Source organism: Miscanthus floridulus, chromosome 19 (assembly GCF_019320115.1).
Source record: "Miscanthus floridulus cultivar M001 chromosome 19, ASM1932011v1, whole genome shotgun sequence".
Lineage (NCBI taxonomy): Eukaryota > Viridiplantae > Streptophyta > Magnoliopsida > Poales > Poaceae > Miscanthus > Miscanthus floridulus.
The window spans coordinates 39,858,704-39,930,792 of NC_089598.1; the positions used below are offsets into that span (position 1 = coordinate 39,858,704).

Below are 72,089 nucleotides of genomic sequence, written 5' to 3' on the forward strand. Positions count from 1 at the left end.
CTTCACCAACCAAATTGACCCGCTCGATCAGCTTGATCATGCCGAGCGGCCGAAACCAACAATTGCCGTCTATGTTGATGACATAGTGGTCAAAACGGCTCAAGCTTTTGACCTGATCGCAAACTTGGCCGCAACGTTCGCGAACCTCCGAAGGTTCAACATCAGATTGAATCCCAAGAAATGTGTTTTTGGGGTTCCAAAGGGGAAGCTGCTAGGATACATTGTGTTCGAGCACGACATCGAGGCCTACCCTGAAAAGATCACGACCATTTCCATCATGGGCCCCATACGCAACGTCAAGGGCGTGCAAAGGCTCACCGGCTATCTGGTCGCCCTGAGCCAATTCATCTCCCGTCTCGGCGAACGGAGGATGCCACTCTACAAGTTCCTCAAAAAGACAGACACCTTCGTCTGGACTGAGGAAGCTCAGCAGGCTCTAGAGAGCCTCAAAGCATCTCTGACAATGGCCCCAATCCTTGTCACTCCTGAGCAGGGAGAACCCCTCCTCCTCTACGTCACGGCCAGCAACCATGTGGTAAGCGCCACCCTGGTCATCGAAAGGGAGGAGCCAGGACACCACCTTAAGGTCTAGCGGCCCATATACTTCATCGGGGAGGTACTCACCGACCCCAAGGTCTGGTACCCCCAGGTGTAGAAACTCCTATACGCCATGCTGATGGTGACCCAAAAGCTCCTGCACTACTTCACCGACCACAAAGACGCGGTTGTCACTTCATACCCGCTCGGGGACATCATCCGTAACCGTGACACTATGGGACGGATCTCCAAGTGGGCACTTGAACTCATGGGCCATGACATCAGGTATATCCCCCGTACCGCTATTAAATCTTAGGCTCTCGTGGATTTTGTCGCTGAATGGATGGAGGTGCAGCTACCGACCCCGAACGTCACCCATGAGTACTAGACGATGTACTTCGATGGGTCCATAATGGCGCCTGGCTCGGGGGCTGGAGTTGTTCTGATCTCCCCAGATGATAGTAGGCTCTGCTGCGCCATCTGCCTCCATTTCTCGTCCTCAAACAACGCTGCGGAATACGAGGACATCATCAACGGGCTGCGCATCACCATCGAGCTCGGCGCTACGTGACTCTATGTCCGCGTCGACTTAGAGTTGGTCGTAGGCCAAGTCATGAAGGAGTCCTCTTGCAAAAGTCCCCTCATGATAGAATATTGCCAGGAGGTGCGCAAGCTCGAGGATAAATTCTAGGGGATCGAGCTGCATCACGTCCCCCAAAAGGACAACGATGCCGCCGATTTTCACAAAATTGGCCACCAGGCGGGATTCGTCCCCACGCAGGGTCTTCATCAACGATCTCCATGAGCCATCCGCCTATGTCCTAGAAGGTCCAATCCAGACACACCCCGATGCTAGGCCGGCACTTGGGGGCTCCAACCCCAGTGCCTCTATGAGGACGTCGCCCACCGACGTCACCGTGTTGGCACTCAATCAAACCGATTGGCGAGCGCCGCTACTTGCCTACCTCCTCGAGGAGATTCTCCCATCCAATAGGACTGAAGCACGACAAATCGCTTGACACACCAAGACCTTCATCGAGATCAGAAATGAACTCTACAAATGATGTCCATTGGGAATACTCTTGAAGTGCATCTCGATCGATCGAGGGAAGCAGCTCGTCCTCGAGGTCCATGCTGGAATCTACGGACATCATGCAACACCAAGGTTGCTGGTTAGAAAAGCCTTTTGACAAGGTTTTTACTGGCCCACCACACTATGAGATGCAGATGAGGTTGTCCGCAGGTGTGAAGGATGCCAGTTCTATACTCGACAAACCCATTTGCCAGCATAAGAGCTCCAAACCATCCCCATCACCTGGCCATTCGCGGTCTGGGGCCTCAAGATGTTAGGACCCCTCAAAAAAAGCCCAAACAGCTTCACTCACCTACTCATGGCAGTCGACAAGTTCACCAAGTGGATAGAGGCCAAGCCCATCACCAACATCCGCTCAGAAGAGGTGGTCCAATTCTTCCTCGACATCACCTACCGGTTTGGCGTTCCTAACTGCATCATCACTGACCACGGGACTAACTTCCCCGGGAAGAAGTTCTTGGACTACCGTGATGGATACAACATCAGGATAGACTGGGCCTCGGTCGGACACCCACGTACTAATGGCCAGGTCGAGCATGCCAATGGCATGGTCCTCCAAGGACTTAAGCCACGCATCTTCGACCGACTCAACAAGTACATCGGGTGATGGGTTGTAGAGGTCCCAGCGATCCTCTAGAGCCTGAGAATGACCCCGAACTGATCCACAGGGTTCACACCCTTCTTCCTAGCCTACAGAGCTAAAGCAGTGCTGCCTTTCGACCTCGACCATGGTGCCCCAAGAGTGAAGGCTTTCGACCGTGACCGAGCCACGGAGGCTCAACAAAGACATAGTCGACCTGCTCGAGGAGGCCCACGAGACAATCGTCATCCACTCCACTCACTACCAGCAAACTCTCCACAGGTACCATGAAAGGAAGATTAGGGGGAGGATCCTCGAAGTCGGTGATCTCGTGCTTCGGAGGACCCAATCGACGAAGGAAAAACACAAGCTCTCTCCACCATGGGAAGGACCACATACGGTGATCGAAGTGATCTGACCAGGCGCCTACCGATAGAAGGATGACAATGGCAATGTTCTCACCAACACTTGGAACATTGAACAACTACGTTGTTTTCCCCTAAATTCGGTCTTACTGCTTTTATTCAACACTTGCTCCTGTAAAGCACCCTTGCCCGAATACTTTCAGCATGGGTCACTTGGGGGCTCCATGAGGGTACAATACTAAATACTACCTCTCTTTTACTATCACATGGTAAAAACTTTGTCCCCGAATAGAAGCGCATTCCATTCCTTTGATTACCCTACGTAACTTTGTTCTTACTCCCAACCGAATGCACCCCACCATGACCTACGGTTACGAGCAGCCGAGCCCTGCGGGCCATGCCCAGGTTCTTAAAAGCTATAGCCTATGGAACAAACGAATAGGTGCAAAAAAGAAAGGATAAAAACAAAGCTATGCTAGGATAAAAAACAAGGAACGAATAGTGATTCTATCGCAAAAATAGAACAGATGTATTCATTGATACAAAAACTGTTCACACGGGGCTCCCCCAAACTTAACGATTACATTTGCTGACTACTTCTACTCCAAATACTACTATGGCTGCTTGGCGGCATCAGCTGACGCCAAAGGTGAGGCCATGGCACATACCACCGGACATAACCACCGCCGCAAGGGCCCCTTCTGGTTCTGCTCCCTCGACTTCAGTGAGCGCAACGGGTACCTCAAGGACACCACCGGGTTCTGCTCCCTCAACTTCGGCGAATGCAACAGGTACCTCAAGGGCGTCACACCCATAGATGCTCAGCAGAAGAGCATGGAGCTCCTGACCTTCTCATGCAGTCGAGGCAGCTCCTGGGCAGGGACACTGCCCACCAAGGTATGGCCACCGTGGCTGGAAGACATCTCATCAAACTTTATGAATTGGCCAACCTGAGCAGCTGTAGGCGCAAAACCCTCCACCAGCATGGTCCTAGGCAACTTCCCCTCCAACAAGGCTCGCCCAGTGAAGATCCACCGAAAAGAGTCCACGCACGGCTCCATCCCGAAAAAGGCCTCGTAGATGAATCCAGCGCGCTACCTCCTTCGGTAGAAGCCGCCCCTTCTCAGGCAAAGATGGCCAGCACCACCTCGGGCAGCCTCTAGCTCAACATTGCGCTTTGAATTCATGAAGGGATCTATGAGTTCTCCCCCTGGCTTACCCTCTCTCTGACTTAGGAACTGCCGCGGCATACATGCACTCTTGGTGAGAAGGAAGAAGGAGGAGGGGCAATGGTTGGAGAACAGGCAAAGGACTACGACGAGAAGCCCTCTCCCTTCCCCTATTTGAGGAAACACGGTAGCTGAAGAAGGGCAAAGGATCAGAGTGAAAACTCTCTCCCTTCCCCCATTCAATGCGGATGGGAAACGATGGGATGCGCCCTGACCGATGGGATGCACACAGACCAACGGAACAACACCTGGATAGATAGGACGTGGCCTAGGTATGGCCCACCACTACCGCACGCCAGGCGCAAGAACCAAAGCACCACCACGCGTAGGCGGCCCTTCGCCTTCCTAGGTGGGACTTGGAAAGACCCAACTATGGGATCTCCGCCCAAGAGAGACCATCGGGCTCCCTAAAGTCAATCGAATGGCTCAAGAAAACGCCGAGAGATAGGTTAGGAGCAAAGGGACACCCCATATGGGCCATGCCAACTCTGTCACGAACGGCGAGCACGGATCCTAGTCGGACATTTCTGATTGAAGCTCTTCAAACCCCGTCACTCGAGTCATCAAGGTAACATTACCAAACCCCACTATTTCTTTATATAATCATTCATACTTCCATACATGCATTCATTCCATACGCCCATGCCCCCGGACGATTCTACCCAAATCGCCCGGGGGCTCGAGAATTAAAGGCATCGCACATGCAGCTAAATGCATCACAACGCTCCGTGTTGCGTCATGAAGCGGCAGTTGCCTCATTCGACATGAGCAACAACCGACCAGGGTTCAAAGGCTGACCCACGAAGGGCTTGAGGCCGCCTCATGTCAAACAGAGCCAGGGGAGAAAACGTAGATGAGCCCTGTGCGGCCCTCGCCTAGTCTGTCCTAAAGCGGACAGGGTCATCTCAACCTTCTCGTTTGATCCTAAACCTTTGCCAAACCCATAGAATCTCCATTGAGGGGAGGCCAGTGGGCCACTCGAGTCGGTCTCCGGAACGACCTAGGCATCTATCGGGTTGCAGGTAAAGGAGCAGTCAAATGTCACAAGAGGGCTATGCTGACCCCGTCATGAATGATGGACCTAGATTCCACTCGATCATACCCATTAGCGAGCTCACCGAACGTGTCACTCGAGCCTGAATGATCGAGGAAAGCAACAAGGCTCAGCCCCTCCGATTGTGAGAAACCAAGGACGGGGTAACGCACAAAACTCAAACCGACCCTTGCTAAAGGCCAACGGGGCTCAGGGGCTCAAGATCCCAAAACTAACTGCCTCGGCTACGTGGGCTACACCGACGCCAGGATCCGCAAGCTTTGCCTCGCCCAATCCAAAAACTAACTTCCTTGGCTATGCGGGCAGCACCGATGCTAGGATCCACGAGCTCTGTCTCGCCCGATCCCTAAACTAACTGACTTGGCTACACATGCTGCACCAACGCCAGGATCCACGAGCTCCGCCTCGTCCGATCCCAAAACTAACAACCTCAGCTACGCGAGCTGCGTCGATGCCAGGATCCACGAGCTCCACCTCGGCTGCGTAGGATGCACTGATGCTAGGATCTGCGAGCTCCGTCTTGCTCGATCCCAAAACTAACTGCCTCAGCTACGCGGACTGCATCGATTCCAGGATCCATGAGCTCTGTCTCGTCCAATCCCTAAACTAACTGCCTTGGCTATGTGGGCTACACCGACGCTAGGATCCATGAGCTCCGCCTCACCCGATCCTAAAACTAACTGCCTCGGCTGCGTGGGCTGCACCGACGCCAGGATCCACGAGCTCCGCCTCGCCCGATCCCAAAACTAACTGCCTCGGCTACGCGGGCTGCACCGACGCTAGGATCCATGAGCTCTGTCTTGCCCGATCCCAAAACTAATAGCCAACTCTGTCTCAGCTAAAATGCATGCACACACGCTCGCTAACAAAAAAACCCTAGGCGATCCTGCCCAAATCGCCCAGGGGCTCGGGGGCTACACCTGCGGGTGCGCTCATGCGCACCCGCTGACAAAACAAAACATCCCCCTCTAGCAACACAAAACCCCCCTAGATGATTCTACCCAAATCACCCGGGGGCTCGGGGGCTACACCCATGGGTGCGCTCGCGCGCACCCGCCGTCAAGACAAAAAATCCCTAGACTATTCTATCCAAAACACCCGGGGGCTCGGGGGCTCCTATTGGGTTCATAAACCCAAGGTCCCTCGTGGACTGGCTTTCCAGCAAAGGCTTGGCCCAATAGACAAACGCTACGAACAATGTGCAGCTCTTAGGCCGGCCCAAGTACCTAAATGACAGGCTAGAAGGGCGATCCAATCTTCGATTGGAAGGCCTGGCTGAGGAGGAACGGTGCCCGCTTCCTACTCTAGCCCACCTCTCCAACCGGAGAACTCGCTTTGGTCTCCAGCCCACCTCCGGATGGCCTCTCTGACCAGAAGGCCTGGCCAAAACATGACTTCCGACTCTGACCCACTTCTCCGACCGAGAATGCGCTAAACCCCTGCTTACAACTCCTCTCCGGCTGGCGCAATCAGAGCTGACTGGGACCAACTGACCGGGGATGCCCGCTCGGTAAGGACCATAAAACAGACGGAGAAAGTAAGGCAGCGCACTCAAGTCAACCGTAATACTAGGGACCATACCCTGTACACCTGCAGGATAGTACCCTACAATCTCCCTGACATGATAGAATCCAAGCAGTGTTGTAGGTGCCAACATTTTCCCCTACAACATTGTGGGCGCCATCAACTCCCATACCAGACAAATACGGTAAGGCTCCCCCACGTGCCTCTGAGGCGTCGATAGTGTTGTGGGCGTCGACATTTACCATACCAGGCGAACATGGTAAAACCCCTTGCATGCCTCTGGGTATCAACAGTGTGGCAGGCACCGACATCTGCCATACCTAAAGAAGACGACGCAACCTCCCACGTGCATCTGACATTAAACAATATTGTGGGCACCTACCATCATCTTATACCCGCCGGCGTGGACAGCAAGACTTAGCAGCATACGTACTCTCTCCCTCTCACTTGTAAGGCCATCCCCTTCATATATAAAAGGGGATGCGCTCTCTCCCAAAAGATAGTTCATTCAAATCGACCAAGCTTACTAGTACACAACAACAGAACCACTAGGTTCAAACCACAAGCACATGCTCGAACACTTAGCACATAGCGGAGCTCCCATCACTCTTAGCCCCTCTGACCAGAGTCCAACCGGACCTCTTGTACCCCCATCTTTCTCCTTCTAGTTTGTAACCCCATTGCAAACTTTGAGCACCTGGGCTCAGGAATAAAGTTACCGACCGACTCAAACTAGACGTAGGGCACATTGCCTGAACCAGTATAAACCCTGTGTCATTGAGTGCTAGGCCACCTTCGATCACAACATACGGCAAAACTACAAATATTTACATGTTGATCACTTTCTGCACCGACAACTATCTTAGAGTAGAGGGTAGTCATTAGATTCCAATTAAGCTCCTCAATAGCAATATGAAGTCCAATTTAAGCTTGGTGAAGACCAATCATCAATAATGAAATCTATTCTTCACCCATATAAAATGAGAACCACTTATATGATCAAGTGCACTAACTCTTGTTGTGGTTGGCTTGTTTCTTCATTTCTTCATTGCTTGCTTAAGAGCACCATTTAGAATACCACTTGAATTTGCATGACTAGCTCTCTTTTGTGTGTTGCTTGCTTTCTAGATCAACCCTTTTGATTTTCTCCAACTAAGCATCTCAAATGTCCCTTAGATCACCACTTCTATTTTAGCCTTCCAAGCACCACACTTGGTTTACCTACAAAAGGCGGCAAGTCCCTACACTAGGGAGAAGTAACCTTTCTCTAAAGAACCATTCTTGATACTCACTTGAAATAACTTGCTTGATTGATCCAAGTGATTGACTTAATTTAATGAGTAACCTTGAATCCTTATTTAAGTCCTTTTCTTTCTACTTGTTTAAGTCATTTTTTTTCTACCAAATGATCTCTAATAATCACTAGAACTTAAACCTCATCTTCATTTTGAGTTTGATCTTGATCTTCAAATTGAGTACCAAATGTATGCCAAGTACACTCCACAATCAAATAGCCTTGTACTCTTTGCTTGTTATGCTTCTAGCTCATCTTAACACCAAACTTAGGTACCTCAAATACTTATAAACATGTTTTCCACTTGAGGACCTTTCAATTAAAGTGACTTCAAAGCAATCCAATAATTGTCACTTTTCTGGCAGATTCTGTACCCTTCAAAGATATGAATTGATCTCTCAATATACAGCTCCAATAACTATGAAATTTGGTGGAGATGCGATTCTATAAGTCTTCTTCCAAGAAAAAATTGTTTGAACTTTATTTGACTTCTCAATTGCTATCAGATTTCACATCTTTCCAAACTGCTATATGTTGAAAACTGCTGCACTATAGCAGACAAGATTTACCCCAAAGCCGAAGTATCTCTTATCCAATTCTCATGAAATTCATACAGCAATTAATAACATAAGTCTATACCATGCATACCAAATTTCAAGCCAATCCAAATAGATTTGATCACTCAAACTCAGACTTGATCTTAGCTAGCTCAGATTTTCAATAAATGACAGATTTCAACACATTGAGTTATTCTTCTTCAAATTGAATCAAACTCAAAACCGATTTGTTTGAATACTTTCACAAGACATAAATCCATTCAATCCACTTACTAAAAGTCATCTTATGAATTTGTCCAACTGAAAGGTCCTAATGGCTAGAGGGGGGTGAATAGCCTAATAAAAATTTCTACAACACTTAACAAAATGGTTAGACAATTATGAGGCGAAGCAAGTGTTGCGCTAGCCTACTCAAAATGCAAGCCACCTACCACAATTCTAGTTTAGATAGTATCTATTCACACAATAGCTATGACACTACCCTATGTTAATGTGCTCTCAAATACTAACTAAAGAGCCACACCAACCAAGCAAGCAAGCTCTCACAACTAGCTACACTAAAGAGCTTGATAACTAGTTTGCGGTAATGTAAAGAGAGTGATAAAGAAGGTTATACCGCCGTGTAGATGAAGGAACAAATCAATCACAAGGATGAATAACAATGAAAACCAATCACCTTGGAATCAATGATGAACACAATGATTTTTTACCGAGGTTCACTTGCTTGCCGGCAAGCTAGTCCTCGTTGTGGCGATTCACTCACTTGGAGGTTCACGCGCTAATTGGCTTCACACGCCAAACCCTCAATAGGGTGCCGCACAACCAACACAAGATGAGGATCACACAAGCCACGAGCAATCCACTAGAGTACCTTTTGGCTCTCCGCCGGGAAAAGGTCAAGAATCCCTCACAATCACCACGATCGGAGCCGGAGACAATCACCTCAACGATCCTCGCTGCTCCAAGCCGTCTAGGTGGCGGCAACCATCAAGAGTAACAAGCAAATTCCGCAGCGAAACACGAACACCAAGTGCCTCTAGATGCAATCACTCAAGCAATGCACTTGGATTCTCTCCCAATCTCACAAAGATGATGAATCAATAATGGAGATGAGTGGGAGGGCTTTGGCTAAGCTCACAAGGTTGCTATGCCAATGCAAATGGCCAAGAGTTGGAGCTTAAGCCGGCTATGGGGCTGAAATAGAAGCCCCCACGAAATAGAGCCATTGTACCCCTTCACTAGGCGCAACACGGGCTGACCGAATGCTCCGGTCATATTGACCGGACGCTGGACCTCAGCGTCCGGGCGCTCGACGACAGCCACGTGTCCTGACCTCAATGGTCACTTGAGTTGACCGGATGCTACGCTATAACTGACCGGACACTCAGCCTCCAGCGTCCGGTTGTTTCCAGTAAGGTTCCAGAAACGATTTTCTTTGACCGGACGCGTCCGGTCATGCTTGACCAGACTCTTCCAGCGTCCGGTCACTCTGTGACTTTTCACTGTGCTGTCCGACAATAGGACCGGACCCTGAACCTTAGCGTCCGATCAGTCCACGACCCAGCGTCTGGTCGATTGACCGGCGCCAGCGTCTTCGCTGTTACAACTGACCGGACGCGCCGGTTCCTCAGAGACCAGCGTCCGGTCACCTTGTGACCAGCGAGACTAACTCCTTTTCACCTCTAACTTCTTCACCCTTGCTTAAATGTGCCAACCACCAAGTGTATCACCTTGTGCACATGTGTTAGCATATTTTCACAAATATTTTCAAGGGTGTTAGCATTCCACTAGATCCTAAATGCATATGCAATGAGTTAGAGCATCTAGTGGCACTTTGATAACCGCATTTCGATACGAGTTTCACCCCTCTTAATAGTATGGCTATCAAATCTAAATGTGATCACACTCTCTAAGTGTCTTGATCACCAAAACAAAATAGTTCCTACAATTTATACCTTTGCCTTGAGCTTTTTGTTTTTCTCTTTCTTCTTTCCAAGTCCAAGCACTTGATCATCACCATGGCGTCGCCATCTTTATGTCATGATCTTCGTTTGCTTCACCACTTGGAATGTGCTACCTATCTCATGATCACTTGATAAACTTGGTTAGCACTTTAGGGTTTCATCAATTCACCAAAACCAAACTAGAGCTTTCACCAACTCAAATCAATCCAAACTTGATTTCTAATCAATTAATCCATTCAATCATCTCATAGCAAGCAACATATGCATATATATCCAATTCAATCAACTCATATGCACCCAAATGAATTAGATCAACAAAGATATACCTTAATTAGCTCATGATCATCCATAGCAAGCTTCTTCTCAAATAATTGCAAGCCACCAATTAAATCCAATTAAATCACCACAACTTGATAGATAACACTTGTATATTGTAGCACTTGGACTTTCACTAACTTGTCATGGCATTGGGATAATTATCATCACTTTTCAATACTTGGCTCAATCATGTGATCAACAAGATAAATACCACTTGAACCAAGTCTCCAATGCCGATGGTACCTACAAACAATCATCCCCTTTTTGATGGTACCCAAACTAGTTTGGGTCCTCTCAAGTGCAACAAACTTAGGCATAGCCTTAGTATGAATAGCGAGATGTTTTGCAATAGCAACCAAAGAGGTACCATTACCATCCTTTCTAAGCATGTTATTATCATCAATTGAAATGGGCTTAGAAGTGTTACCTAGGGGACATGAATTAGCCACATGTTTTCTTTCTCGGCATGAGTAGCACTTTCTCTTTAATTTATACTTCTCTTCCTTGCTCAAGTGGTGCTTCTCATTGCCTTGCTTCTTCTTGTTTGCTTGAGCCTTCTTCTCAAGCTTGTTTGGACAACCCGAAGCTAGGTGGTCCAATTCATCACAACTATGGCACTTGATGTGAGCAACTTTCTTCTCATCTTGATTCTTGCTCACTAACTTGGCATCTTGATCTAGCTTTGGATGCCTTGCATTTGCTCTTCCACCTCTTCTTGTCTTCTTGTTCTTCATTCCCTAATCACCATCTTCATGGTTGATCTTGTCTTGCACTTGGTATGTCTTTTCTTGCTCAACTTGTGGCTTCGGTTGAGGCTTTACTTGTTGCTTCACCAATTGCTTGGTTGGGCACATAGAGGTAAGGTGACCCCATGTGCGGCACTTGAAGCACTTGACATGCTTTAACCTCCCTTCTTCCTTCATCAACTTGAGCTTCTCTTTGTTTGGGCAACTATTTACAAGATGTCCCACTTCATGGCACTAATAGCACATGAAATGAGAAAGCTTCTCTTTTTCTTGCTTCTTCATCTTTCTTTCTCTTTTTCTTTCGCCCTTTGTCATGTTCTTGTTGAAGACAAGGCCACACTTGTCATCATAACTTCTTTGAGTCTTCAACATGTGCTCAAAGGTGACTTTTGAGTTGTAGCACCTCTCCAACTTGTTGCTCAATTTCTTCGCTTTACTTTTGAGCTCATTGTTCTCCTTCAAAATGTTAGTCTCACAAGACATAGAAGTAGAACAAACATCTATATGTGAAGAACATGGCATATCTAATAAATCATTACAAGAGGTGGATATATTCTTCTTTTCTACATCACAAGGGTTAGCAACACTATGTGATTGATCATTTGACCCATGTGATGAGCTCTCACTAGTTTTAAGTTTTTCATTGGAAAGCTCTTTAGTGAGAAAAGCATGGTCTTGTACCAAGTTATCATGAGTAACACAAAGTTCCTCATGAGCCAATTTTAACTCCTCATGTGAGCAAGTAGTAACATAAAGTAGATGCTTTTGTTGTTCACATGTTTTCTTTAGAAATGAGTTTTCATTTTTCAATTTCTTTGTTTTAGCCATCTCATTTTCTAAAGCTTTGATCATGCTACCATATCTATCTAGAAGCTCCTCATATGAATCTAGATCAATCACATTTGCATTAGATACCTTGGTGTCACCATGTGACATGAAGCAATGTGATGTAGTTGGAGAGCTTGTAGTAGCAATGTCATCCAAGCATGATCCATCATCACCACCATCAAGTGTGCATGGAGTAGCATCATCATTTGCATCACTTGAGGCATCATCATCAACCTTGTCAAGTGAACTTGTGGTAGATCTTTCATCATCATCACTTGACCACGATGTGGAGCAATCTTCCACAATCACCAAATTGTGGTCATGCTCAACACACTCATGCACCTCCTCCTTCTTGATTTTGCCATCTTCACATGTGGATGAATCACCATAGAGGTGGTCGATTGCCTCCCACAACTCATGGGCGGTTCCTTTGCAATCCACCCTATAAAATACCTCCAAACTCAAAGCATCCATTATAAAGTAATAAGCATGTGCATCAAGTTCAAAGCAAACCCTTTGAGCTTTGGTGAAATTTCTATGATCCAGCACATGAGAAATGCCATTCATAACCATCCACCAAAACTCGGGTCCCTTTGCACGAAAATGATCAAGCATGTAGTTTTTCCACCATGCAAAGTGTGTGCCATAAAAATGTGTGTCACAATCATCAAGCCCACTAATCGCCATCCTCTCGGGTCGGTGAAGACCACAAATGAGAGACCAAGCTCTAATACCACGTGTAGGGTCGAGATGGCAGACTAGAGGGGGGTGAATAGTCCTTTCTAAAAATAATCGCACCGGCTAACCGAAATAAATGTAGAATTAAAACTATCGGTCTAGCCAAGACCATACCCCTCTATCTAAGTTTACAAGCATCTTATAAAGATCCTAATTCGACAACAAAGGTGCCAAGCTAGCTAGTGCTCACCTAACCAATTCTAGCTTGCAAGGTCACACAAACCTATGCAACTAGTACTTCAAGCAAACCGGGGCACGTACACAATCTAGTGACACAAAGCGCACAAAGCCTAAGCTCACTAGCAATGCTCAATAACAAGGCTACACAAGCTGAATTAGAGAGCTCAATTTACTTACCTACACAAACTAAGTAAGGCAACTAATTTACTACAAAAGCAAACTAGTTACACAAGGGAGCTACTTCTATGCTACACAAGCAAGAGGGTAACTAGCAAGCTACACAAGCTAACTAATTACAAGAGCAACTACACAAGCACAATATATATGAAAATAAATACAAGCTTGTGTATAGGGAATGCAAACCAACGGGAAGAACAATGTTGACACGGTAATTTTTCTCCCGAGGTTTACCTGGTTGCCACCAAGCTAGTCCCTATTATGTCGACCGCTCACTTGGTGGTTTGGCGGCTAATTGGCATCACCCGCCAAGCCCACACATTGGGCACCGTAAGAACCTACCCACAAGTGAGGGTAGCTCAATGACACGCTCAACTAGTGTTGCTCTTCACGGCTCTCGCGGGGCGAGCACAATACCCCTCACAATCACTTCTTCGGAGCACCGCACAATCTTCTTGCGTGCTTCAACAGAGACCACCACCAAGCCATCTAGGAGGTGGTAACCTCCAATAGTAACAAGCACCACCGGCTTGCAACATGATCACTATCAAGCATATGTGAGTTAGAGGGCTTCCAAGCACACCTACACAAGCCACCAAGGCTTAAGGGTGCTCAACCAGCAGCAGATGGCTAAGCTCCACCTCTATTTATAGCTCCCAAGCCAAATAGAGCCGTTGGAGCCTTGGAACACATTTCTGCGTGGTCACCGAACAACAATGTGTGGGGACCAGATATAGGGTGGTGGTGCCCAATGGTCGAATTGCAATAGCTATTTTAAACTAGCCGTTGGGACCCTGACACCGGACATAGGGGGCGGTGCACCGCCCTAGGGGTGGCGGTGCACTCCTACGAGTTTCCCCCTCTGGAAAAAAGGGGCGGTGCCACACCGCCACGGTCACTGGACAGTCTGGTGACCAAAACTTTCTCCAAATCAATTTTCACCACTTCAAGCTTGTAGAGCATTTCATTAGCTTTCCGAAAAGTCCTAGATCATCAAAATCGGAGTTCGGAGCTAAGAGTTATGCCCAAAATATGAAAGGGTGTCACTGCTATTTTTTCCACTGCCCCTGGGTGGCGGTGCCCTATCCGGGCGGTGCCACCCTCTACAATGGCTGCAAGTTGGCTATGGGTTGGGTTGCAACTTTCGAACCCTGGACAACCAAAACCTTGCATTTTTCTTCTCCTTTTCAACTCCAAATTGATCCAAATCAACTCCAACACCTTCTCCTTTACAAATGTGCTAACACCATCAAGTGTTCACCATCTTGTGCATGTGTGTTAGCTTTTCACAAACATTTTTCCAAAGGATTTTCACTCCTTTCACCACGCCACTCGATCCTAGCAATAATGCAAAGTTCGATCACTCGAGTGGCACTAGATGATCGATATGCAAACAAGTTTGCCCCTCTTGATAGTACGGCCATCTATCCTAAACCTGATCATAAACCTCTCTATACACCTATGACTGGTGAAATGAAATGCCCTACATGTTATACCTTTGCCTTGCGCATTGAATTCCATCTCCTCCATCATTGATGCAACACATGCATCAAACATATCACAAATGATATTATCCACTTCATATCATCACATGACCTTGTTGGTTCATCGATCTTGACCTCACTTGCTTTTCACCATTGCCTTCGTCCATTGGTCCCAAGTCTTGTTCAAACTTCACCGCCACGTGGTCCGTCGCTCCAAAGCCTCCAACTTGCCCTTCACGCTTGCAACCAGTCCATCAAGCTAAGTCATGTCTTGATCTTCTCCACACCTTAGTCACATGACTTCATGACATGTCTCATATGCAATGAGCTCCTTCATCATATGTGTGAGCCTTGCAACAATTCCAAGCCATCTTCACTGTCATGGTATGAGTTGCTCACACAAGTGTACCTATGGACTAATCACCTGTGTATCTCATATTTAAACACATTAGTCCACCTAAGGTTGTCACTCAATTACTAAAACCAAACAAGGACCTTTCAATGGGTTAAAATGAAGATGAAGCAACGGGTGGGGAGAATGAAGATAAAGCAACAACGGGTGGGGAGAACTAATGGATTCGTATTGGGGGTTTTTATTTGATCGAACCGCTGCCAAGGCGCTGATAGGGCCCAAGGGGAGTTGGGAAAGGGCCGAGTGCTTCTAGGTTTGTTGCCAAACGGATGGTCTAGATTGATCTACAGCGAGAATGGATGACACGAGATAAATTAAACAATGTACGTATTAAGCCGACCATTGACACGCTAATCCAACACTACAGTTTTTTTGTTTTCATTCATATATATATATATATTGAAAAACAAAAAATATTCGTCGAGAGATCAAATCCGTGCACTGGCATTTTGGAAGTAGTATTGGAAAGAACTTGTTTTGCATTTCATATAAAAAAAGGTGGCATTCAAGAGATCAAATCTGCACAAATAGAATTGTTTTCATTGATTCATTCTATATATCTAATAGAAAGATACAATTTGGACGAGTATATGATTGTACTTGTTTAGAAACATAATCTAACCTAAACTATTAAAACTACTTATACTAACTATAAACTACTTAATCTGCCTCGCTCGCTTGGGAGGAGGTGAGTCAAAGTTAGAGTCAGAGTCATCGGAGTTGTCGGTGGTGGTGGCATCAGCATCGTCCTCCTCCTCTGGGTCCTCCTTCTCGGAGCTCCATGGAGGACTATAATCAGAAGACCTCCCGTCATTGTAGGAGACATCCTCCTCGAAGGATTGGTGGGCTGGCAAGTCGTCCTCACTGAATGACGGGCTGCTTGGAAACTTGATGGGGCTATCCGATATTTTCTTTGTAGATTGGAAGAGAAGGGAATGATGGATGAAGAAGATGGGTGGTTTTAAAGGGCACCGGGTTTGAAGTATATGTAGAGCAGTGGGTATGGCTCTTAGGCTTCAGGCGGCCGAAGTAATGGTGATTTGACGGACTTGGAAGTTGAGGTATTCAACACTCATGCTGAATTTACTGTCGCCGGTTGACCAAACGCTAGTTTAGGGCTGCCGACCAAAAGACGTATCCCAATCGGCCTGGCTTTTCATGTGATGGAGAAAATGCAACCCCAATACAACTCCCGCATCTATCATTAACCCGTCAGTGGTAGAAGTCTCAACTGCCAATTTTATTCTTAGGAGGACTCGCTATCGGTCCAACCGACGGTGGAAGTATCACACTGTTGCTTCTATCGCTACGGCAGTGAAAGTGGCGACAGTGGTATATCAATCTATAGTAGTGATTTGTGATTGTGGCACCACTTATCACCACATCTAAAACACAATCCATTCTTCTTTGGAAAGTCCCTGAGAACAACAAGCTCGTCCTCTGAATCAGGCTATGAACCTTTCAGTTTGCTTCCATTAGATTCAATGGGTTTGGTTCTGTCACTTGCCATGTTAAAGGTAGGCTTGCTGAATTCTATGGTCCGAGGTCATGAACGGACTCTCAAAAACTCCTCTGCTTGAAGCAATGCCAGCGTAGAGGCTGTATCAACATCTTGTGGACGATGCAAAGCAATCATTGCTCGAATGTCCTCCTTTAGACCAGCCGCAAAGTCTGAGACAAAATATATATCATCGTAGGAGTTGTTGTACAGCAGGAGTCCATGGACCAATTTCTCAAATTGCGCCTGATAATCAGCCACCGAAGAAGTATGTCGCAACCCATCCAACTGCCTCAATAGAAGTTGGTATTGGTCCTTGTCAAAGCGGGCAAAATCCAAGGCACGGAGCTACTCCTAATCTGTAACTCGACCCTTCTGCTCAACTATATGAAACCAGGCTACCACGGTGCCTTAGAAATTGATAGCAGTTAATCTCGTCTTCAACGATGGATGAACAACATACACCTCAAGAACATCTTGCACTGATCCTGCCACAAATAAGGAAGATCACCATCAAACTTTGGGAACTCCAATTTTGGACACAGTGGGGATCGAGAACCAGAATGGTTCTCAGTTTACCTGCACCAAGCCCTCTCGGGTCTGGATGTCAGTCATTGTGAGCAAGTTGGGCCACTTGCCGGTGGGGTCACGGCGAGGAAGGGCTGGGCCTTTCGCACTGGCGCCCACCGTGTCACGGTCGGCGGGCCGTGCTCACTTGGCGTGCGATGCGGCGATGCGCCGCGGTCGCCTCCTCGTGATCGCGAGAGCGGTGGCTAGCTACATTTTAAGAGGATAGTTGCTTAACGGAGTTAACGTCATTGTCAGCTTGTGGCTCTTCAGTGCAGCAGAGATCGGCTCGGCTCGGCTCGGCTGGGGCCGAGAACAGGGGAGCACCGGGAGCCAGGTCATCTCGAGGGGATCGGCGCCGATCAGGAGAAAAAAACAGAGCAACGACCTGCCACGTAGGGATGAAACCAGCCAACTTGCCCGGTCACTGCCACATAGCCACATAGGGACGATGCCACATAGTCACACTTCAGGTATGTACGTCCCATCGCCTTCTCCGCACGCTTCCTTCCTAGCGCGCCGCTTTCCAATGAAAAACTGGCCCCGCGCATATACCCCCTACGCCATCGGTAGCCGCCGGGTTTCCCCGAGCAAACTGTCCGACCGCCCCGCGGTGCAGTCCCAGCACAAGGAAAAGCGAGGCAAAATGGCAAAACCCCCGCGAGACCCCGCGTAGCTAGCGACCGACCTAGCGTGCCGCCGCTCTCGCGATCGCACGCCATGTGAGCACGGCCCGCCGACCGCGACACGGTGGGCGCCAGTGCGAAAGGCCCAGTCCTTCCTCGCCGTGACCCCACCGGCAAGTGGCCCAACTTGCTCACAATGAGTGACATCCAGACCCGAGAGGGCTTGGTGCAGGTAACTGACGTGTCCTCTAAGTTCTGTTTAGAAAAGCAGACAACAAAGCCCTCAAGTTTTGACGATTTGTCCTGGACTCCGGCACACGAGGATTTATATCAGCAGCCTTAATGAATCTTTTAGTCGCCACTACCAAAACGGTGGAATTTTTCTAGTATTTTTAAGTAGTAATAAAATAATACAACTAGTAATAGAACGTGGAAATTCTCACTATGAGGCATTTGGAAAGGAAAATTTATACTAAATTTTAAATACCAAAACAATAGGAGAAGCCCATCTTACTAGAAAAAAAATCTAAAACTCTGTATCTGCGTAGCCTCCCATGACCACTCGTACCTCTGCATGTCTATCAATGGAGCAGGCTAGCTGCTCGGTTAGAGCATTCAGTGTTATAGATACGGCAGTTGGGAAATTGCTTGAAGAACTCATTTGACCGGTGATTGGCACATATAACTATGTTTCCCATTGCCAGGGCTTTGGCGGCCGAATTTTTTATTTTTAGTCCTTTTTAAAAAAAAATCAAATATGTCTCTGAAGGTATGATTTTAAAATCTGGACCTTTAGCTCGGCGCTATCGTTGCTGGCGCCGAGCTTACACTTCTCGGCGCCATCGTTGCTGACGCCGAGGTCTTGGGCTCGACGCAAACGTGGCGGTTACTTGGCAGGCAGCTCGGCGCCGTAGATCCTGGCGCCGAGCTTGGCGCCGTAGATCCTGACGCCGAGCTTGGAGCCAGGATCTATGGTGCCGAGGTGATGTTTTAACCTGGCCTCCAACCTTCCTGCCCGAGCCTTCTTCCTCTTCTTTCTTCTTTCTCCTTCCTCTCAGGTTTTTTCTCTCCCCACTTCGCCCTACCTCACAAATCGGCATATTGGACCTTGAAAACTTTGATTTGATCTGTTGATCTTCGAGAGCAAGGTATCCTCGCTCCCCTTCTAGTTTTTTTCGCATCGATTCCGTATATATTAGTCGGATTTTTCAACCTAAGAATCGTCATTACTTAGGGTTTCATGTAATTTTTAATATTTGTATTATACAACCGTAGGATGTCAAGGCGTGGAAAAGCTAGCAAACCAAGGTAACCGCAGCGCATGTTGTTATGCTATGGGTTCATTGTTATGCATCAAATGAGAAACCCTAGGTTTATGGTTTAATGTTAATTGCTTTCGGTTCTTAGAACGAAATTGGTTGTATTGTAGTTATGGCCGGATGACCGGAAATGCCTTCGACCCATTGTCTCTGCCTAGTGGTGTTCCAGTGCCCATTTGCTTTTGCAGTGATCCTTGCAAGGTAGCCAAGTCCGATGAAGAGGACACATATAGGTAGAGGTATTGGATGTGTTCCAATTTTATGTTTGAGCCTACACTTTGTTAGCGCCGCGTTAACAATATGGTGAGGAATTGATGTTTGTGTCATATGACATCTTGCATGATTTTTTTGTTTTGTAACAATTGCATTTTTTGCAGACCCCTCCACCGCTCTGTGATTTTGAGCAGTGGATCGACACTGAGGTCAAACTTGAAGACAAGAAATGGATGCAAAAACTGTTGCGGTGGGAGGCATAGGACAAGGAGATGATGGAGAAGAGACGCGGAGAGGAGGCTGCAAAAAAGGAGCACAAGGAAGAGGAGGAAAGGAGGCGTGTTGCTGCATACTGGGAGGAGAGGGAGAAGAAGCTTAGCGTGCACACCGAGCGAAAGCAGCGATGGAGGAGAATCTCGATTCCCTGATGAAGGGAAAGTGGCCTCGTTGCACTCAGTAGTCTCCATGACTTGCTAGTTCTATGGTTTATTCATGAACAATGTTGTCTACTGTTGGCACGCACTTCTAGTATTATTGTGTTGTTTAATGTGGCATAGTATTGAACTTTTCATTATGTAGTTGTTTTCATTATTTGTGGTCATAATATTAAGTATAATATTGCGGACGTGGTGAAATGTGATCACGTGCTGCAAACACAACCTAATGAAGTAGGACATTATATAATTCAACACACAAAACACATGAAATGGCATGTGAGAACATGTACTGAACTAGGGTACATAGTTTCTTTGACTAAACCTAACATGCCTTAGGTAATTAAACCAAACAACAAACACATAGATGTGCCATGTGAATAAGATAGGGTCGTCCTAGTAGTATGGCCACATAGCAAATTGTGTTGCACCTGTCCATAGTAGCCTCCCATTGTTGGTGGCGGTGGTGGCTGGGGTGACGGCGGAGGCCCCTTGTTCTTGTGGTTAGAGCAGGTGCAATATGAATCATTGTAGAGTGCCTCTTGTGAATCGGCACCATTGTTGTTGTCGTCCTGTTCGTCGTCCTTGTAACCGCTGCTAACTTCCCTTTCTAGATCGAAGATATGGTCCTACAGGTAGTAGATGTACTCCGCATATGGATAAATAGGTCGAGGATCAACCCACCTAGTGAACCCACAATTTTCTTCAGCCAAGGAAGACTGCAATAAGTATGTCATGTAAGTTGTATAGAAGAGGAACATATTGAAGAAACAAATAGTAATAGCAATTACCCATGCTCGCGGGCATTTGAAGAAACGACGACCTCCATCTATTCCCTCGCCATGCATGCATTTTGGCCACTCTTGTTTCCATTCATCGTATCATCTTAGTGGTGCCTCTTTGGTGAAATCACTTTTGCTCTCAATAGGGAACATCTCATAAAGAGCTTCCTCAAAGAAATCAGGACCAAGAGAACCATCCCATACAATAGTAGTTCCCTTCCCCTTTCCTCTCCCTCTGGACAATCCTCCAGACATTGGTACTGCAATGAAAGAAAATACTAGTTGAGAAGTAAGTAGCAATGCATCCAACATTGCGTATATATAGGTAGAGCAGGTTTAGTTGCCATTTCATTGTGTTATAACTGGTCACAAGAAGCCTAATTAGTTTCACTGAAAAGCCTAGATTCGTTTCCTGAAAAGTCTATTCGTCGTTGACATGATAAATCACTGAAAAGCCTAGATGCTACAGGTGTACTATGTAAGTGAAGTGATAAATTGTTGTTGTCATCGTACTCCTCGTCCTTGTAACTAAAAAGTCTATTTTCATTGTCTGAAAAGCCTAGATTCGTTCGCTGTTACTAAAAAGCCTAGATGCTATAGGTGTACTATATAAGTGAAGTGATAAATCATTGCTGTCATCATACTCCTCGTCCTTGTAACTGAAAAGTCTATTTTCATTATCTGAAAAGCCTAGATTCGTTCACTGTTACTGAAAAGCCTAGATTCATCTGCAAAGCGTTTGTATGATATGATTGTACTATATATGTTCTAATGAATTTACATTTAATCTGTGTACTATATTTGTGCCTTTTTAGCAGTGTAGTATAATTAATGATTCACGAAAAAAATTCGCAAGAGTATCCCTTGTTTCAGGAGCATCCATAGTTACAAACAGAGACATCATTATATAATCCAAACATTTAATCGTCCAAAGAGCACAATACAACCACATTGAACATCACAATCAACATAACATGTCCTGCATAGTCTAAATAGTTCACAATGTCCATACAGTCCCAAATAGTTATAGGAAAGTAACTACAAAATCCATAATAGTACATACTAGCATCTACCACAAACTCTCATTACCTCCTAGTCTTACCCTTACCCTTGTGACCAAGAGCGTTGGTACCTGGAGTGTAAGGGTCAGGTGGATGGCATCACCTAGTGCCTGAAGGCTGTGTAGGCTGAGTCGAGGGAGTGTCCTGGAGCTAAGAGGGGCCAAGCTCCTCGTGCCTCTGGTCCACGTCATCATCGTTGTCGTCCTCGTCCCCTGTAGGTGCTTGGCAAGAGGAACCTAAGCCTCCTCTGTCTACGGAAGGAACATACACGTCTTGCATCGTGGGTGTCCTGCAACCACAACGAGTAGCCATATGGTGTAGCCGACGTGACAACCTCTGTTGTACAAAATTATGTTAACTAAAAGAATCTAATGTATTAATAATATGTTTGAAAGAATATTTTGAATCTTATGTCTAGGAAGCTATGCGTGTCGTCGTCCCTGACTCTCGGACGAAAGCGCTCAATGTCTTCAACGGAGCATTTGTGGGTATTGCCCTGCAATAAAGTTCTTAATAATAATACTTCTCAACAGATAGTAACAGGTTTTGTTTTCTTTTGTACAAGAATCTAACGTATTATAAGGATGCTACGTATCGAAAGTGGCACTAACTAAAATAGATACCTCTAACGCATAATGTATTGGTATGCAACTTAACGTAGAAAAATAAGGCAATTGACTTACCACTCTGTCCAAGATTGGTCCTACCTCCACCTGCCTTCCTGCACGAGTAGATTAGTCATACGCCATGTCTTCATGGTCGGAGGACTCGATGTCGGCGTAGCCATCTTCTGTCCATTGTAGCCTCAGCCTGCAATGTGTCGCACATTGGTACCAAGCTTGGTAGCACCTGAACTCATGGTTTGTGTGCGGCTCATTGTTCTCATCCACGTTATTGTGCAACAACTCCCATTGCTCAATGTAGTACTGGTGGTGCTTCTCCTAGTCAAAAATCTTTCTGTTCTTCTGAAAACCCAACCTGCATGTATGTCATCATTACTTGAATCCATGTACATGTCACCATATTAATGGAAATGGACCATCACGAGACAATTGAAATAGTGAAACACTTACTTGTGTAAGTCAACGCTAGTCGAGAACAAAGCCATTGGCCAAAGCTGTCTCACTCCAAATTGGCGTGTAACTCTATCTGGCAGGTGGAACTCGACAGCATAGAAACACATTAGAGGGCACCTCATCCTATAGAAGTCATCGTCGCACCCACACATGTTGCTCAACTGAAAAGGAAGTGCCCCCTCTCCATCGTACGGCTCCCACGACACCTGCAACATGTCCAAACAAGATGTTAGATGCTATACTAAACCATTTCAAACCAGCATGTGAAATAAAATTTACTTACACAAGACACCATGAGCGTGTCTAGCTCGTTCGTGAACTCAATGTACGCCCACTGTAACCTCATGTGCGGAACCCTGACCTGGTCCCAAAGGTACGCCCATGTCGGCTGCCGACATGGAGGCTGACCTGGGAACCACTCACGACGAGCCAGAACCTCGGGATGGCCAACTGGTGGACGAGCCCACATCCACAACTGGAGCAGATACACACATCCACCAAGTGACGCTGTGGACGAAGTTCGACGACACGCCTCGCAAAGCTACCGGTAAAGAAAACCCAAGACTGCAGAGCCCTAGCTATACTGACCCGCCTAGTCCTAGTCATTGAGGTAGTGGACCCACATCCACGACGCAGTGTCACTCGTGGTGTCGGGGAAGAGAACGCAGGTAAACAGGTGTAGGATCCACGCCCTGCAGTAGTACCCAATTGTCTCCTCATCTGCCTCCTCGGTGCACTGTGCAAACTCTTGCTAGAGCCAGGAGATTAGAACTCCAGAAGTGCGAGCCCCTTGCTCGCCAACCTCACACCCAAGGAAGGCCTCTACTTGTGCTCTCCAACCTTCTGACCTACACTACCTAGTCACTGCGTTGCCATGAATCCTTAGGCCTAGCATCTTCTGATAGTCCTGGAGCGTGACTGTCATCTCTCTGAAAGTTAAGTGGAAGTTGTGAGTCTTCGGCTGCCACCTACATTTTAGACAAAGCAAGATTACATGTCAAAAAGGCAAGCGCATGAACAAATGGCCATGAATGGAGGCAATGATTGAAGATAATACCTATCAACCAACGCAGTTATGGCCGCTGAGTTAAACTAGGGCAATCCACGATGAACTTGAAAAGAGATGACATCTAGGCCAGCTCTTTGTAGGAAAGGAGTGTATCTGTTATCGTACTGCATGTCCAAGAACCCATTGTGGGTTCAAGGACGTAGGAGCGGAAGGTCCTACATGGAATAAAACATAGTCTTCCATTACTTCACGAACACATGTACGCTCACAAAAATTTGAACAAAACGTATAGATTATTACCTGCCCCTCTGCTATGAGACATCCTCGGTGGGTTGCCTCGTATGTCGGGTCAAGCAGGTGGAATTGCGCTATCCTACAAAAAAGTCAATGAAATAGAAACTCAATATACAATGAAACATGAACTTAGAAATGTACAAGTAATTGACACAATTACATGCATAAATTGAGACATGCATAATTAATTAAATGAATATGACAAATATAAAATAATGAAAACAACCAATAGTCGCACCTCACTAATCTGCCAATGGCAAGTGCGTGAATTGTGGCCCAGTCTACCACACTTGCTGCACTCGTACTACTTGGGGTCAGTAAGAAATGGGGTTCCTCTCCCATGCCTCATTCTTCAGGGTATCTGATCCATAACCATCCTGTGCCTCGTCCTCTTCCTTGATCCACGCTTGTTCCAACGGTAAGCTAGATCCGCAATGTACTTTGGCCCGTCATATGGAGGCCACTCTCCAAGGTCCCAGAAAGGCACGAAGCGGGGGCTCCATGTGTGTACAAGCGTGTTGACACTAAACTCGTGAGGTATCCTGCTCTCAATATTATAGTTGCGATGTCTAGCTGCTGCCACCAAATGAGAACATAGAAAGTGGTACTGCCTTGGTTTACCACAAGTGCATGTGAAATTTTGGAGGATAACCACATGCATCCTTGACTCTTAGTCCTCGTCGTCGGTCGTTGTGCCGCCCCTATGCTCAGCCTGATAAGTCCCTATGGCCTGGTCAAAGCATGTAACCTCATGTGTGCCAGCCCTTTCATTTGCCTTCTCTAGGTGTGCCTTTGGTTTTAGAGCCCATATCTCTCCATCACTCCGCAACTTCAATGCATGGGCGTGTCTATCGTTAAACCAGGCAACAAGCTTGTAGAAGGTGAATTGAACGATTGCATTCATGGACATACCACGTATCCCTAACAGCTACTTATTGAATGACTCGGCCATGTTGCTGCACTAAAACTCGTACTTCCATCCACCGACGTCGTGAGCTCTTGTCCATTTCTCCAAATCCCTCATCAAACCTGTGAGCCATTGTCTACCTTCTACATTTGATGTGGTTCTGACCTGCTCCAACTTTTTCTAAAAGTACTTGTCCTTAAGCTGTCGAGCAGTCTCCTAGAATAGATCAAAGTTATCCTTCACACCATCCTTCCGGAGTAGATTCTCGGCAAGGTGCCGAGTACACCAATGATGGTGCAAAGGTGCATACCCCTCTATCTACTCTCGCACAACATTAAGTATGCCCTAGTGCCTATCAGATATGACGCCAACCTCCCTGCTAGGCCCAACCACATGTATCTAGACTAGCCTCAAGAACCATCCCCAACTGTCATTGTTCTCCTTCTCCACCAAAGCAAATGCCAAAGGAACCAACTTGTTGTTCGCATCACAGGATATGGCTATAAGAAGTGTGCCCTGGTATTTGCCAATCAAGAATGTACCATCAATGGAGAAGACGGGATGACAGTGCCTAAAGGCCTTGACACACTAAGGGAACCACCAGAAAGTACGAAAGAATATCTACCTCCCATCCTTCCATGCATTTGGTTTTGGGATGTACTCATAATGCATGCATGGATTCACCGCTTTGATTGCATTGAAAAGTACTGGCAGCTGCTCATACCCATCCTCCTAGTCCCCATATATCATCTTCCACACTCGCTGCTTAGCCCTCCAAGTTTTACCATAAGTTATCTCATAACCTCCATACAACGTCTCAACGGTCCTGATAATTGTCCTAACCTTCATGTTGGGTTCTCCCTGCAATATTCCCATCAACTGCTTGGCAATGAGGGTAGATGTCAATTGTCGATGCCTCAATGTCAGCACATGGTCAGCACAATTGTGTGGCCCAATAACTTTTGTGATCTTCTACTTTCTGGTAACCTTTTGCTTCCTTGCACAAACCCTCCATGGGCAGTGCTTGTCACACACAACTGTGTAATGGTGCTCCGCATATGAATGCAAGACCTTGTAAGGTCTCTTTCATATCACTACAAACGCCTACAACCACCTCTTCAATGCAGGGAGGTCCTTTAATACCCTCCCATTCTCAATTACAATGTTAGGGCTGACCTCAGGAGATTCTAGGAGCTCATCATCATGTCCTTCTGCACACGCCTGATCCGAATAAACAAGATCATTGAACTCATGAACTCTTGGATCACAGCGGCCGGGAAAGATACGTCTCAGCATCTCAACATCACTCTCTGTCAGCTCTCCAACAGGGCGATCATCATCAGAATCAAGAGCCCTTGCCATCTCATATGGCTCCAAATCATTCATAATTTCAACACTATTGGAGCCACGGAATCCATCTCTACAGTGCACTTGCGCAGCAACAGGGGGCACATCCACATTGTCAGGAATGTCTCCTGCAACATAAGTAGAGAAATGAGAAAAGAATAAAAGAAATGGATGTAAGGAAGGGGGTAAGCTCCCAATAACCATGCGGATAAGAACTTACTCAGATGATTATGTGTCAAAGGGATCTGATGAGGAGGATCTACCAGAACATCATGAGTCTCACAAGCATCTTCAACTACCTGACTGGGGGCAGATTGAGCATTGGGAACTGTAGGTGCAACCTCCACATCCATATCAGGTTCTAGGATGGGAGGGTTGAAGTGTGCCTGCTGACCCATTGGTGGGGAAACCCATGAGGGATGGGATCAACTAACACCCGACGCACAACCACGTCCAAACATTGCAGCTGGCTCTTCATAGCCGATCTCACATAGTTCTCCCACTGATCCACACACCCAATTGGATCATTCGCCTGAGGATGTTGGGAGGAGAACCTAGGTGCAGTACACCTTCAACTGCAATGCCATCATCATCATCTCCAAGGCAATGCAGCTCCTCCCGAGCCCTTGTAACCATCTCACTAAATGAAGGCCTATCATTGAATAGCATAGGCACGCTTTGTATGTCAACAAACTCAACATAACCATAGCGATCGCATTCAATGGTGCCTCCATGATATATGGTCACTAGGTTGTCCATCTAGTTCAAACACATAATGAAACACATGTCCTTTAGTCCAAATTAGACGATAGATAGTATCTAACAAGTACTTTCTAACTACAAACTAAGTAAATAAGATAAAAACTACGAATATATATACAGTGTACTCATAAAATAGCTGTCTATGTACCTATGTATCTATGTTTCTATCTATCTACGTATCTATCTCACTAGATCACTAACTAAATCAACTACCTGAGTCGTCACATTAACTAGTAAATAACAAATAATCGAACTACTACATTACAATCAAAACTAACTAAGTACCTACATTGCATATTCACAATTTTTACCTGGCGTGGCCAGGCGCTGCAGGGCCCGGGGACAGCGCAGGCGCGGGCGCGAGCGTGGGGCCACGGTGTATGGATGATCGGCGTGGGCGCGGGCGCACTTGGGAGGGGTGGCACGGGCGCGTGCGGGGATGGTTGGCGCGGGCGCGGGGGCGAGGGTAGGGAGGCCGGCGCGGGCAGAGACGTCTGGGGCAATGCGCGGTAGCGGCGGGCGCGGCGGTAAGGCAGCGGTGATGGCGGCTCGGTAGAGAGAAAGAGAGAGGAAGACAGAAAGGAAGGGAGGGCCCATACGTAACAGAGGGCTTGGCGCCAGGATTGTTGGCGCCGAGCTCAGTGCCAAAATCCATGGCGCCGAGCTGGCTACCATGTCAGTGTCCACGCTGCCAACGTGGCCCCAACCTCGGTGTCAGCAACGATGGCACCGAGAAGTGTAAGCTCGGCGCCAGCAACGATAGCGCCAAGCTAAGGGTCTAGATTTTGAAATCATACCTCTAGGGGTATATTTGTGAAAAAATTTCAAAAAAAGGCTAAAAAATAAAAAATTCAGCTTCAACGGTGGTCGTACAACCACATCTATGGTGCTGGGATTGATGAACACTTTATACATGTTGGAGAATCACTGTTTCAAACTTTCATTCCAGCACAAACGGTTGGTGTCGGTACAGAAAGTGACCAACTAGTAAATATTTGTAGTTTTGCTACATGTTGTGATCGGAGGTGGCCTAGCACTCAATGACACGGGATTTATACTGGTTCAGGCAACGTGCCCTACGTCCAATTTGGGTCGGTCGGTGACTTTATTCCCGAGCCCAGGTGCTCGAAGTCTGTAGTGGGGTAACAAACGAGAGGGAGAAAGATGGGGTGTACAAGAGGTCCGGTCGGCTCTGACCGGAAGGGCCGAGAGTGACAGGAACTTGGCTACGAGCTAGGTATTCGAGTGCGTGCTTGAGGGTTTGTGAACTATCGATCTAGTGAGTCTAAACTTGAAGAAGTCGACCTCTCCGGTTGGAGGGAGCGCATCCCCTTTTGTAGATAAAGGGGATGGCTCTACAGGTGAGAGGGTGAGAGTACGGATGTTTCTAAGCCTTGTTGCCCACGCTGATGAAGGTTGGATAATGGTAGGCACCCCCCAACACTGTTGATGTCACTGTAGAATGTCAGATGCGCACGGGAGGTCGAGCTATCTTCTTCAGGAAGGATGGACGCCAGTACCTGCAAATACTATTCAATGTCTAGTGGCATGTGAGGAGCCACGCTATGTTCACCCGGTATGGCAAATCCTGGAGCCCATACTGCAATCGATGTCCAGAGACACGCGAGGGCTTACCGTATGGGAGTTTTAGCGGCCCCTACAATACTGTAGGGGGAGACATCGGCGCCTATAATATTGTTTGTGTCAAGGTGGCTGTAGAGCACTATTTCTAGCAGGGTATGGTCCCTAGTACGGTGGTTTTGACTTGTCAGCCTTGCCTTGCCTTTCTCCGCACGTCCTCTGATTCCTTCCGAACGGGGTGCCCCCGGTCGGATGGCGCCAGTCGGCTCCGAGTGCGCCGGTTGGAGAAGAGCGGTGAGCAAGGTTCCCATGAGCCCCGGTCGCGGGGTCGGAGTTGTGGGGTCGGAGTCGTGGGGTCAGAGTAGGAAGCAGCGTTTTGGGCCAGGCCTTCCGATTGGAGAGACCGCTCGAAGACGGCTGGTGCCCGAAGCGAGTGCTCCGGTCGAAGAGGTGGGCCAAAGAAGTTGACTAGCGGGTGCTTGTTCTTTTGGATAGACCTTTCGGTCGGTGACCGGACTGCCCTCCTGGCCCGTTGTGTTTTAGACTCTTGGGCCGGCCCATGAACTATATGTTGTTTTCGGGGGCTGAGCTCGGGTGTGGAAGCCGGTCCTCAAGGGACCTTGGGTTTATGAACCCGACAGGAGCCCTCGAGCCCCCGGGCAATTTGAGCCGAATCGTCCGTGGGATTTTTTGTCTTGCTGGCGGGTGTGCGCGAGCGCACCCACGGGTGTAGCCCCCTGAGCCCCCAGGTGGTTCAAGCGGAACCGGCTGGGGGGTTTTGTCCCAACGGGCATGTGTGTTTTTAGTTTTGAAATGGAATTTTGTTTAACCACGGCGTCGTTGTGTAGCCGAGGCATTTTTAGGAGCGGGGATTGGATCGAGACATAACTTACTGATCTTGGCGTCGGTGCGTGCCGGGGATCGGGAGAGGAAGTTTAGTTTGAGACAAACCCTGGCATCGGTGCGCGCCATGAACGGAGATAGCTTAGTTCCGGAGATGGATGAGACGGAGCCCGTGCGGCCTGGGTGGCCGAGGTAGTTACTTCAGTTAGTTTTTACACAAGCTCAGAGTTGTGGTCCCTGGCCAGGGTTTCTTGGAGTGCAGTCGGTAGTGAAGCCGTTTTGCGAGTTCGGAGTCGCGGTCCTAGGCCATAGCCGGATGTCGTAGATCCTGTTGTCGCAAGTTTGGGGTCGCGGTCCCAGGGTTTTTGTCAGAAGTGAAGCTGTTACGCGAGTTCAGAGTCACGGTCCCTGGATTTTTTTGTAGCGCAGTCGTAAGTGAAGTTGTTTATCCAAGTTCAGAGTCGCGGTCCCAAGCCATAGCCGAATGTCATAGATCCTGTCGATGCGAGTTCGGAGTCGCGGTCCCAAGGTTTTTGGCATTTGAGCCCCCGAGCCATGTCGGGCCTTTGTGGGGGTCGATGTGAGTTGTTTTGCGCTACCCCATCCGGGTCCTCACAACCGGAGGGGTTGAGTTTCGTCGCTTGTCCCGATCGCTCGGGCTCAAAGACTAGCTCGGTGAGCTCGCTAACGGGTGTGATCAAGCAGAATCCGGGTCCGTCGTTCGTGACGGGGTCAGCATGGCCCTCTTGTGGCATTCCACTACTCCTTTACCTGCAACCCGGCAGATGCCTAGGTCATTCCGGAGACCGACCCAGGTGGCCTAATGGCCTTCCCTCGATGGAGATTCTAGGGCTTGGCGAGAGGTTCAGGATCGAACGAGAAGGTTGAGATGACCCGGTTTGCTAGACCGGGCGAAGGCCACACGGTGCTCATCTACGGTTTTCTCCCCTGGCTCTGTTGTTTGCTCATGTCGAATGAGGCAACCGCCGCTTCGTGGCGCAACACGGAGCGTTCTGGTGCATTTCGCTGCACGTGCGATGCTTAGTTCCCAGGCCCCCAGGCGGTTCATGCCCTAACCGTCCGGGGGGTTTAGGCATATGAGATGAATACGCGTATGGATGTATGAATGATTTGTAATAAAATAGAGGGGGTTTGATAGTACTTACCTTGACGATTGGAGTGATGGGGTTCGGAGGGCCTTGATCCCCTTTTCCCCTACTGAACATCTACGGGTGCGACGCCCTTGAGGTATCCATTTGTGCTTCCTGAAGCCGAGGGAGCGGAACCGAGCGGGTCCTTGGCGGTCTCAGTGGTATTTGCAGTAGTACAAAATGTAAAAGTTAAGTTTGTGGGTGAGTCCCTATGTGAACAATTTTTTGTATTTAATGAATACATCAGTACTGTCCTTGTGACAGAACCACGATATGCTTTCCCTATTTATATCCTAGCATGACTTTTGTTCTTACCCTTTCCCTTTTGTACCTACCCATTTGTCCCGTAGGGTGCGACCTTGGGAGTCTGGGGCGTGGCCCGCGGGGCTCGACTGCTCGCGTCCGTAGAGAAAAGGCGGTGTGCGTTCGGTTCATAGTAAGAACAGAGTTACGTAGGGAAATCAAGGGCATGGAATGTGTTTCCGTTTGGGGACAAAGTTGTTTGTTATGTGATGACAAAAGAAGAGAGAGGTAATATACAATATTGTACCCTTATGGAGCTCCCGAGCGACCTAGGCCGAAAGTGTTTTGGGCAGGGGTGCTCTTTCGGGAGCATGTTCTAACTAAAAAATGGTTTAGACCGTATTAAGGGGGAAAACGGTGTAGCTGTTCAATGTTCCAAGTGTTGGTGAGAGTGTTGCCGTTGTTGTCCTCCAGTCGGTAGGTGCCTGGTCAGATTACTTCAATCATCGTATAGGGCCCTTCCCATGGTGGAGAGAGCTTGTGCTTTTCCTTCGTTGATTGGGTCCTCCGGAGCACAAGATCGCCGACTTCGAGTATCCTTCCCCTAATCTTCCTTTCATGGTACCTACAGAGGGTTTGTTGGTAGCGAGCGGAGCGGATGATGGTCATTTCGTGGGCCTCTTCGAGTAGGTCAACCGCGTCTTGTTGAGCCTCCGCGGCTCGGTCGTGGTCGAAAGCCTTCACTCTTGGTGCGCTGTGGTCGAGGTCGGAGGGCAATACTGCCTCAGCCCCGTAGGCCAGGAAGAAGGGTGTGAATCCCGTGGATTGGTTTGGGGTCATTCTTAGGCTCCAGAGGATCGCTGGAACCTCTGCTACCCAATGCCCAGTGTACTTATTGAGTCAGTTGAAGATGCACGACTTAAGTCCTTGGAGGACCATGCCATTGGCACGTTCGACATGACTGTTAGTTCATGGATGTCCGACCGAAGCCCAGTCGATCTTGATACTGTACCCGTTGCTGAAGTCTAGAAACTTTTTTCCAGTGAAGTTGGTCCCGTGGTCAGTGATGATATAGTTAGGAACACCGAACCGGTAGATGATGTCGAGGAAAAATTTGACTGCCTCCTCCGACTAGACGTTGGTGATGGGTTTGGCCTCTATCCACTTGGTGAATTTGTCAATTGCTACGAGCAAGTGAGTGAAACCGCCTGGGGCCTTTTTGAGGGGTCCAACCATGTCGAGGCCCCAGACCGTGAATGGCCAGGTGATGGGGATGGTTTGGAGCTCCTGTGCCGGCAAATGGGTTTGTCGAGCATAGAACTAGCATCCTTCACACCTGCGGATGACCTCCTCCGCATCTCGTAGCACGGTTGGCTAGTAAAAACCTTGGCGGAAGGCTTTTCTGACCAGCGACCTTAGGGCCGCGTGATGCCTGCAAATGCCGGCATGGACCTCGAGGAGGAGCTGCCTCCCTTGGTCGGTGGGGATACACTTCATGAGTACTCCTGATGGGCTCCGTTTGTAGAGCTCGTCACCAAGCGCGATGAAGGTCTTCGCATGTCGAGTGATCCGTCGGGCTTTAGCCCTTTCGGGTGGGAGAACCTCCTCAAGGAGGTAGGCGAGTAGCGGTACTCGCCAGTCGGTTTGATTGAGTGCCAGTATGGCGACGTTCGTGGGTGACGTAGGGTACTGGGGTCGAAGTCCCCGGGTGCTAGCTGGGCATTGGGAGCAGAGCCCCCGAGTGCCGGCGGGGTGTCAGGGTGTGTTTGGGTCAGACCTCCTAGGATGTGGACGGACAGCTCATGGACATCGTTGATGAAGACCCCACTTGGGGATGGATCCCGTCTGGCGGCCAGTTTTGCAAGGAAATCGGCGGCATCGTTGTCCCTTCGAGGGACGTGATGCAGTTCGATCCCCTAGAATTTGTCCTCAAGCTTGCGCACCTCTTGGCAGTATGCTGTCATGAGGGGGTTTTGTAGGAGGATTCCTTCATGACCTGATCAACAAGTAGTTCCGAGTCACCGCGGACGTAGAGTCACGTAGCTCCGAGCTCGACGGTGATGTGGAGCCCGTTGATAAGGGCCTCGTACTCCGTGGCATTGTTTGAAGATGGAAAGTGGAGGCGGATGGCGTAGCAGAGCCTACTCCCGTCCGGGGAGATCAGAACCACCCTGGCCCCCGAGCCGGGAGCCATCACGGACCTGTCAAAGTACATTGTCCAGTACTCATGGGTGACGTCCGGGGTCGGCAGCTGGACCTCCGTCCATTCGGTGACAAAATCCACAAGAGCCTGAGACTTAATAGCGGTGCGGGGGCTATATCTGATGTCATGGCCCATGAGTTGAAGTGCCCACTTGGAGATTCATCCCACGGTGTCACGGTTGTAGATGATGTCTCTGAGCGGGTATGAGGTGACGATTGTGACTTCGTGGTTGGTGAAGTAGTGTAGGAGCTTTCTGGTTGCCATTAGTACGGCGTATAGGAGTTTCTGCACCTACGGGTACCAGACCTTGGGGTCGGTAAGTACATCTCTAACGAAGTATACGAGTCGCTGTACCTTGAGCTGGTGTCCCGGTTCCTCCCTCTCGATGACCAGGGCGGCGCTCACCACGTGGTTACTTGCCGCCACGTAAAGGAGGAGGGGTTCTCCCTACTCGGGAGCGACAAGGATGGGGGCCAATGTCAGGGATGTTTTGAGGCTTTCGAGAGCCTACTGGGCTTCCTCAGTCCAGATGAAGGCATCCATCTTTTTAAGGAGCTTGTAGAGTGGCATCCCCCTTTCGCCGAGCCGGGAGATGAAGCGGCTTAGGGTAGCCAAGCAGCCAGTGAGCCTCCGTACGCCCTTGACGTTGCGTATGGGACCCATATTGGAGATGGCTGCAATCTTTTCGGGGTTGGCCTCGATGCCATGCTCGGATACGATGTATCTGAGCAGCTTCCCCTTCGGAACCCTGAAAACACATTTTTCGGGATTCAGCTTGATGTTGAACATTCGGAGGTTCATGAATGTTGCGGCTAAGTTTGCGATCAGATCGCACGCTCGAGCCGTTTTGACCACTATGTCATCAACATAGATGGCGATTGTTGGTTTCGGCCGTTCGGCCAAATCAGGCTGATCGGACGGGTCGATTTGGTCGGCGAAGCATTACTGCATGCACCTTTGGTAGGTGGCGCCAGCATTCTTTAAGCCGAAAGGCATGGTTACATAATAGTATGAACCATACGGGGTGATGAATGAGGTTGCGAGTTGATCGGACTCTTTCATCGCGATCTGGTGATAACCTGAGTAGGCGTCCAGAAAGGAGAGGATCTCGCAACCCGAAGTGGAGTCGATTATCTGGTCTATGCGTGGCAAAGGAAAGTGATCCTTTGGACATGCCTTGTTGAGTCCAGTATAATCAACGCATATTCTCCATTTCCCGGTCTTTTTCCTAACAAGGACAGGATTGGCGAGCTAGTCGGAGTGAAAAACCTCCCTGATGAATCCGGCTACTAGGAGCTTGATGATCTCTTCGCCTATGGCCCTGCGCCTCTCATCGTCAAAATGACGTAGGCGTTGCTTGGCAGGCTTTGAGCCTGAGATAAGGCGTAGTGCGTGCTCAGCGACCTCCCATGGTATCCCCGGCATGTTAGAAGGCTACCATGCAAAGACATCACGATTATCGCATAGGAAGCCGACGAGCTCGCATTCCTATTGGGCCGAAAGCTGGGTCCCGATTCGCACCGTTTTGGCTGGGTTATTGGGGTCAACACCCACTGCCTTGGTTTCCTTAAGCGGGCGGAAGGCCGTCGAGGAGGTTGGTTTGTTGCAGTCTGGGACTGCTAGGGTTGACGATTCCCCGAGCTGTGGGAGCTTGGACGAGTTGACGACCGTGGTGGCGATCTCGTAGTGCTCGCGGTCGCACTCGAAGGCGTGCGAGAAGGCACTACTCACGGTGATGACGCCGTTTAGTCCCGGCATCTTTAGCTTGAGATAAGTGTAGTTGGGGATTGCCATGAATCTCGCGTAGCATGGCCGCCCCAAGATGGCATGGTTGGACCCTGGAAAGTCCACCACTTCGAAGGTGAGGACCTCTGAGCGAAAGTTGGTCTGGCTACCGAACGTGATGGGTAGATTGATCTGTCCGAGCGGGTATGCCTATGCTCTCGGTATTACCCCATGGAAGGGAGAGCATGTCAGGTGGAGCTCTAATCGGGGGATGCGCATGGCATCGAGGGTGTCGATGTACGGGATGTTGAGGCCGCTACCCCCGTCCATCAGCACCTTGGTGAGGCGCTTCTTGTGGACGATGGGGTCGACCACGAGCGCGTAGCGTCCCGGTCTTGTGACGTAAGAGAGATGGTCCCTCTGATCAAAAGTGACCGAGGATTCCGACCAGCTGAGGAAGGAGGGGATGGCCGTTTCGGCAGCGCTGCCTCCCTGTAGCGTACCTTATGCTGGCGTTTAGTCCAGATGGCGTCAGACCCACTGAAGATCATGATGCACTCTTCAGGTTTGGGGAAGCCATCTCCGTCCTTGCCTGTCGCGCCTCCCCTCTTGGCTGTCGGCTCCTTGCCGTCTCCGTCCATTGGCCCGCCGGCCTATCGGAGGAAACATTTGAGAAGCTCACACTCCTAATAGAGGTGTTTGACGAGGTAGGCATGGTTGGGGCACGGGCCATCCATGAGCTTGTTGAAGTGGTCAGGCAGTCCCTGCTGGGGCTGCCTGGCCGCGTGATCGGCCGCGGCGACCAGCGCGGGGCTGTCCGATCGGCGTCGATCTTTTTTGTTTTTATTGCCCCTCTGCGTAGAGGGGCCTTTGTCTGGGTCCATGCGCTTGGCTTCGAGCTTGTCCCGGCCTCCGCTGAAGACCGCTCCGACCGCCTCCTCGCCCGAGGCATGGTTGGTGGCGACGTCAAGCAGGTCGCGGGTGGTACGGGGTTTCAAGCAGCCAAGCTTGTGGATTAGGGACTCGTAGTTCGTCCCGGAGAGGAACGCACTGATGACGTCTGCGTCGACGACATCGGGGAGGGAGTTGCATCATTGGGAGAACCTATGGATGTAATCCCGCAGGGACTCGTTGGGCTCCTAGTGACAGCTCTTGAGGTCCTAGGAGTTTCCCGGGCGGACGTACGTCCCCTGGAAATTCCCAACGAAGACCCTCTTGAGGTCCATCTAGTTGCAGATGCTATCGTGCGGAAGGAATTCAAGCCATGCCCAAACATGTTCCCCCACGCAAATGGGAAGGTATTGGATGATGAAATAGTCATCATCCAATCCTCCGGCCCGATAGGTGAGCTGGAAGTCCTTGAGCCAAATGCCTGGGTTGGTCTCCCTAGTGTATTTGGTGATGTTGGTGGGCGGCCGGAAACACTGCGGGAACGGTGCTCTCCGAATACACCGGCTAAAGGCCCGTGGCCCCGGGCCCTCAGGGCTGGGGCTCCGGTCGTCTGGCTGGCGGCCACGCCTGGGGCACGTTTCACCACTTCCCTCGATGGTTTGGCCGGGGTCCATGTCGCCTGCTACCGCACGGTGGACGTCACCATCGCGTCGAGCCTAACGCCGGTTGTTGATGACGCTGCGGGCGTCCTGATGCGGATCGGGCCGCTCGTGTACCGGCGGTTGGCGTGGAGCAAGCGCCAGGTTGGACCGTGGCGTGACCGCCGCACCCCGAGCCGGGCCTGACGGCTATGGTGGCGAGTGGACGGAGCGATCCACCTAGTGCGTCCTCGTCCTCTTAGTGGGGAGAGAGGGCGTGGGTCGGAGTCACGACGCGGAGCTTTCCGCCTGTTGGACGGCGGCGGCTTCTACTAGAACCCGAAGGTTTCGGTAGACTGCCCGCTCCTGGGGGTCAACGGGCTCGGGAACGCCACACAGAAGCATTGCCACGGTGACGATGTTCTGGCCAGCCCGAGCGAATTGAGGGAGATCGTCCCCCTCGTTCATGATGTCATGTTGGACCTGACAGGCGTGACCCCGAGCGTCGGCCACTGGGCCATGTGCATGGGGCACAACGGGCTGTACTGACGGCGCTGGTGCTGGCAGCGGCTGGTTCTGCCGTCGTTGTCGTAATTCCTCAGTGTGTGCTTACGCAGATGCAAGGGCCCCCGCACGTGGGTCCAGAGGGGTGTGAGTTTACGCAGACTCTGCAACCATCGGCGGTTGTCCCGGAGCGTCCGCCATAACACACTCCCGAGATGGACAGTGGCGGAGCGCCACGTCACCGATGCTGGAACTGTCGCTCTTGCCATCACCATCCAGGAGTTCGTGGGAAATGGCAGGAACGCAGCCTGCCATTCCCATGAACTCAGACGTGAGGGGGGATGGCGCCAGCATCCTTCGGAGGCCCCGAGCATATGCATCCACGGAGGACGCGAGGCCGTAGGGGAACTGATCGTACGGCGTTTGTGGCATGGGCGGTACATTCCCTCCGGGTGATTGGTGAGAGATAGTAAATAAAGAGTGAGTAGTAGTATGCATATTACTTACAGTGGGGTTTGAGCAGAGAGTTTGCTCGGAATGAAGCGCAGATGCCGCGCCGTCGAAGTCGCGCGTCCCGGAGTCGATGGAGGACGTCCCTCCGACGGGTGCCGGGTCACGGGCCTCCTCGCGGAGGTTTAGTACGCCGAGCTGGTCGGTGATGAAGTCCAGGCTTCTAAAGAGGAAGGCCTGGGATGGCTCGAAGATGGGTGGAACCCACACTCCGGCGGGCGAGACCGCGGGAAACTCCAACGAGCCAAAGCGAATCGTATCGCCTGAGCCAGCCACTGTGGGGGTGGCGGAAAAACGGGCCATCCGATGACCAAAAAGTGTTGAACGTACAACGTCTTCCCCACGGACGGCGCCAACTGTCGGTACAGAAAGTGACCAACTAGTAAATATTTGTAGTTTTGCTGTACGTTGTGATCGGAGGTGGCCTAGCACTCAATGACACGGTATTTATACTGGTTCAGGCAACGTGCCCTACGTCCAGTTTGGGTCGGTCGGTGACTTTATTCCTAAGCCCAGGTGCTCGAAGTCTGTAGTGGGGTTACAAACGAGAGGGAGAAAGATGGGGTGTACAAGAGGTCCGGTCGGCTCCGACCGGAAGGGCCGAGAGTGACAGGAACTTTGCTACGAGCTAGGTATTCGAGCGTGTGCTTGAGGGTTTGTGAACTATCGATCTAGTGAGTCTGAACTTGAAGAAGTCGACCTCTCCGGTTGGAGGGAGCGCATCCCCTTTTATAGATAAAGGGGATGGCTCTACATGTGAGAAGGTGAGAGTACAGATGTTTCTAAGCCTTGTTGCCCATGCTGATGAAGGTTGGATAATGGTAGGCGCCCCCTAACACTGTTGATGTCGTTGTAGAATGTCAGATGCACATGGGAGGTCGAGCTATCTTCTTCAGGAAGGATGGACGCCGGTACCTGCAAATACTATTCGATGCCTAGTGGCATGTGAGGAGCCATGCTATGTTCACCCGGTACGGGCAAATCCTGGAGCCCATACTGCAATCGATGTCCAGAGACACGCGGGGGGCTTACCGTATGGGAATTTTAGCGGCCCCTACAATACTGTAGGGGGAGACGTCGGCACCTACAATATTATTTGTGTCAGGGTGGCTGTAGAGCACTATTTTGGGTAGAGTATGGTCCCAAGTACAGTGGTTTTGACTTGTGAGCCTTGCCTTGCCTTTCTCCGCACGTCCTCTGGTTCCTTCCGACCGGGGGCACGGCTCCAGTCGGCTCCGAGTGCGTCGGTCAGAGAAGAGCAGTGAGCAGGGTTCCCACGAGCCCCGGTCGCAGGGCCAGAGTTGCGGGGTCAGAGTCGCGGGGTCGGAGTAGGAAGCAGCAATTTGGGCCAGGCCTTCCGATTGGAGAGACCGCTCGGAGACGGCTGGTGCCCGAAGCGAGTGCTCCGGTCGGAGAGGTGGGCCGAAGAAGTTGACGAGCGGGTGCTTGTTCTTTTGGGTAGACCTTCCGGTCGGCGACCGGAATGCCCTCCCGGCCCGTTGTGTTTTAGACTCTTGGGCCGGACCATGAACTATATGTTGTTTTCGTGGGCCGAGCCCGGGCGTGGAAGTCGGTCCCCGAGGGACCCCGGGTTTATGAACCCAACAGTTAGTGTGTCCTAAGTACATCAGAAATGTTAAGGGGTGCTTGATCCAAAGGCTAAAGTTTAGTCCGTGTCACATGGGACGTTCGGATGCTAACTAGAAGGACTAAACATGAGCTAATTATAAAATTAATTGCACAGGAATAGACTAATTAGCGAGACGAATCTGTTAAGCCTAATTAATTCATGATTAGCACATATTTACTGTAGCGCCATATTGTCAAATCATAGACTAATTAGGCTTAGCAGATTCGTCTCGTAAATTAATCTCAGTCTGTGCACTTAGTTTTGTAATTAGTCTATATTTAATACTTCGAATTAGTGTCAAACATCCTATGTGACAGAGACTAATTTTTCATGTGTCTCCTAATATGTACATAACTTTGTGTAACCTATGTTTCAGTGTGTAAGATATATGACTGCAACTAATAACGCTTAGAAAGGATCAGAACATTATCAATAGGTATGTTACCATAATACCTACCAATTTAATCGGGCATAAGTAAGCACTGCACCACCAAACACAATCTGACGATGAGATTCTACTCTGACGCTAGGCTGAAGGCCGACTCTACTTACAGAACACTTGATGCACGGGTCTGCTCGCGAAGGGTTCACAGGGTTAGGGTAGGGCTGACGACAATGTGTCACGACGGGTTATGCCGGCGTGCTCCACAAACTCCGAAGGAGTAAGGCATGGCAGATGCATACGGTTCTGACATCTTCGGCTTTCCTGTATTTATACAGGAAGCCTTCAACCCTAGCGTCAGAGTAGAATGTCATCGTCAGATTGTGTTTGTGGTGCAGTGCTTACTTATGCCCGATTGAATTGGTGGCATTATTTTATGGTAACATAACCTGTTGATAATGTTCTCATTCTTTCTAAGCGTGATATATAGTCATGCAACTGTCATATATATCTTACACATGGAATCTTATTATGACAGTTGCATGTGTATCCTAAGTACATAACTTTGTGTAACCTGTGTTTCAGTTCACTAAGATCACAAAACTTACGTATTTACTCCCTCAGTTCCAAATTCTAAGTCGCTTAGACTTTTCTGGTACACCTATTATGCTATGTATCTAGATATAATAATATGTCTAGATACGTAGCAAAATATATGAACTAAAAAAGTCAAAACGACTTATAATTTGAAACGGAGGGAGTATCTAATAAACGTTGACAAAAAAAACTGAAGAAGAAATTGCTTTTACTGTCTTGACTCTTGACAATGGCAATACCAATTTTGCATTCAAACTCTTAACTTAGCATCGAGGGATGTGTTAGGCATGTTACACATGTACAAATGTATAACAGAATAAGACGGAATTGGTATAGTGAATAAGAAACTTACTCATGTAACAAGGGATCTGCATGATCACGACCAGGATGAACATTGACAAACAAACTTAAACGTTTGGCAGATTCGCAGACCTCATCAGAATCTTCTCCGCTGCCATATAAATCTACTTCAAGACCAACCAACTTGTTCTGATATTTGCACAGCAGATCAAGAACCTCCCTTTATCCCTTACACCATACCATCTTCCCGTTGTAGCACCATACCATCTTCCCGTTGTAGTATGCCCCTTTTGTGAAGGCTTTCTCCCCGTTCTGCAGCTGCCTCAACTTTAGCTTGCCTACCTCAAGAAATTTCGGATTAACACCATGGACATTGCATATAACAGACCTGGGCAGATCTTGGGTGGCACCTGATAATCTGAATTAAGATCAGAATAATTTAGTACATGGCTCAATCAATCAGGGTAGGATATAGTAACTGGGTGTTCAGTTTTCCAAATTCAACAATTTATATAGGAGAAGGAAAACGAGCAAATGCATTTATATGAGAAAACTACAAGGTACATAAGTGACATATCTCTTTGAATCTCTTTTTTTTTACTTAGTATTGTAGCAATATAAGATAACATTGCATGCAAATACTGAACATTGTTATAGGTTCATTAAATAAGCAAGAGGCGACCGTGACTGGCTACCACCATAAAACTCTTCTAGAGTGTTTGTTGTACATAAGTATCAAATTGCACTTCTACAGTAAGGTTAGCTACTTAACAAGAAAGTATGCCTATTCCTAGCACATCCCACCATGATTTTAATTAAAAGAAATTATGTGTCGAAATCCATACTCTTGCTCGCCCTTTGTATTTAGAACTAAAACAAATCATCCTTAACCGAATCTAATACTGATTGCATATGTTCTCGGAGCTAGGTTGAGGTCCAACCAACGCGGTGGAGACGGTCGAGGTGAAGGCGGACATGGTAGAGGTCCCCGCAGAGGATCGAGCATGTAGCTACTTGCGTGACCTGAGACGAGACTGTTAGGATGATCTTCACCAGTTGGCCCAACGGCCAATTGGGCCCTTGATCCGCGCCCTGATCGGGGGCGCTCAACCGGTTCTAAGTGGCTGATGGGCCCCCATCGCGCAGCTCTATTAAAAGGGACTGTGGGGGCTGGGGCACACGTGACGAGGTTCCCCGTAGCCGCCAGCGCACCACCGTGATGTCCTAACCCCAATCCGAACTAGAAGGGGGAGCTGTAAGCGACAGGAAGTCCACCGCCGCCTCTGCGTCACTCGACGGGACTCCCCTGCTTCTCCTTCTCCGACGCCCTACATCACCGACATGGCCATGGACGGATCATCCTCCTCCAAGCCCGATGATCAGAGATCTCCTACACCTCTCTCCCTCACTGTCTCTCTCTCCCGAAGCATGCTCTGGTCTAATTGATTCAACCAGTAACGAATACACCCTCTGATCTACACCTAGATCATCCTAAGAAACTAACAAAGGTATCGGAGCCAGGTTAGTATGTAGATTTAGTCGGGGTAGAAGCAATTAGAAGGAGACGATTTTCGATTTTGAGTTAAAACCGAAAATAAGAAATTTTCAGAAATTTTTTGATAAGCGGTGGCCACCGGTTTCACCGACGGCCGCCGGCGGCGCTCTGCCGCAGGATAGAAACCACGATGGCTCGCCGGATCTAGACCGACGGCTGCCGGTAGCATGAACGAACTGGACCCACTCCGGGAAGAGAGAAGAAGAAGGGGTTGGGGGACTTTAACTTACTGGATTAGCTTCAGGAAGCACCGCACCGCTCGCCGGCGTGCGCTCTCACTCGCCGCCGTGCAGCGCCATGGGCGTTGACCCCACGGGCCCCTTCACGGCTGCGGTGGCTTTCACCCCGTGTGCCATTTCCCTTAGCGTCGCGCGCAGCGAACGCCTGTGCTGGCAACGAAGACAAAGGCGGCGTTCAGCCGCAACATCTCCCTCCTCCATGTGCCACCATGCAGCGACTCGACGGAGCCACGTGCGGCCGAGGCCGCACGCATGCTCCGGCGAGGAGCAGCCCGGTGGTGCGGCATCAGCTCCGGCGCGCGCTCCCGCCGGCGGCGCCGGCAACCCGCGCATGCTCTCCCAGCGGCTACTGCCCGAGAAAATCGGAGGGAGAGGAAAGAAATGACCTAGGGTTTTGGGGGGCTGCGGTTTTGTTCCTCGTGGGACAAACCATGACTGTCGGATTAGATCAAACGGCTCAGATCGAGCCGGTGCTAAGTAGGCCGACGGGGCAGCATGGCCTAGGCCTAGGTTGCCGAGCCTGAGGCCCACGCGGCGATAAGCAGGCCGAAAGGCTAAAAAGGCCGGGCCGCTTTGCTGCTCAGGCCGATTGACCAGAGAAGAATGAGCCCTTTTTTTCTTTTTCTTTTTCGGGAGAATTTAGTTTTTTTCCTGGAAATTGGTTAATGGCTCAAATAAAATTAGTTAAGAGGAGTTTTCCTGTGGGTAAAAATTCACAAATTATGTTTAAGTTTCCGTTGCAAAGTTTAATGTTTATTATCTTCTAATTAAATTTGAACCAATAGAAGAATTTAATTTGAAGAGCAGTTATATTTAGTAAACTATGATTGAGTTTATCCTCTAATTAAATTGGAACCAACGAGAAAATTTAAATTAGGGGAGTAGTCCGGTTTTTGTTTAAGTAAGATTATAGTATTGTCATTTTCTGACCAACGTTGATGATGACAATATTATAATGAATTTAAGTTTGAAGTTTAAATAAGATTATGGTATTGTCATTTTCTGACCAACGTTGATGATGACAATATTATAATAAATTTAAGGTTGAAGTTTAAATCTCTGATAAATTTTACACCAATGTGGTCAATTTTTCAGAGAGTAGATAAGGACCAAGAAATGTTCCTGAACTAATAGAATGTATTTTATTAATATGTTTCCGCTACGATGAAGTGTTCATTATCTTCTAATTAAATTCGAACCAACGGGAGAATTTAATTTTGAAGAGTAGTTGCATGTATTTTAAGTTGATTTATGAGTTTTGTGCATTAATTATATGTTATGCCCAACGGTGATGTCGAATTGATGTAGAAGCACCTTGTTTATTTAACCGACGAGATCACTCGGCTGCATGCCAATGGGCTACAATGCTGGGATATGTGAATGAAAAGGCTTAAGTCAAGCCAGTTCAGGACAGTTTTTGCTAGTTTACTAATTTTCTGATTAAATTGGAACCAACAGAAAGATTTAATTAGAAAATAAAGTATAAGTGAATGTTTTAGTCATCATGACTAAGTTTAGTATAGATCTATCCCGCATGGGAAAAAGTTTTGGCATATTACTTATGCTAGTCAATCCTGCATGACGGGAAAAGTTTTGTGATGATTCACATGTTTTGTATCCCGCATAGCGAGAGAAGTTTGGGTAGCTCTTATGCTGTCCTAGTATTGACCTTGGCACAATAGAAATGCATCGTCATGGTCAATACTAACCAAAAGATAAGAAAAGATGCAAGTGTGACTTGCAAAAGCACTCCTAATGAAAGACCTCGTTGAGTTCTCAAAGTGAAATAAGGAAAGTGTACTCCTATATGAATCAAGAAATAACTATGTTCGCATGACATAATCATGTGAATAAAGTGAGTCATATATGTCTCCTCGTTCACATGTTTTCTTAATGGTTCTCGAAATTATGGCAGTAAAGTCTATGCCATATTTTGAGGGGGAGAATATAAAGATTAATTAAGAAAGATACTCTTCATTAAGAGTGAGATAAAGATTAATTAAGATGTATGCGACCATCGGAGGAGTACAACGGTCACAACAATGATACCCCTAAGCAGAGAAATAGCTAAATTCCTGGACATTTTAAAGTTCCGATAGGAAGATAGCGTAGTCAACCTTAAAGATGTTAAGGTGGTGCTTAAAGCGCCATATGAGGTTATAACAGATTAAACCCAAAATAAGATATTTGAAGATACAACATCTTTAGAAAAGGTGGGATGATTTGGGGGAGCATGCTATGTAGAGGTATGTAGAGATCTAAGACTTGAAGAGAAGATGGAATGCGTGCCCACTCCAGTGACTCAGGAGCAACAAGTTTCTCAATACCTGTTGATGTTGTATGACTAATACAACACCTATTGTTGGCTCTTCGAAGAAGATGAATAATATAAACAAGGATCTTGTAATACAGGAGCGTGTAGAATCAATTGCCTCTTGGCAATGAAGAGCAACAACAGCCCCATATGAAAGTGTCAGTAGCTAAGGCCCCAGAAGGTCTCAAAGAATTAGTAAACCAGTTTTTCTGATGACTATGAAGTCTATGTAAGTAAAGAAATTCAAATAGAGGATGATTCCACCTCATTTGAAGAAGCCATGGGAAGCGTTTACTCGTTTAAATGGAAAGAAGCTATGGAAGTTGAAATGAATTCGATGAATATCAATGATTTTGGGACTTAGAAGTAATTTCTAATGGAGCCAAAACAGTAGGTTGTTAATGGGTCTACAAGACAAAATGTGACTCTAAAGAAAATGTAGAAAGATATAAAGCATGACTTGTAGCAAAAGGCTTTATACAAAGAGGATGAATAGATTACGATGAGAGTTTTCTCTCTAGTCTTATGCAATGATTCTTTTAGAATCATAATGGTGTTATTGGCACATTACGATTAAGAGTTACATCAGATGGATGTAAAGACGGCATTCCTCAACGGGGATTTGTATGAAAACATTTACATGGCACAACCCAAAGGTTTTGTCATGGAAGAAAAAGAACATATGGGATGTCGCCTGTAAAAATTCATTTATGGATTAAAAGTAAGTCTCTAGATAGCAATATTTGAAGTTGATGAAACGATAAGAAAGTTTGGGTTTTAAAGGAAATGAGAAGGACAATAGCGTTATGCGAAGTTCAAGAATGGAAAATTCATTTTCCACATTCTGTGAATAGATGACTCTAGTAGTGATGTTAATCTGTCATTGAAGAAGAAGTTTTGTCCTTAAGTTTCAATGTAAATAATCTTGGTGAAGCGTCATTGGTTCTAGGAATCGAAATTCACCGAGATAAAAGAAAATGAGATATTAGGACTATCGCAAAGATATACTTAGAAAAGATTATAGAGAAATAAAGTATGCATGCGAGTAAACATACGCCTGCTCCTACAGTCAAGGGTAATAGATTTGGGAACTTTAAGTGTTCCAGGAACCGATATGAGATCGATCAAATGAATATGGTTCCATATGCTTCAGCTGTTGGAAGCTTGATGAGTGTACAAGTACAAGTAAGAACTTACCCTGACGTAGTTTATGTATCCGAGATATTTTGGCAGAAGTCCAGTCCAGATATAGATCACTGGAATAGAATTGAAAATGTCTTGCAATTTTGTAAAGTATCATAGGCCTCATGCTGAGTAAGAAAGAACAAGTACTCTCAAATAGTTGAGGGTACAAAAGTTAAGTCTTGACGAGATGTATAGTGAAATCCATAGCAGTTGCTAACACTCGCAGTTGGAGTATTATTGTGGAAAAGCTTCAAAAAAACAGTTGTGGTGTCATCAGTGATGCATATCATAGTATAGCTTGACATGAGGCTTAAGGAACAGGCAAAAGAGGTTAAGGGAATTTGTACCCGGATTTAACAATGGTAGACAACAACAATAACCATTTAAAGTAAGTTAACTCCTAAGACAACAGGTCAAGTGCGCTGCCAAACACATTGACACTAAGTTATATGTTGTAAAGGAGAAAATCTAGAATTATTTTGAAAGTATTGAGCACATAAGTACCGAGTAAGTACTTACGGATCTGCTTACCAAAGGCTAACCACCTAGTGCGTTTAGATAACACACAGTCGACATGGGTTTATAGGAAAGCCTATGATTTCTGAATACTAAGGGCCTAGTTGAGTATCTGTTTCAAAACAGAGAGGTGTATTGTAGCTGTTAAGTCTAATGGCAACTAACCGTGATGATGAGACACGATCTATGCATTGATCTATGATGGAATGGGAACAAGATAAAATAAGTTAAGTTTAAGTCATAAGGTAAGATTAGGGGGGGAATGTTATGATGATCTCCACCCGTTGGCCCAATAGCCAATTGAGCCATTGATCTACGCCCTGATCGGGGGCGCTCAGCCGGTTCTAAGTAGCTAATGGGCCCCCATCGCGCAGCTTTATTAAAAGGGATGGTGGGGACTGGGGCACATGTGACGAGGTTCCCCGTAGTCACCAGCGCCCCACCGTGATGTCCTAACCCCAATCCGATCTAGAATGGGGAGCTGTAAGCGACGGGAAGTCCACCGCCGCCTCTACGCCACCCGACGTCTACACCGCCGCGGGACTCCCCTGCTTCTCCTTCTCCGACACCCTACATCACCGACATGGCCATGGACGGATCATCCTCCTCCAAGCCCGATGGTCAGAGATCTCCTACACCTCTCTCCCTCACTGTCTCTCTCCCGAAGCATGCTTTAAGTCTAATTGATTCAATCAGTAACGAATACACCCTCTGATAGATCATCCTAAGAAACTAATAGAGACATCGCCAATGGAGGTCACCACGGCATCGGCTCAGAGCAAATCCCCGAATGCCTTGTCAGCGGTGGCCTACCGCGCACCAACGCTGCTCAAGGTGTCCAGCGTCTGCTTCATCATTGTTTGGAACCCCTCGAACTGAGTCGCCACCTTCTCCATCGTCGCTGAGAGAGCTTCAATGGAGGTCACCATGTCTTGCTAAAACTTGGTTGGTTTCCGTTTTGAAGCCAGGATGATCCAAGTGGAAGCAAAAATTTGCTCAGAATCGACAGCTCCCGATACCATTTGTCACGATCCGGGTCAAGATCCTGACTGATAACTAATTAGAATTGGAGGATTTGGGAAGACAGAACAGAATGGAATAAGAGAAGGGTGCAGAACGGAGTTCAGAATTGGATTCATCAGTGACGTTTGTGTTATTCGATGCCAGCCACAGCGCAGTCACGGACGTTGACATACGCGCACCCGCACGGTCATTCAATACACGGCCACGGCCTCAGACGAACTAGCCGCACGCAGGCCCGCTAACCCGACACTACAGCCCCAAGGCTGACTACTTAGTCACTCGGCTCTCTACTAAAAAAATAAAAAATAAACTTAGTCACTCGGCTCTACACCACCTGTTGCCAGACGCGCAACAGTCATAGCCCTTCGTGCCTTCTTCTTCTTACCTGCGCACCTGACACTTTATTACTGTTCTGTATTGCTCTCGTTGGGTTTTAGCACTTGTGTAAGATATATATGTAGATGTTTGTTCACCTTGATGTCAAGCAACAGATGCTATGACAGTTGAAGCATGATGCATGAAACCTATGCAGAATTGCAGTTCCAATTCCGTGTCAATGCAACTTGGTTGAGCAAATAGCGAGGATATTATATTAGGACTAATTGATGATGTTGTCAGGTCGCTGGGCTAAGTTTTAGTTTCGTATATATAAGCAATCAGATCAGATGTAGAAACCTTTCCCTGCTCTAAGTCATATACTCGTATAATAAATTGCGCGTTCTAGATCATTGTGCCATCTATTCAGTCTTTTCTCAGACATGTTTCTAGAAATTGCCAGTGTCAGCTTATCGTGGATTCATACTTTATTTAGGCCTTGTTTGGATGTTATCAGATTCACATCAATCCACATGTGTTTGGACAAATATGGATTGAGGTGAATCCAACTACGTCTGAACAAGGCCTTAGGTAGCAGAATATATAAGCTTAACATGCTCCAGCCTCTACAGCTGAAATACATATGGATGGCGCACCCTTTTCTAAGTACTGGACTACTGGTCTAAGTTATTCAGGCAGTAAAGTGATTGGGAGCTATATATGTGCCTGCGTGAAGTCATGGCCGCTAGCTAACACTTATCGTGAGCTTCGTTTTCTGCAGGAACACCTACATACAAGAAAAAAAATGTTGCAGGCTTAGAAAGGATCAGAACATTATCAACAGGTTATGTTAACATAATGCCCACCAATTTAATCGGGCACTGCACCACAAACACAATCTGATGATGAGATTCTACTCTAACGCTAGGCTAAAGGCTGACTCTTCAGAACACTTGCTGCACGGGGCTGCTGGCGAAGCAGGGTTCAAAGGGTCGGGGTAGGGCTCATGACAATGTGTCGCAGCGGGTTATCTGTTGGAACCAGTGGTGACCACCGAGTTCTCGATCTTGGAGCTGGCTTGCAGCCGGCCCGGCTCGTTACGAGCCTGCGCTCCAACAGGTCCCAGGTCTACCGAAGCTGACAACATATAAGGCCTTTGGGCCTTCTCAACCCAAAAAACTAGTCTAATAGGCGAGGGTTCTCCCACCTTATATGTTGTGCTCCCCCACCATCGCTACACGATGTGGGACTAAACCCCGACAATCTCCCCCTTAGTCACACATCGGGGTGCCCCCGCCATACGTGTGACGCTCGAGATTTTTTTTATTGGGTTTAGCTTTTCTGACCAAGGGCTCTGATACCAATTGTTGGAACCGGTGGTGACCACTGAATTCACGATCTTGGAGCTGGCTTACAGCCGGCCCGACTCGTTACCACGAGCCTGCGCTCCCACAGGTCCCAGGTCCACCGGAGCTACAACATATAAGGCATTGGCCTTACTCAACCCAAAAGACTAGCCTGATAGGTGGGGGCTTCTTACTTCTTATATGTTGTGCTCCCCCACCATCGCTACACGATGTGGGACTAAACCCCAACAATCTCCCTCTTAGTCACACATCGGGGTGCCCCCGCCATATGTGTGACGCTCGAGATTTTTTTATTGGGTTTAGCTTTTTTGACCATAAGCTCTGATATCAATTGTTGGAACCAGTGGTGACCACCGAGTTCATCGATCTTGGAGCTGGCTTGCAGCCGGCCCGGCTCGTTACGAGCCTGCGCTCCAACAGGTCCCAGGTCTACCGAAGCTGACAACATATAAGGCCTTTGGGCCTTCTCAACCCAAAAGACTAGTCTAATAGGCGAGGGTTCTCCCACCTTATATGTTGTGCTCCCCCACCATCGCTACACGATGTGGGACTAAACCCCGACAATTCTCCTGCCTTATATGTTGTGCTCCCCCACCATCGCTACACGATGTGGGACTAAACCCCAATAATCTCCCCCTTAGTCACACATCGGGGTGCCCCAATCTCCCCCTTAGTCACACATCGGGGTGCCCCCTTAGTCACACATCGGGGTGTCCCCGCTATATATGACGCTCGAGATTTTTTGTTGGGTTTAGCTTTTCTGACCAAGGGCTCTGATACCAATTGTTGGAACCGGTGGTGACCACTGAATTCACGATCTTGGAGCTGGCTTACAGCCGGCCCGGCTCGTTACGAGCCTGCGCTCCAACAGGTCCCAGGTCTACCGAAGCTGACAACATATAAGGCCTTTGGGCCTTCTCAACCCAAAAGACTAGTCTAATAGACGAGGGTTCTCCCACCTTATATGTTGTGCTCCCCCACCATCGCTACACGATGTGGGACTAAACCCCGACAATTAGCTTTTCTGACCATGGGCTCTGATACCAATTGTTGGAACCGGTGGTGACCACCGAGTTCACGATCCCACAGGTCCGAGGTCCACCGGAGCTAACAACATATAAGGCCTTGGGCCTTACTCAAACTAAAAGACTAGCCTGATAGGTGAGGGTTCTCCCACCTTATATGTTGTGCTCTCCCACCATCGCTACACGATGTGGGACTAAACCCCAACAATCCCCCCCTTAGTCACACATCGAGGTGCCCCCGCCATATGTAACGCTCGAGATTTTTTATCGGGTTTAGCTTTTTTTTTTTGACCATGGGCTCTGATACCAATTGTTCTCGATCTTGGAGCTAGCTTGCAGCCGGCCCGGCTCGTTACGAGCCTGCGCTCCCACAGGTCCCAGGTCCACCGGAGCTGACAACATATAAGGCATTGGGCCTTACTCAAACTAAAAGACTAGCCTAATAGGTGAGGGTTCTCCCACCTTATATGTTGTAGCTCCGGTGAACCTGGGACCTGTGGGAGCGCAGGCTCGTTGTAACGAGCCAGGCCGGCTGTAAGCCAGCTCCAAGATCGTGAACTCGGTGGTCACTACCGGTTCCAACAATGGAGCTGGCTTGCAGCCGGCCCGGCTCGTTACGAGCCTGCGCTCCCACAGGTCCCAGGTCCACCGGAGCTGACAACATATAAGGCCTTGGGCCTTACTCAAACTAAAAGACTAGCCTGATAGGTGAGGGTTCTCCCACCTTATATGTTGTGCTCTCCCACCATCGCTACACGATGTGGGACCATAGTTCGGGCTACCGTTTGCTCAAAAAATATCGGTACCCAGCGAGAGAAACGAAATTCACGATTTTCGGTGATTTTCGGGATTTATCGCTACAAAAAGTTTTGAATTTGTTCAAACAGAAATTTGAATTTGACCGTAATTTGTCTAAAAATTTGAACTAGTTCAAACAGGAATTTAAACAAGAATCAGTCGAAATTTGAGAACTAATAGATTATGCATAATCTCACCTTTTTTATTACCAATTCATAGTCAACTAGAACACCTTTCACATTACAGAGGAGCAAATGAACAAGACGATAGAAGGCCAATCGAATACTCCAATCATACGAAGACTCGGAAGAAAAGTGTAGGCTCTGCACTGCAGCGCCATCCACGCGGGGGTGTCTCCAGCTGCGACGGCGCATCGGCTCGTCTCATGGCCGGAGTCAGAAAGGCAAGCGGAAGGGAACTGGAGCAGAGAGATCACAGGTGGCGGCAGAGGAGCCGTGCTGCCTTGCCCGTGCGTGGTGGTCCGGCGCGTACACCTCCGCCAGCTCCATCACTACTAGTTCCGGAGCAAGCGAGCAGCAGATCCAGAGAAGAGGTGGAGAGAGAAGGCTAGCGGCGCGGCGGCGGAGTGTCTGAGGAGGAGAGAAATAAAATTCCCGTCGGATAGGGTTTCAAGTTGGACTCTATGTGATCGGAGATGGATAGATGGGCTGTATGGACTCTGCTGGGCCAAAAAAAAAATTAAATCAGGCCGAAATTTATACACCGGTATGGGCTGTTACCGGGCCTGGGCGATAGAACCGATTTTCGCCGAAATTCGGCGAATTTCGGCCGAAATTCTAAACTATGTGTGGGACTAAACCCCAACATTATCTACCTTGCCGTTGCCGGCTCCGGCGTGCTGCACAAACTCCGAAGGAGTAAGGAAGCTTCCATGGCAGATGCATACCATTTTCACCTCTTCTCCTTCCCTGTATTTATACATGAAGCCTTCGACCCTGTTGCCATTGGGCAGCCCCTTGGTGAACACGCCCGGCATCTCCTGCATCAACCGCCTTTCCACGTCCCCCCATGCTGTTTGCCCTTGCAGCACAGCAGCCCTGCCTAAAATGCTTTGATCTCCCTTGGAACCAAGGGTTGCTGCTGTTCTGGGAGCCGGAGACGAAGGCGTCGGTGGACTTGTTACTATCAACCTCCTTATAGCTTCACCGGAGGAGGGAATAGATGATGACAAGCTGTGCTCCTTAGTGACGGCTGTTCCAAAAAAAAATCAGGAATGAGTATAGTATAGAGCTTAATGATAACAAACCAAAAAAAATCCAATGAGTATAATATAGACGTAAATAGCATTGATCTTTGGGCCCAAAGTCCTAATTTAAGGGCAAATATAAATCCAGTTCATTCATGTATTATTACACCTGTGGTGCATTGGCAAGATTCATGTTTTTGGAAGCATGGGAAATGGATACTAAGAATACCTAAACGCGGTACTTAACAAACAAAAGGGGATACCTTTGAAGGCTGAGTTTGGCTTCTTTCCAATTGCTGACAAACTATCTTGTGATGTAATTGTAGCCTGGTACTTTGGGGGATGCCCCTTCGCCAGATGCTTGCCACTGCTATCATTTTCGTTATTGCCCAGAACAGCTTCATCACAACTTACTAATTTGTCAGTGTGTGCATTCATCTCCTCTGGAATCTGCCCGGCCGCTTCTTTCGAAGTGCTGCAAGTGAGAGAGTTCCTCCTCTCAATCCTTTTCTTCTTAACCTCGAGTCTCTTCAGACTCTGTGCTTCCTTACGTTTCTTCCATTCTTCATTGCCAGCAGCCTCAGTGACAGCAGGGAGTGAACTAGTCCTCATGAGGGTGCCACTGCCTTCAATATTCAGGAAGTATTTACAGATATTGGGAATTTGTGAAAAGCTGTTGATGTTTATTTCAGGCAACACTGACTCACTGAGACATTCGATTTCTCAACATGTGATTGTTACCTTAAAACATGTATTCTTTCTGTTTATTTACATTGCCATTAAAATTTTAACAAATCTACATAGTAACTTAATTAAAAACCAATTAGCAAAACTACAATTTTTTGAAAGTACTTTAGACACACATCTGTGCATATTGCTTCTGCACATAAGTATTCATGGAAATATCAAATACTCTACTAAACTTCAAACTGTTAGTGCATCACACAGGTAACTACTAATCTTTTCTCAGAGATATTTGATGAGAAATACACACCTATAACAGAAAGAATGACTGAATCAACATAGTTCTCTGCAATAAAATATTATGCCGCCTACTTAACACAGTTTTGGAAAATAGTTCGCAATTACTACCATTTACCAAAGCGGTCACAATCGGCACTGCTAAGCACGGAATCTTAGCCAAATTAACTATCAAGGGTAGCAAAATACTAAATAAAGATAGTATAAACCTCACAAAGAGAAGCCGCACGCACCTTGCAATCTCTGCCCATCACCTTGTGAAGAGGCAGAGGAAGGGCTCCCGCTTGCCCGCGGGAGGGCGGGCGGCGCCGGCACCTCCACCGGCGTCGTCATCATGGCCGACTCAGACGACGACCGGGGGAGCTTGTCCCCCTTCCTAGCGATCCCGAACAGGCCGCCTAGAGACAGCCCAAGACTGAGGTCTACCTCCTCCTCCATTTCCTCCCGAAGTTGCCCCGGCTTCTGCTCCGGTGGCGGCGCGTCGTCTCCCTTGCCGATCCCGCACAGGAAGTCCCTCAAAAATCCCTCCATCGCGAGCGCAGGCTTGTATCACAAATAATGTTTTAAATAGCGGGCTAATAATGGAATATATCGGGCTATAGCAGGATATAGCGGCTAAATTGTACACGAACTCAAATAGCGGCATACTGTCTCAAGAGGCTACAGGGAGTCATTTAAAACTATGCTCAAGAAGCCTCGGCAGTCAGCAGCGTCCAAGAAGCACCTGCAAGACGGGCAAGAGCTGAGCGACGCCGCAGGAGCAACCATTCCCGGCCAACAAGAGGTGAGGGGCCGGAGCAGAGAACACGGGATGAGAGCGCGACTTACACAGGTTGCACGGAGGGAGGAGGCCGGCATTGGAGAGGTGAGGGACGCGCTGCTGGCTGCTGCTTCTCCTCGCCGCGGCCTTGAGCGACTGACTCTCGCGTGGAACAGGAGAGAAGAGAGAGAGGAGGCAAAGCTTTCTGCTCCTTTTTGGGCTTTTGGGGCATGCGGTTCCGCTGGGGATGGCGAAGACGCGCGGGCCTGCCTCCGGCACGACGCGCGCGTGTTGATACGGCGGCCGACGCGTGGTTCGCGCTAGCTTGCGCGCCACCGCGCAGCCGCGCCGGGAGCCGAGCGGGATGCGGTGGGCACGCCAGCCTCGGCTGGGGCTGAGCCGCGGGGTGTGCGCAACCTGCTAGGTCGAGTCGTGGACGGGCGCCGTGACCGGTGGATACCCAACATACAGGCTGATCCCTCGGTAGATTGTAGATCCCTGGACCTCCTATTGCCATCATGGCAATTTTTTTTTTGAAAAGCTACTCTAGGTCGCCCTCCATTGTTCCAACGAGATCCTTTATCATCTTCTCTATCTTTGACGGGAAATTTTTATCTTCGTCTTCGTCTCCGACGAGATATCTCACCATCGTCTTTATCTACGACGAAAATAGTCTTCTCTAGTGGGTTCAGTATTTAGGATTTGTTTGATTCGAGATGTTTTTAGGTTTAGAGGTAGGACCAGAGGAGTAGGGAAGGATGTTGGCAAGGTATTTGATATGATAGTTGAGTGAGTAGCGGAACGCCGCTAGCAAGGGTGACATTGGATGGCCTGTGGAAGGCTTGAGGTTAAGGTATATGGCGGTAGTCATAGTTGTGGCGGCAGCGGCGGGGTGGGTGGAAGGGGGGCAAACTCACTGCAACAGAGTAACATGGCGGGGAGGCGATAGATCCGGCGGCAGCCGTCTAAATGGGAGGACGAAGAAGAAGAAGAAAGGGAGGAGGAAGAAGAGTCATACGTCATACTCACCGGTAGAGAATAATATATCGTACGAGAGATTTAAGAAAAAATAAGACTAGTCGAAGAAGATATAGCGGCGGAAAAAGTCAAAACGTGTCCCGTGTGAGAGGAGACAAACTTTCATGTATATTATAGATTTTATTTTTTAACATAAGATTATTTCAGTGCAAAAGAAGAAACACTTTCACATATTCACTAGCTAGCATATCTTTCGTTCATAAGCCATATTTACAATTCTGATGTACTATTAAATTATTGACGACTTAAATATAACTTAAGGCTTCTTTTATGTATTTGGAAACTTTTAACCAATTACATGTTATATGCTTGCTAAAAAATAAAAATTAGGCAGCGGGATGATCGGCACAGAAACGATCTGCGCCGGCTCGAGGAGCTCTCCGACTCCGTCAGCGTTGATGATCCAGGAGATCGATCCGACCGTGAAGATCTAGCCGGGCTGAGGGAGAGACGAAGAGCCTGCGGAAAAGCCATCTTGTTCGACAAGGAAACAGCACGCACCTGGCGCGCCAACTGTCGACATAATATCGTCGCCAGTCCTCCGAGGGGTATCCCACGAAGTTAGATTGATCGGCAGAGGAGCGTGAGATCAAGAATAAGAAGGCAACAGAGACACTCGAGTTAGACAGGTTCAGGCCGTCAGTATGACATAATACCCTACTCCTATGGTCTGTTGGTTTGTATTAGCTATCGTATGATATTGCGTGAGTTTGGAGGGGGGCCTGCCCGCCTTATATAGTTCGGGGAGCAGGGTTACAAGTCGGTTAGATCTAAGAGATAACCGGAAAGTAATAACTAATTACAGGAATCTTGGGATCATACATATCCTAACAGATCTCGTAGTATCTTCAGGATATCTACTAGATGTCTTGCGGAAGACGCCGACCAGAGTCGTGCCCCGCAAGGCTTCGTCTTGTGGGCTGGGCCGCCCCTAAGGGCGCAGCCCATGTGGTCTGCCGTGGGTATCCGGGTCATACCCCCCACACTTTAGTTAAATGTTTCGTATTTTCTCTAATTACATATATGAGTTTCGCTAAAAATAAAAATATGTTGTATTAAATTATTGACTGGCGATGTCTATAAAAATATATAATAATTAACTAAAAGACTTTTATATTATGAAAGTATTTCTTATTAGATACAGTGATGCTGCCAACTTCGTGTTGTAAATCTATATAAAATTTTATACATTGGTGGTCATAGTTCAAATAAATAGTCTTAGACAAACCTAAATGAACTTATATCATGACCTGAGAGAATATACACCAGTGGTAGGACTCCACTTACAGCAAACAAGGCGGAAGAAAATAGGGTTTATTTATTCGATAACACTTCTTATTAGACGTTTGGCCCGTTGGACGCACCTCCTCCACTCGTTCGCGCTCGTACTCTGTAAGGAAAATGGACCTTTGGCCCATTTACTTTGGATTTTGTAGTTTGATGATCAACAAGACCAAATTGGACTAATGTGTTTGCGAGTGTTAGTTTTGTAGTCCAATAGGTTGCAAACGTGACTTGGACGAAGGCGATGTGATGATCCGATGATCAACACCTCAAGCAAGACCCTAGAAGCACAATAGAAGACCCAAGAAACCAAGTAAAGTCTGAGCACGAAGATAGGAACCAAGCTGGATGCAAGATCGTGAAGAAACGAGCTCGACAGAGGTGATCGGACGCGACGCTTATGAGGACTGGATGCGTCTGATCAGCTGCTCGGCAACAGCAGGCGCCAACAGCAGCGACCGAACGTTGAGCGAGGCAGTGGCCGGACGCATGGACTTCACTGTTCATCGTCGCGGCAACAACTCAGTGAGGACCGGACGCAATAGCTGTGGACGACCGGACGCATCAGACAGTGGTGTTCGATCGAGTCCAGAGAGGTTCTAGAGTGGTGAAACGTCGACCGGACACATCAGATGGTAAGCGACCGGACTCACCAGAGAGTCCGATCAACAGTGAGCGCCAACGGTCGGCTTCAATGGTCGGGACGACCGAACGCGTCCGATTAGGACGTGTAACACTCTGGTGTTTTAAACCCTAAAATATGCCATGTCATCATATGCATTGCACATCATTTTTGTGTTAGTGAAAATTTTGATATGCATTCACTAAAACAAGTTTATTTTTATGATGATATGTGTTGACTTGTATGGATGAATCAATTTCAAAACCTTTGTATTGAATTGGAATTCCAAAACCCTAATTTCCAGCATTTAATTCTACCCTGGAAAATCTAATTCAAAATCTAAGCATATTTTGGAGTTGAGCCTAAAAGCAAAAGTGTAGAGATTGTCAATGTGTACAAAGTTGATTTTTGGAGTTTTCAAAGTTGTTATATCAAATTTGAAGTAATTTGAAAAGGGATAAATTCTTAAAGTGTCCCCTTTTGATTTTAAACTTGCATTTCAAAATGTAGACATAATTTGGGTATGGTTATGAAAGAAAAGTTGTAGAACTTTTATTTTGGAACAACTTTTATTTTTGGAGATTTTTGAGTTACCATACAAATTTGGGAGTAATTTGAGAATTAAAGCGAGTGGCAATTCGGTAATTAGTGGGAACAGTGCAGCAGGCCGACACCTCACCGTCGGTGAGCTTCCGATGTCTTCCAGGCGCGCCCGTGGCCATCTCCGGCTTCGCGCTGGCTTGGGAAGGCTGCTGTGTAGCTTCTCCGTGCTTCTTGGCCATGCTATAAAGCCTGCGTCGTCGCCGTTCTCCTCCGCTTTCTTCCTCTGTTTTTCCCGACGTCACCGCTCAGCTCTGTCGAGCTTGCACCGTCGCCGTAGCGCCCTCCCAGTCTCTGCAAAGCATACCACAGCTCCGCCTACTCCTTGCGAACCCAGTCGACCGGTCCTAGGTGTCTGTTTTTGCCGAGAAACGCTGCATGTCGTCGTTCTTCCTCGTGGCCGGCCGCAACGCTGTCGAGCTCGCCTCTCCGTGGCCAGCACTCTACGGTGCGTCTCTGCCCTTGCTAAGCATAGCTCTAGCTTCTCCGTGTTGCCGTGATGCTATGTGCCTTGTTGATTGATTATTTCGTCCACTGCAGCCACCAGAACATCGTGCTTGCCGTTGCCGCCATCGCCATCAACGTCGACAGAAGCGCCCTTTGCTGCTTGTAGTCAACCAAGTGCTCTAGCCCGATCTAGGTGAGCCGCTGATGCTATTCGAGTAGTTGTAGGGAGCTCTAGCGAGCTCTAGCCGCTAGAACGCCGTAGCGCCGTTGTGCACTGCTCGCCCGTGCCGCCATGGCCAGTGTCAAGCTCGGTTTGAGCCGTGGCTGGTGAAATTAGTGCCACCAATGGGTGTGCCTTATCGTGGTGATCACGCTGGTACCCTCGCCGTCGCCGGAGACCTCACCGTCGGCGAGAAATCACCGGTCAGAGGGCTCGCCGCCGTGGTCAGCGCGGGAGTACTGTGCCGACATGTGGGACCCCGATGTCAGTGGCCGGTTATTTGAAAAATGAAATTTTTCTATCTTGCAGAATTGATTAAATAGTGTTGTGATTTGTTTATTTTGTGTAGAATTAAATAGAGCTCTAAAAGTTATGAAATTTTTTGTGTGACCTCTCTGAGATGTAAAATATTTAATAAAAATATTAAATGTTATTTTCAGTACATTTTGAATGTGATAAAAATTGCTCAAATTAATTAATAAATGGTTTTCCATGATTTTTCTAGGCTTAAATAATTATCCAAAAATTATGAAAATTGTTTTGCCACTTAGTTATCATGTGATGAGTCTTCACAAAAATTTTGAACTCATTTTGAGAAAGTTGATTTATTTCATAATTATTAATTAGTTATTAATTAATAAAAACAAATAGTAAACCCTAATGATTTAGGTTTTGTTTGAATTTGGGATTGAGTGATGACCTTGGGTCATTAGCATAAAATGATCCTTGGTGCTTAAAGTAAGTGTTTGAGTTTATGAAAAGGTTTAGTTAGTTGCAAGTTTGCAATTGTACCGCGAAGGAAAGTTGTATTCAAGTTACTGACTTTTGCATCCATCGTCAAGCATCATGTTTTATATCGCGCATCATATTAAACATGGCATTGTTACTACGTGTAGTGAACGAAAGTGAGAACGTGGTAGTCAACCAAGTTGTTGAGGAAGTTAATCCACCTGTTGAAGTCGGGTTTGATATCTGTGGAACATCTCCGGAACCTGACTATTTCGACAATCAAGGCAAGCCCTGGATGCATTTAAAACTACCTTGTGTTTTACAAATTTATATCGCTTTTGCTTTTCAGTACTGCATTAAGTGATTAGGAGTCGAGTAAAAACCTAATTGGTGCATTACCAACCTTGTTTTTTCATATCAACCTTGTTACCAGTTTTAATTCGAGAATACCTAGTTATGCTTAGCCATGCTTAGACCAATAAAAGTCGGGTGATTACCTGTCACCTGCGAGGTATAAATGGATTTTTGGATACGACTGGTTATTTATGTTATCATGAGATATGAGCATGTGGAGTAATAAATCTAGACCGGGCGGACACGGTGTATGAGAGCCACAAGACATGGATGTCTTGTGAGCGGGTTCTTTTTACCTGTGTCGATTAAGAACCGTCCGTTATTGAATTGCATGAGGTGAGACTTTGTAGTACTGGCCACATGCTCCGGTAAGCCTTAACTTGGCTATTCTATTATGAGAATGGCTACTCGCGCACTGGAAGTGGAGAGATAGCGGGAGTAGCATGTACCCACATGGTAATGGGCTGGATTGGTGGAGTACTGTGCTCTCGGATGGCGCGGACCCATTCTTGTTTTAGAGGATCTGAGGGTGGGTTGGTATATGTAGGTCAGGGACCTGCATATGTCGTGTGGTTGGGAATCCCTAGCTAGGTTATAATCGGTTTGAATCGTCGTTGCTCCTCAGTTATGGAGACTCAACTCACTATTCATCATCGTAGTTAATAAATGAAACTTGTGGAAGATTGGAGAAAGGGTTTGATATGAAGTTCATGATCTCAATACGGATCATGGCAGATTCATATATGATTTTGATAAGGATTAAATGTTGAAAGAAAGAATCTTTTTAAAGAGCTTTTATGTAAAAGAACCTTGTTTATTGCTAAAGCCTTACCTTGAATCCCTGAGCCTGTATTCCTAAGTCTTATCAGTTTTTATTCCGGTTAAGTCTTGTTGAGTACTTTTGTACTCAGGGTTCGTTAACCCTTGTTGCAGGTGAGTCTCATGAGTAGGTCTGCTTTGGACCGTGCTGCATGACTGTTTTTCAAATCGAAGATGACAAGTAAATGTGTGGTCCTTGGGCAGGGCACTTTCTTTGTGTGTTATGTTTATGTTACTAATGCCACTCCACTACTATAGTTTGTAATAATAATCGTACTTAGTTGTAAGGTTTGAAACAACTATTTTGTAAACTAAGTTATTGTAAGACTTCCGCTATTTCACTCTGATGTAAATTAATGAATAAACTGTTGTAATACTGCAATGACTCTGTAATGGATCCTGCTCAGGAAAAAATCGTGGATGATTCGGGATTCTCCGAGGACACCCGATAGTCTTCTTAAGTTACCGGGAACATATGCATAGTCGCCAGAGGTCATTAGACAGTGACAGGTGCATGTGGGCCCTATAATTTAGGAGGTTCTGCCACAGGACGATCTGCGTGTCCGGTCAATGGCAGAAAGTTGGGTTTTGTCTCCAACGGCTATTTTCTCCATGGAACTTATAAATAGACCCCCCAACCGACCAATTGAGGAGTGGAGAGCTGAAGAAACATACCAAGGGTGTTGATACACCATTTTAGTGATCTCCACTTGTATAGTGCTTAGTGATTCATTATGTGATTAGTGTAGGTGCTTTGCGAAGTGCTTAGGTTGATTAGACCACTGCTTACGCGCTTGCTCTAGGTTTACACCTAGTGTTTAGTGAGGTATGCACACCTCTTATTACTCAGTGCTTATGCGCACCATTATTGTACATCGGAGGGGCTGGTAGTCTTGTGAAATCACACCAACTGTGTTTGTGCTGTGGCCGCCACCGTGTATCAAAGGGAACAAGGCCCGCGGCGGTTCGGCTGGAAGCTTGATAGTGAAGACGGCGGGGAGCGTTCCGAGAAAGGCTTGCCGGAAGGCACACCAAAGACCCACTTGCGCGTGGGGAAGGACCAGGGCTATCCACGGAGTTACCTGGCCAGGAGCTTGGCCCTTGCGAGCGATTCCTTACGAGGGGCTCCAACGAGGACTTGGGGGAAGCTTGAGCACTTCTCGATACCTCGATAAAAATACCGGAGTCATCGACGGGAGTTTGCATCTCTACCTCATCTTTACCTTCTGCATTCACATTGCTACCTCGGTTGATTGCTTTACTTTCCTAGCTTAGTTGATAGGCTAGTTGATAGGATTGGAATCTAGGTTGCATAAATTTTTTGTGGCAGAGATAGCAACACACCTAGCAAAACCATAGTTGCACATCTAGATAGATTACTTTCTTGCATAGGTTTTAACTAGGTAGAATTAAAGGCCATAGTTTAGAGTAGATCTTTAAGTTGCCTAATTCACCCCCCCCCCCTCTTAGGCGTCACAGTCCCTTACAAGTGGTATCAAAGCCGGTTGGCTCAATTTGGATCTTTAGCTTCAACGTTGCAAGGATCAAGATGCCCAAGAGGAGGGTGAATTGGGCTAATTCTAAATTTTCTTACAATAATCAAATCCTATGGATAGCCCAATTAACCCCTTGTGCCTAGAAAAGTGTTTCTATCAAACTAACGCACAAAGGACTTGCAACCTATGTTCCAAACTTACTCTAGCATGGCAATTCTATGAATGTAAAGACAAGTATTGAATTGCTCAAAGTAAATACTCAAAGTAAATGCTCAAAGTAAAGAGAGAGAGGAACGCGGCGATGTTTTGCCGAGGTATCAGAGAGTCGCCACTCCCCACTAGTCCTCGTTGGAGCACCCACGCAAGGGTGTAGCTCCCCCTTGATCCGCGCAAGGATCAAGTGCTCTCTACGGGTTTATTCTTCGACACTCCGTCGCGGCGAATCACCCAAAGCCGCTCACAACTTGAGTTGGGTCACCCACAAGCTCCGCCAGGTGATCACCAAGCTCTCAATCACCACCAAGCCGTCTAGGTGATGGCGATCACCAAGAGTAACAAGCACGAACTCTCACTTGACCACGCGAAGCCTAATGAGAAGATGGATGCACACTTTGCTACTCTTGATTCACTAATGAGGCTACTCTCTTGGATTCTCAAGTCTCAATCACCTCACTAGGACCTTGCTCTTCTTGGCACTGACAAACGTGTTTCTCAGCTATTGGAATGAGCAAAAGTGACTCCACACATGAGTGGAGCTTCTATTTATAAGGCAGCCTAAAAAACGAACCGTTATGAGCTTCTGCGGGGTGACCGGACGCTCCGGTCATGTTGACCGGACGCTCCGGTCAGTTCAACCCGCGATCCAGTGGAAATGTGTTGACCGGACGCTGGCAGGGTCCAGTCACCACTGACCGGACGCGTCCGGTCGCATGAAACCCTCACTGGATGCTTACTGGACTCGACCGGACACTGAACCCTCAGGGTCCGATCAGTACTGACCGGACGCGTCCGGTCATAGATTCCCTTCACTGGAACCTTACTGGAGTCGACCGGACACTGCCTCTCAGCGTCTGGTCACTTGACCTCTCCAGCGTCCGGTCACACCAAACGCAGTCTGTTGATCAAATGAACTGACCGGACCCTACGGCCAGCGTCTGGTCACACCAGAGCCAGCGTCCGGTCAGCATTTGACCCTCCATTCACTTCCAACCCTCGAACATATGTGAATGAAGTTTGCTCCAAAGGATCTTAGGCATTCATAGGAGCTACCTAGAGCTAGTTTTAATAAGTGTGCACCACACCTAACTCACTAGACTCAACTAGGTCAAGCTACCCGTCCATACCCCCCTTAATAGTACGGCCAAAGGAAAAACAAAGTCCTAAACTACTCTAAGTGTCACTCCAACTCCAATCGACACTTAGAACTAGTCATCCTTAACCTTGTCGTCTATCCTTTGAAAACCAAAACGATTTCCATCGTAGGGGTATGACTATCTCGATTGCCCAATCGATCTCCATTACCATGACCTAACTTAATTGCCTCTGCAAAACACATGTTAGTCAAAGTAATATTGTATTGACATTAATCACCGAAATCCAACTAGGGGCCTAGATACTTTCAATCTCCCCCTTTTTGGTGATTGATGACAATACCACCTCGAGTATGTGAAAGAGTGAGGTTTTTGACGGGCTTGGTTCATATAAGCTTTTGTCAATAAGAACAAAAGAGTTAGGCAAGCTTATATGACCCAAGCCAACACAATGTACTCAAAGGATATGAATTAAGCATGAGTACAAATAACAAAGCTCATTTGCATCGGAGTATAAACGCGGAAGCAAAGGCACATGAGCATTACACAAGTGATATGACATATAAATAATGCAAAGTAGAGAGCACACATGTCATATATCACAAATCACGTAGATATCACTATCACATAGATATAAAAGTATGCATGAAAGTAAACACACGAATGCATAAGTAATAGTGTATCACACAAATAAGACTCCAAATGTATATAATAAGCTAATACTATAAAACTAGCTCCCCCTAAATCTCGCTCCCTCTGAGTCTACATACTCGAATCCTCTCCCCCTTTGGCATCAAACACCAAAACCTAAGGGTCGGTCGGCGGGGCTGCAGCGGACGAGCCGGGCGTTGAAGTACGTGGAGCAAGATGAAACTGGGCGCCATCATCATCTGACCCGGAGCTCTAAACTGACTGACCCTCTGTGATAGGAAGTGTCTCTAAAGCGGTCTGGGTCTGAGCTGGGGCAGGTGCTACCTGTGATGATGCTAGGACGTCTGTCGTAGGATCTAACGAGGTGATAGATGAGGGGAGCCTCTGAGTAGTCACTGCTACTAGGGCTGCTGTAGAAGGACCGGCAGTATGCATATGAGGAGGTGTAGGCATGCCGGTCAACTCGCTGAAGGATGCTCCAAGACTCCTGGAGACTGACGTGTCAGGCACGAATAGCGAGGGTGACTGCTCCGATGAGAAGCCCATGTGATATGGAGTGAACTATGGGGCAACCACTGGTGAGGACAACCACTGGGACACCTGAACTATGGGTGAAGCAAATGGAGCCGGAGGCTGTCCCTGACTCTGAAGCCCACTGGGCTATACTGCTAGAGTCGTCGAAGTGGTGGCAGGTGGAGCAAGCTAGGGCGAAAGCTGTGGCTATGGGGCCCCAAGTGCTGTGACGACATGCTGCATAAATCCCATGAGCTGCTGCTGCATAAGTAACTGCTGGTGCTGAAGGAGCTGCTGCTACCGCTGGAACTCATCCTGACGAGCCTAAAACTATGCAAAGTTGGCAGCTGTCTCCTGAGCCTATCGTGCCTACTCCCGCTGCATCCGCTCAAGAATGGCAATCAATGCGGGGTCCGTCTGCGGTGCGGGTGGTGCTGAGCTAGAACTTCCGGCCTCTGCATCATGTCTGCGTGGAGGCATCTGAGGTATCGGCTGATAGTCATCATCCGAGCTATCACTGGACTCGGTCATCCCCTACTGTGCCTCAAGCTGCTCCTCCTCTGTAGCGGCTATGCCTCTAATGATCTCGTCCTGCTGAGCTGCTGACTCTAGAACATCTGGACGATGGCTGGGCTGAGCGGGTGTCTGTGGAGTGCTGTGCCTGATCCTCTATGCCATGTTATATGCTGGAAACTCTATGGTGGCACCTCTGTACTCTGCAACCATCTTAGGGGTCCGAACCTGCACTGACTTAAGCATCAGGAAAGTGATCCAATGTGCATACGGAAGCTGTCTGCGACCCTTGAAGCCCTCAGCAATAGTATCCTCCATCTCTAACAGAAGGAGGTCCCAAATGTCGAACACGGTCTGCTGCATCAGGGCGTTGAGGAGCTAGAGCTGTAAGCGAGTCAGACCCTCTCTGTATCCCAACTAGGAAGCAATGTCCTCCTGATAATGGCCTCTAGCACTCGCGCTGTAGGAGTCAGGTCACTAGGGTTCCTAGTCGACCCCTCACCAAAGGGCTCCTTGAAGCAATGTCGCACCAGATCTGTAGGGGGCACCATCCCTCCATGAGGATGCCTAGGAGGCTCCTGTTGTCCATAGCATACCTCATGCAATTTGACAGGCTGATCCTATAGCCTCAGTATCTCCCGAGCCCTGAAACTCATCACCCTGTAATCTCTGTCGTTGAATGCAAAGTGAATGAAGTTGTGATGCGGATCAATGTAGAGTGAAGCATAAAACTACCGGACCCAAGATGGTACATATACTCCTGTCCGGCCAATCAGATCTGCGAGCCCCGGCAAATATGACAAGTAGGGGCGGATGTGCTCTCCGGCTGCTGCCACAATAGACTCTAGACTGCAGACTCTCTGAGATCTGAACACTGCCCCACTGTTCAGATATGTGTTGTAGAAGTCCTCCTGGAGCGGTGTATAGAACCCCTCTACCGCTCTCTCATCCCTCCTCGGAGGGAACCACGCATCGAACTCAACAAACCTCAGCTGGCGAACCTGTCTGGTTGTGGCGGCCCTCAAGTCAAGGTGTACCACTGGCGGAGGACCCTGTGGTCTGGGCGGAGGGCGTGAACCCCTGCGCTGTGTAGCTGGCCTCGCTGGAACTGTAGCACTGGTACGACTAGAGCGGCGAAGCTGGGGTGCTGGCTCGGTCTCCTTGGCCTGCTGGCCCTCCTGAGTCTCCTGAGCAGGCTGAGGCTCTGCTAGTGGGGCTGCTGCTGTGGCTCCTGCTGAGACTCCCCCTAACACTGAGGCTCCTCAATAGCCAGACGACGTCCTGCCATCATGACAGTCCCAAGTGGACTACCATGAAGTCGCTCAATCTCCCTCAGTCTGCCCTGCGCGTCTGGTGCCAGCTGATCTGCTATGACAACTCCACTACGGGCACCACCTCTCTCAGCACACTCTGCGGCCTCAGCTACTGCAGTTGCTCTCACTGTCTCTACGTCGGGGTACTTGCGCTTCTTGGATGTCACTTGCTTCATTGCCTTGCCTTTCGGTCCTGCAGGCTGGCGAGGCGGGGCCCTCTGATCGTCATCAACTGGACCACCACCAACGTTCTTGGTGCGAGCCATCTGATCTGACAAGAGGATGAACTGCCGCTGATGAAGATCAACTTTCAAACTAACACTCCTGAGGCTTGGCCTCGATCTGTACTCACAAGCTTGGCTCCGAGTTGTCTGACAACTGCCACAAGAACCTCAATGGCACCGACTCGCTGCACGATAGAATAGTTGGATATACGAATAAATACAATATGTCTAATAGATGCGAAAGACCTAGGAAGCAAGCAATGTAGGTGCGAAATTGAGACGACGGGCATGCTACCTGACGATCAGCGATCCGAGAGAAGGAGAGACGTGTCACGTGGGGGAAACCTCGGAACCGGCTGGGGCTAGGGTTGCAAAGAACTGCGATGAACCGGTGGCCCTAGATTGTTTGAAATCAGTGATTTGCAATGGATTTAGGTCACAAGCAAGGCAAAATCACAACAAGAATAAAGCCTTACCACCTAATCGAGGAGAAGGACTAGGGCTTGGATCAACGGCCTTGAGTGGCGCTTGGTGCCAGGGGAGCCGATGGCGGCGCTGGCACGGAGGGTGCGAGATGGCTTGGACGCGCGGAGAGGCTCGGCTACGGCGGCACGGTGGCGAGTGAGGCTAGCAGATGCGGTGGCACGAGGGGCTTGGCACGAGGCTGCGGTGGCGCGGAGGCTTGGGCGCAGGAGCGGCGGCGCTAGCTAGGGCTCGGTTGGATGCGGGGCAAAAGGGTACGGCGGTGACGGTTAAATAGATCCCCCAACGTGACAAGAAAGGAAACAGAAAAGAGTCCTGAAGCCGCACGAGATCCACTGACCGGACGCTCTGGTGGTAGCGACCGGACGCTACCACCTAGCGTCCGGTCGATTCCAGAGATGTCCAATGCCTTTGGAATCGCGACCGGACGCGTCCGGTGGTCCATGACCGGACGCAGGCAGGGTCCGGTCAGTACAGCCGATTTCTTCTTCAAACGACCGGACGATGGATCCCTTCCTGACTGGACGCACAAACACAGCGTTCGGTCACTCCTTCAGCAGCAGTTCACCTCTTGTGAACTAACCGGACGCTGGACAGCAGCGTCCGGTGCAGCGTCTGGTGCACCTTTTCCAGCAAATCTTCAAAGTCCCTTCGAGCTGCCTGTTCCCAATCAAGTCCCAACTTGAATAAGATCCAAATAAACACCAATTGGGACTGATGTGAGTGACCTCTCTCAAACCCTCATATTTTTCAAAATATTTTGCCTTAGGCTATAATTCTTTTTAAGAAAATAGGCAATAAGAGGGCAAATGGAACAAAATGACAAAAACAACATTCATGCATATGCAATACTTGTAAGTAAATCTAGTTGCTTGTCAAGTTTGATCCAAGGTTAAGCTTCTTCACACGCTTTTCGGCGGTTATCTTAACCATGTTAGACAAGCCCTATATGCATTGCCAAAAATTAAACATGTTGTATATTACAATGAATGCAAGGGACAACACAAGCTCAATTTTTAGTGAAGTTGATAAAGTCAAGTACATTGAGCTCATTCCGCAATCTACAAAATGTAGCCTCATCTAGCGGTTTAGTGAAGATATCCGCTAATTGATCTTCGGTTCTTACACCTTCTAGTGATATATCATTTTTAGCAACATGATCTCTTAGAAAGTGATGGCGGATATCTATGTGCTTGGTGCGAAAGTGTTGAACCAGATTATTTGCAAGTTTTACCGCACTTTCATTGTCGCACAAAAGAGGTACCTTTTCTAGAACTATACCATAGTCTAGCAAAGTTTGTTTCATGTATAAAATTTGTGCACAACAAGCACCCGCGGCAATGTATTCCGCTTCGGCGGTGGACAAAGCCACACTATTTTGTTTCTTGGAGGACCAAGACACAAGTGATCTACCAAGCAAATGGCACCCTCCGGATGTGCTTTTTCTATCAACTTTGCATCCAGCGTAATCCGAATCGGAATAGCCAATTAATTCAAATATAGCTCCTTTGGGATACCAAAGGCCAATGCTTGGTGTGTGCTTAAGATACCTAAGAATTCTTTTTACGGCAATTAAATGTGTTTCCTTAGGACTAGCTTGAAATCTAGCACACATACACACACTAAACATGATGTTGGGCCTAGATGTGGTCAAATATAATAAACTACCAATCATTGAACGATAGAGAGTTTGATCAATCGGGTTACCTCCCTCATCTAGGTCGAGATGTCCATTGGTAGGCATTGGTGTCTTGATTGGCTTACATTCATCCATCTTGAATCTCTTGATAAGATCTTTTGTGTATTTCTCTTGAGAGATGAAGATGCCTTCTTTCATCTGCTTGACTTGAAAACCAAGAAAGAATGTAAGTTCACCAATCATTGACATCTTGAACTCCTTCGACATCAATTCACCAAATTCTTTGCATGAGTCTTCATTTGATGATCCAAAGATGATATCATCAACATATACTTGACAAATGAAGATATGCCCATCAAGCTTCTTGGTGAATAGTGTGGTGTCGACCTTTCCAATGGTGAAGCCCTTCTCAATGAGGAAGTCCCGAAGGCGCTCATACCAAGCTCTTGGGGCTTGTTTAAGCCCATATAGTGCCTTGGACAACCTATAAACATGATTAGGATATCTAGGGTCTTCAAACCCGGGAGGTTGATCAACATAGACTAGTTCATTAATAAAGCCATTTAAAAATGCACTTTTCACATCCATTTGATATAGTTTCATTTCATGATGTGATGCATATGCAAGTAGGATACGGATGGCTTCTAATCTTGCAACCGGTGCAAAGGTCTCTCCAAAATCCAAACGTTCAACTTGAGAGAACCCCTTTGCAACTAGTCTTGTCTTGTTCCTCACAACAACACCTTGATCATCTTGCTTGTTACGGAACACCCACTTTGTTCCAATGACTCTTGCACCTTTTGGTCGCTCTTCAAGAGTCCAAACTTCATTGCGAGTGAAGTTGTTCAACTCTTCATGCATGGCATTGATCCAATCCGGATCTTTGAGAGCTTCTTCTACCTTGGTAGGCTCATAGCAAGAGACAAAAGAGTGATGAGCAATAAATGAAGTAAGTTTTTTAGATCGAGTCATTACACCCTTTGATGGACTCCCTATGATGAGATCTTGTGGATGATCTTGTAGGAGAGGTGTATTTCTTCTATTGATCACTTGGGGAGGAGGTTGTGGAGCATCAACATCTTGTGCTTGAACCACCATTTGCTCATGGGAGATATGAGTATCTTCATTTTCTACTCTCCCATCTTTTTCACCATCTTGTGGCACACTTGATGAAGAAGGTTGGTTAATGACTTGTACATCATCTTTTGGCTTGATGTCTCCCACCGGAATATTCTTCATAGCCTCTCTCAATGGTTCATCACCTACATCATCACGATTCTCATGTGCTCCTTGGGAGCCATTAGATTCATCAAATTCCACATCATATGTTTCTTCAACCAAGCCGGTGGCATGATTAAATACTCTATATGCTTTGGACTTCAATGAGTAACCAATAAGAAAACCTATATCACAATGTCTTTGGAACTTCCCTAGGTGTTGCCGCTTCTTGTAGATGTAGCATTTGCAACCAAACACCCTAAAGAATGAGACGTCCGGCTTCTTCCCATTGAGCAACTCATAAGGTGTCTTGCCAAGGAACTTTTGAAGGAATAGATGGTTTGATGCATAGCAAGCGGTGTTGATTGCTTCTGCCCATAGAGCTTCAGGGGTGTTGTACTCATCTAGCATTGTCCTTGCAAGAGTGATCAAAGTCCTGTTCTTCCTCTCAACTACACCATTTTGTTGAGGAGTATAAGTTGCGGAGACTTCATGTTTGATTCCAACTTCATCACAATAGGCTTCAATGTTTGTGTTGTCAAATTCTTTGCCATTGTCACTTCTAATCTTCTTGAGCTTCACTTCAAATTCATTTTGAGCTCTCTTGGCAAACTTCTTGAAGCAAGATGCAACTTCGGATTTGTCATGAAGGAAGAACACCCGTGTATACCTTGAATAGTCATCCACAATCACAAGACAATAGAGATTTCCTCCCAAACTCTTGTATGTTGTTGGTCCAAATAAATCCATGTGTAGGAGTTCTAGCACTCTTGTGGTTGACATGAAAGCTTTGGTTGGATGAGTGTTTGCAACTTGCTTGCCGGCTTGACATGCACTACAAAGCTTGTCCTTCTCAAACTTCACATCCTTCAACCCTCTCACCAAATCATTCTTCATAAGCTTCTTGAGTGAGCTCATCCCAACATGAGCAAGTCTTCTATGCCATAGCCACCCAAGTGTTGTTTTGGTGAATAGGCAAGTCTTCAAATTAGCATCTTCGGAGGTGAAGTCAACTAGATATAAGTTGTTGTATCTAAATCCACTTGATGAATCAATAGCAATGGTGGCCACCTTCTCATTTTCACTATCATCATCGGATGATCCACTTGATGAATCAATGTCTGTGAGCCAATCACCGACAATATAGGCCTTTCCACCCTTCTTCTTCTTGTAGAAGTCCCTCTTTTTGCCATCTCTCTTCTTGTATGGCTTGTTCTTTTTCTTCTCATCTTCATCTTCATTGCTTGAGTCATCTTTCTTACCCTTGTTCTTGTTCTTGAACTTGTCTTTCTTGGGCTTTGTGCATTGATGAGCTAGATGGCCAAGTTCGCCACAATTGTAGCAATCCATCTCGGAGATTGGCTTTCTTCTTGAGCTAGTGAAGAACTTCTTCTTCTTGCCGTCAAACTTGATGCCACTCTTGTTTAGCATCTTTAGCATCTTGGCGGTCTTTTTCACCATGAGAGCAAGACTTTCTTCATCATCTTCATCACTTGAGCTCTCATACTCAAGTCTTGCTTTGCCCTTATCTTGGCTAGCTTTGAATGCTAAGTCCTTCTCTTTCTACTTTGTAGAGGATGAGCCATCTTGTGGCGTGATGTGCATGTACATCTCATGAGCATTGATTTTTCCCAAGATTTGTGTCGGTGTAGCGGCGAAAAGATCACCTTGATGTAGCACGGTCACAATGTGCCCATATTTGTCAATGGGGAGGACACTCAAGATCTTTCTCACAACGTCGGATGGTGACATTTGAGTAAGTCCAAGCCCATTGACTTCCTCTACAAGAACATTTAAACGAGAATACATCTCATTAGCACTTTCTTTGGGAAGCATCTCAAAAGAATTTAGCTTTTTAATCACAAGATGATAGCGTTCCTCACGCTCACTCTTGGTTCCCTCATGGAGCGCACAAATGTCCAACCATAGTGCATGGGCGTCTTTGTGGTTCCTTACACGGTTAAACACATCTTTGCAAAGGCCTCTAAAGATGGTGTTTCGAGCCTTTGCATTCCATTTTTCATAGTTAACCTCATCACCTTGTAGGTTAGTAGCATCCCGAGGTTTTGGGAAGCCTTGAGAGGCGGCTCTAAGAATACCAACATCTAGAACTTCTAAGTACGCCTCCATGCGGATTTTCCAATATGGAAAGTCATCTCCCTCAAAGATAGGAGGAGGTCCATCCCCGTGAGACATCTTGCTCAAAGCGATTAAGCTTAAAATGTGAGCACGAGGCTCTGATACCAATTGAAAGGATCAAGATGCCCAAGAGGAGGGGTGAATTGGGCTAATTCTAAATTTTCTTACAATAATCAAATCCTACGGATAGCCTAATTAACCCCTTGTGCCTAGAAAAGTGTTTCTATCAAACTAACGCACAAAGGACTTGCAACCTATGTTCCAAACTTACTCTAGCATGGCAATTCTATGAATGTAAAGACAAGTATTGAATTGCTCAAAGTAAATACTCAAAGTAAATGCTCAAAGTAAAGAGAGAGAGAAACGCGGCGATGTTTTGCCGAGGTATCAGAGAGTCGCCACTCCCCACTAGTCCTCGTTGGAGCACCCGCGCAAGGGTGTAGCTCCCCCTTGATCCATGCAAGGATCAAGTGCTCTCTACGGGTTGATTCTTTGACACTCCGTCGCGGCGAATCACCCAAAGCCGCTCACAACTTGAGTTGGGTCACCCACAAGCTCTGTCGGGTGATCACCAAGCTCTTAATCGCCACCAAGCCGTCTAGGTGATGGTGATCACCAAGAGTAACAAGCACGAACTCTCACTTGACCACGCGAAGCCTAATGAGAAGATGGATGCACACTTTGCTACTCTTGATTCACTAATGAGGCTACTCTCTTGGATTCTCAAATCTCAATCACCTCACTAGGACCTTGCTCTTCTTGGCACTCACAAACGTGTTTCTTACATGTTTCTTAGCTGTTGGAATGAGCAAAAGTGACTCCACACATGAGTGGAGCTTCTATTTATAAGGCAGCCTGAAAAATGAACCGTTATGAGCTTCTACGGGGTGACCGGACGCTCCGGTCATGTTGATAGGACGCTCCGGTCAGTTCAACCCACGATCCAGTGGAAATGTGTTGACCGGACGCTGGTAGGGTCTGGTCACCACTGACCGGATGTGTCCGGTCGCATGAAACCC

General features: G+C 47.6%; 1 protein-coding gene and 1 pseudogene across 1 annotated transcript; both read right to left on the reverse strand.

The window, feature by feature from the left end:
* Positions 1-15,736: 15,736 nt before the first annotated feature.
* LOC136525919 (digalactosyldiacylglycerol synthase 2, chloroplastic-like) lies at positions 15,737-42,300 on the reverse strand (annotated as a pseudogene).
* Positions 42,301-50,516: 8,216 nt separating this feature from the next.
* LOC136529850 (ninja-family protein 4-like) lies at positions 50,517-53,626 on the reverse strand. Its single transcript, XM_066522902.1, has 5 exons — positions 53,527-53,626; positions 53,347-53,422; positions 52,932-53,241; positions 51,981-52,343; positions 50,517-51,722 (listed from the first exon to the last, which is right to left on the reverse strand). Exons 3-5 carry the CDS (start codon positions 53,227-53,229, stop codon positions 51,325-51,327), a joined length of 1,059 nt encoding a protein of 352 aa, XP_066378999.1. The 5' UTR covers positions 53,230-53,241; positions 53,347-53,422; positions 53,527-53,626; the 3' UTR covers positions 50,517-51,324.
* Between the last annotated feature and the right edge of the window lie 18,463 nt (positions 53,627-72,089).

Coding starts and splice junctions, on each gene's coding strand:
- LOC136529850 (XM_066522902.1), bottom strand. CDS start 53,229: ATGGAGGGATTTTTGAGGGACTTCCTGTGCGGGATCGGCAAGGGAGAC. Junction 52,344..52,931: donor TGATGGGCAGAGATTGCAAG/GTGCGTGCGGCT, acceptor TGAATATTGAAG/GCAGTGGCACCCTCATGAGG. Junction 51,723..51,980: donor GCCAAACTCAGCCTTCAAAG/GTATCCCCTTTT, acceptor TTTTTGGAACAG/CCGTCACTAAGGAGCACAGC.